Here is a 72,089-nt window from a genome sequence, read left to right as displayed (position 1 = left end):
CACACGGTGGAACTCTACGCTCCACATGTTGGCCAGGCTCTATGAGCAGCGTAGAGCTATAGTGGAATACCAACTCCAACATGGGTGGCACAGTGGGAGTCAGCCTCCTCAATTCTTTTCAGAAGAGTGGGCCTGGTTGGCAGACATCTGCCAGGTCCTTCGAAAGTTTGAGGAGTCTACCCAGGTGGTGAGCGGCGATGCTGCAATCATTAGCGTCAGCATTCCTCTGCTATGCCTCTTGAGAGGTTCCCTGCAAAGCATAAAGGCAGACGCTTTGCACTCGGAAAAAGAGCCGGGGGAAAACAGTATGTGGCTGGATAGTCAGAGCACCCTCCTGTCTATATCTCAGCGTGGTGAGGAGGAGGAGGAGGAGGAGGAGGAGGAGGGGGAAGAGACAGCTTGGCCCACTGCTGAGGGTACACATGCTGCTTGCCTGTCATCCTTTCAGCGTGTATGGCCTGAGGAGGAGGAGGAGGAGGATCCTGAAAGTGATCTTCCTAGTGAGGACAGCCATGTGTTGCGTACAGGTACCCTGGCACACATGGCTGACTTCATGTTAGGATGCCTTTCTCGTGACCCTCACGTTACATGCATTCTGGCCACTACGGATTACTGGGTGTACACACTGCTTGACCCACGGTATAAGGAGAACCTTTCCACTCTCATACCCGAAGAGGAAAGGGGTTCGAGAGTGATGCTATACCACAGGACCCTGGCGGACAAACTGATGGTAAAATTCCCATCCGACAGCGCTAGTGGCCGAAGGCGCAGTTCTGAGGGCCAAGTAGCAGGGGAGGCGCGGAGATCAGGCAGCATGTACAGCACAGGCAGGGGAACACTCTCTAAGGCCCTTGACAGCTTTCTGGCTCCCCAGCAAGACTGTGTCACCGCTCCCCAGTCAAGGCTGAGTCGGCGGGAGCACTGTTAAAGGATGGTGAGGGAGTACGTAGCCGATCGCACGACCGTCCTCCGTGACGCCTCTGCCCCCTACAACTTCTGGGTGTCGAAGCTGGACACGTGGCCTGAACTCGGGCTGTATGCCCTGGAGGTGCTTGCTTGTCCTGCGGCTAGCGTCTTGTCAGAGAGGGTGTTTAGTGCGGCTGGGGGCATCATCACAGATAAGCGTACCCGCCTGTCAACCGACAGTGCCGACAGGCTTACACTCATCAAGATGAACAAAGCCTGGATTTCCCCAGACTTCTCTTCTCCACCAGCGGACAGCAGCGATACCTAAACAATACGTAGGCTGCACCCGCGGATGGAAGCATCGTTCTCTATCCCCATCAAAAACGGGGACCTTTTTGCTTCATCAATCTGTGTATAATATTCCTCCTCCTCCTCCTGCTCCTCCTCCTGAAACCTCACATAATCACGCCGAACGGGCAATTTTTCTTAGGCCCACAAGGCTCAGTCATATAATTTTTGTAAACAATGTTTATACGTTTCAATGCTCATTAAAGCGTTGAAACTTTCACCTCAACCAATTTTTATTTTAACTGGGCTGCCTCCAGGCCTAGTTACCAATTAAGCCACATTAACCAAAGCGATTAATGGGTTTCACCTGCCCTCTTGGTTGGGCATGGGCAATTTTTCTGACGTACATTAGTACTGTTGGTACACCAATTTTTGGGGGCCCTCGCCTATAGTGTAATCCAATTAATTTTTAGCCCACCTGCATTACAGCTGACGTTACATCAGCTGTGTTGGGCACTGCAATGGGATATATTTATGTACCGCCGGTGGGTTCCAGGGAGCCACCCATGCTGTGGGTCCACAGGGAGTTGTAACTGCATGTGTCCACTTCTAAAGAACCCCAGTCTGAGTGGGGCATGCAGTGTGGGCCGAAGCCCACCTGCATTAAACATGACATTACCTCAGCTGTGATGGGCAATGCAATGGGATATATTTATGTACCGCCGGTGGCTTACTGGCACCCACCCATGCTGTGGGTCCACAGGGAGTTGTAACTGATTGTGTCCACTTCTAAAGAACCCCAGTCTGACTGGGGCATGCAGTGTGGGCCGAAGCCCACCTGCATTAAACATGACATTACCTCAGCTGTGATGGGCAATACAATGGGATATATTTATGTACCGCCGGTGGCTTCCTGGCACCCACCCATGCTGTCGGTCCACAGGGACTTCACAATAGGGAGTTGTACCTGCCTGTGTCTATGAATTAAAAAGCCCGGTCAGGTTGGGGCATGCAGTGTGGGCCGAAGCCCACCTGCATTTAATCTGACGTTAGCTCTGCTGTCCAGGGCACTGCAATGGGATACATTTATGTACAGCCGGTGGGTTCCAGGGAGCCACCCATGCTGTGGGTGCACACGGCATTCCCATTGCGGAGTTGTACCTGCCTGTGTCTATTTATAAAAAAACGCGGTCTGACTGGGGCATGCAGACACCTTGACAGAATGAATAGTGTGTGGCACATAGGTTCCCCATTGCTATGCTCACGTGTGCAGCTCCAGATGGAGGTGGCACAGCATTGGATTTCTCATTGCTTCTGTACAGCATTGTGGACTATCGCCCAGCCCCTTTTAAAGAGGGTCGCTGCCTAGCCGTGCCAACCCTCTGCAGTGTGTGCCTGCTTTTCCTCTGGCAGACGCACTTATAAATAGACATGAGGGTGGCGTGGCATGAGGACAGCTGAAGGCTGGGCAGGGACAGTTTGGTGTGCGCTGTGAACACTGGGTCGTGGGGGGGGGGGGGGTTGGGCAGCATGTAACCCAGGAGAAGTGGCAGCGGAGTGTCATTCAGGCAGTGATTGTGCTTTGTTGGAGGTAGTGTGGTGCTTAGCTAAGGTATGCATTGCTAATGAGGGCTTTTCAGAAGTAAAAGTTGTTGGGAGGGGGGGGGGCACTCTTGCCGCTATTGTGGCTTAATAGTGGGACCTGGGAACTTGAGATGCAGCCCAACATGTAGCCCCTCGCCTGCCCTATCTGTTGCTGTGTCGTTCCCATCACTTTCTTGAATTGCCCAGATTTTCACAAACGAAAACCTTAGCGAGCATCGGCGATATACAAAAATGCTCGGGTCGCCCATTGACTTCAATGGGGTTCGTTACTCGAAACGAACCCTCGAGCATCGCGAAAAGTTCGTCTCGAGTAACGAGCACCCGAGCATTTTGGTGCTCGCTCATCTCTAATTAATAGCTTCTAGAAAGAGGTGTTTGACCTTATCCCAAAGATAACGGGCGTCAGAGTGAGAAGTAGCTCACACCTTGCGTTATTATTTTTAGAATGTGACCACATTCCTAGTCCCCATCGGAAATGGATATGCCACTACCTACTTACTGCTAAGCTTATGATTACCAGAAAGTGGAGATTGGAGAGCTCCCCAAATATTAAGGATTTGTTGGATACCTTGGAGGACCACTACGACTATGAAAAAATACATGCCAAAGCCAACAACAATTTGAAAAGTTTTAATAATATGTGGAAATCCTGGCGACAGTTCACGTTACTAGTTTGATTAATGTTACTAGTTTTGGTATTTCTCATAAAAATTCACAAAACAATTATTTGATTAGATGAATTTTGGAATTTTCTCATATAAATGTAAACCCAAATATTTGATGAGAGTCAAACACAATCCAGAAAAAGAACAAATGATATCCTTTTGCAAATCCCCTGGAATACCTACTCTCATTGTTGTAATATCACTTGCTGTTTGAATTAACTTACATTGTACTTTCTTTCTCCTTCTGTAACCAATCTTATAAAATGTGAGATTTTCCATTTTGTATGCATTACAAAACTCAAATAAAAACTATTTGTTAAAAAAAAAAGTTTAAAACTCAACAACCCCATAAATATGTAATCACTTGCTTCTCCTATCCATTGCATATAACAAAAGCTGGTGGCTTTCAGAACAAAAACTTTGCTTTGTTTTAGGCCCCATTGGACAATTATAGAGCCTTTGAGCAGCCAAAACGATGGAGATCCCCCCCCCCCCCCAAATGACCCCATTTTGAATTAATCTAACCAAAGCAGAAGGAAAAAATAAGAGTTTCATTTTTTTTGTCAATTGCATCATTTTAAAAACTGTTTTTTGTTTTTTTTTGTACAGCACACATTCCCCTCTCCCTTCCTTTTTGGCATTCCCTAAATATTAGATAAAAGTAATAATGTAAACTGTGTGTTTTACTACGGAGTCCTGGTTGGCATTGGCACATGGGGCAATAAAACCGGGTATCCCTCCTCCTCCCATGCTTGTTGCAAGCCTGACACTTTTTTGGGGGGATATATTTCTTGACCTCAGTAGCAAAGATTGGGTGTAAAAAGTGGCGCTCTGTGAGATTTTGTAAGCTTGCTGATGTGCTGCGGTCTCAAACCGAAGGCGCTCAACAAGCTGCTCCTGGAACAGTAGCAAGGCAATTGCTTCCTTTGATTTCCTGTAAATTACATATTAAAGGTAGCGATCTGAATAATGCTGGGCTCCCACAGCCGTATATGGGGATTCCGCTTGCAGAGGTTTGCAGCGGATCCGAGCTGTGAGCCTGGCCGTGGCCTTGCGTATGGCTGCATAATGTAGTGCGCATATCTACGTACTCACAAAATGTGATTTTTCCCAGCAAGAGAAACCAAGTAATCTTGTAGATATGATACCTTTTTATGGCTAACAAAAATACATGATGTAATAGTGAGCTTGCAAGCCTCTCGGGGCTCTTCATCAGGCTAAAAATGGAATAGATCTGAAGAGGCATGAATATTTATACACACTTATATTACTGTTGATGGGGGTCTTATCTGTGCAATAAATGTCTCACACCTCCCATTCACGCATAAATCCTGGAGAATAATTTAACCCACTATTCAGCGTGTCAAAAGTTGTTATCAATTTATATCTGTATCATCTTAAAAGGACATTTAAAAATCAGGGCTACCATCCCATCTTAATTGATAACCAAATCACCTGAGCCACCAGGATTCCCAGGAATCAACTACTCCAATACAAGGAGAAGGAAAGAAACAATCATGTGCTTCTAGTAGTGATCTACAATCCGGAACTAGAGGTACTAAGGAAAACCGCAAAGATACTCCATCATACCCATACACAAGGATGACCGTCTGAACACCATATTCCCAGACCTTCCCCTTCTGTGTTACAGGCAACCTCTTAACTTGAGGAACTTTATACTCAGGAGTGCATTACCCTCTGACACACAAAAAGGAATTTATCCCTGCAATGTAAGGAGCTGTAAGACCTGCTCACATATACTGACTGCGGACAGGAAACGGATCCCCAGAAAGAAATGGGTAGGAGAAGCAGCACTTCCAGTTATTTAGATCCAGGCATTTAACAGCCTATGGTGCATGATCCTGATTAATGATCCAGACCCTAGGATCAGAGAAGTAGTAATCCGTATAGATGTAGCCAGGCCAGCACTCAAGAGTTGTTTCTTTTTTTAAATAAAAGTCATCTTTATTCCTCAATACAAAAAGATAGCGACGTTTCGATCCTCAGATCTTTGTTAAGCATTTAATGGACACAGACAGAGACAAGTTATATACATACAAGTACTAAGATCCTAACCAATCGTCTACAGGGTCAAACATTAGGTCCAACCCACAGGCAGTAACAGCAAAGCCAGAGCAGGGCAATACAGCTGATCTCTATTCCATATAAATTATATGTGCATAGAAAAAAATACTACACCTGTCAGAGATCCTCAGGTTCCCTGTCATGCGCTAATGGAACTGTTACCTGGCGTCTCTTTATCATCAGGGCGCAGGCGCAGCCTCTATCCCAGTCACAGGAGCTCCCTTACCCTTACTAGACTGGGAGAAACAACCGCGCATGCGCCGTGATGTCATCAAGTTACGTCAGCTGCAGGGCGGTGTCATATCTCTCCCGGTTGCCAGGCAATGCCCTAACAAGCCGATCAATGCTAGCAACGCTCTCACAGAGCGAGGAGTCCCCATTATGCAGACCTTAGTAGGAGCCAGCAACGGAGCGATGTACTGTCGCTTCCCCAGGGTATCAAGTGCTGATGTGCCTGGATGTGGATGTAATTGTGGATGTAATATGGCAGCAAACTAAAAAGTATGCTGTACATAGAAAACCAGGCAGTATCTAGTAGCACAAATAAAATGATATATAGCATGCGATACCATATCCCATATGAGGAAAATTCACACTTTGTGATGATATTTAGGGAAAACTCAAATACATGGTGATATCATCACTAGAGATGAGCGAACGTACTCGTCCGAGCTTGATGCTCGGGCGAATATTAGGGTGTTCGGGATGTTCGTTATTCGTAACGAACACCACACGATGTTCGGATGTTCGGGTTACTTTAACTTTCTTCCCTGAGAAATCTTTTCTATATGCGCTCAATGGGGCCGGCGGCAGCAGCGCCAACCCCATTGAGAACATATAGAAGACAAATCCTGTAACAGCTGTGACAGAGAAGAACGATGTTTGCCCATTGAATTCAATGGAACCGTCAATACAGCCGACTCCACTGAATGCAATGGGCTGCCGGCGATCGCGGGATGAATTGTCGGAAAGGGGTTAAATATATAAGCCCTTCCCTGCAATTCATCCAGAAATGTGTAAAAATAAAAAATATATATATACTCACCTGGTGCCGGCAGACGGAGATCAGCGCGGCAGGCTGCAGTTCTCCTGAACTGCGCTGAACAGCTGTGAGTAGTATTCAGCAGCCGGGGATTTAAAATCCCCGCCTGCTGAATAAGATGCCTCTGAATGGTCACAGCCTGACCAATCAGAGGCCAGCCCTCACTCACACCCATTCATGAATTCATGAATGGGTGAGTGAGGGCTGCCTCTGATTGGCTCAGGGGCAGGAGAGCTGTTCAACAAAGTTCAACAAAATAAGGTCAAGGCATATTTGTTAGTGATGCTGATTAAGCGTGCAGAGCATTCTGTGTCATGTGCCATGAGAGTAGGTTGAATGTGAGGTCTGAGACCCCTAGGGATCCGTTTTGCAGTGTAATATTCACGTAGCATGATTGCATGAAGTTTTAGAGAAATACGTTTTCTATTTGTTGACTCACAGTTACGTTGCATAGTCCTAATGTTCGGGTTGTTAAGGAACGAAGAATCCGATTCAGTCCCTGATAATATTCGATCCGCATCCTGTGTGGAATACGCAAACGGTATTGAGGTGTCCGGAGCCTCTCCCTCCAGATGAACATATAAATCAATTGACATTGTGGGTGCACGCTTCCCTGGGTCCTTGTGCAACAGAAAGAAATGGGTAGGAGAAGCAGCACTTCCAGTTATTTAGATCCAGGCATTTAACAGCCTATGGTGCACGATCCTGATTAATGATCCAGACCCTAGGATCAGAGAAATAGTAATCCGTATTGATGTAGCCAGGCCAGCACTCAAGAGTTGTTTCTTTTTTAAATAAAAGTCATCTTTATTCCTCAATACAAAAAGATAGCGGTGTTTCGATCCTCAGATCTGTGACTGGGAGAAACAAACGCGCATGCGCCGTGACATCTTCCAATTACGTCAACTGCAGGGTGGTGTCATATCTTTCCCAGTTGCCAGGCAATGCCCTAACAAGCGGCCGATCAATGCTAGCAACGCTCTCACAGAGCGAGGAGTCCCCACTATGCAGACCTCAGTAGGAGCCAACAACGGAGCGATGTTCTGTCGCTTCCCCAGGGTATCAAGTGCCGATGTGCCTGGATGTGGATGTAATTGTGGATGTAATATGGCAGCAAACTAAAAAGTATGCTGTACATAGAAAACCAGGCAGTATCTAGTAGCACAAATAAAATGATATATAGCATGCGAGGTATCATATCTACAAGATTACTTGGTTTCTCTTGCTGGGAACAATTGCATTTTGCTTTACTGGCTAACACGGTACCAAACCTTTGTTTTCATTATGTGTACTCACACAGGCGGTCATGTGTAGTACACAATTTTTTTTTCTTTATATTTCCCACGCAGTGGTTTAGCAATGACGCAGCCCCTACACAATGTAGTTACGTGTGGGCTACGGGTATATCCACAACCATAGAGCACTATGGGCTCTATTTTGCAGATATCCGCAGTAAAATAGAACATGCTGCATTCCATTTTGCTTTATTTAATAACTACTTCACCCACAATAAAGAATTTTTTCTACAAACACATAGGACAGCTATGGGGGCAAAGTTTGCTCCCTCATATGCGAAACTCTACATGGGGGCCTTTGAGGCAGATATCCCGACCCACACATGGTACTATATCCGCGTTTTATAGACGATGTTCTCATTAGATGGGATTGTGCGGAAACTGATTTAATCAGGCTCACAGAGAATCTGAATAAAAACAACTGGAGATTGCATTTTACCACAAATTTCAGTAAAGAAAAAATTGTTTTCCTAGATCCGGAACTGTTTTTTTTTTTTTTTTTTTTTTAAATATTGGGTCTTTATTTGGGATTTCAAACAAAGTACAATCATTTTGTATAGTATACAGTGTGAGCAGTGAATTAACAATTCTATAGTGTCTTTTCAGTATACATATCTCAATATAGTTTGTACAGATCCCATTTTCCAATAGACGTAAAACATTTACAGCTGTATGAACTGTATTCTTGAATTATGACAACCTATATTTATTGAAATAAACTTTTGGCATTGAAATTGTTTCTTGTGGAGTCTATCCTAGGTTACCTCCAAAGTCCCCACACCTCCCTATGTTTTCTCATAGAGTTGTCTCTCAGCGCCAACCATTTCTCAAATACGCACTGTTCGGCCCTGAACTCTTCAAATGTGGGGGGTGCAGGCTCCCTCCAATGTTTAGCAATAAGGGACTTGGCTGTCATCAGAGCATAGCCCAGCAGATATCTGACATTTGGGGGGAAGATGTTCAAGTCGACCAGCAGTAGTATTAATTTTGCTTCCTTTTTTATGCGGTTCTTTAAAATGACTTCCAGTAGGTTGAGAATTGAACTCCAGTAGTTATTTAGGTTAGGGCATGTCCAGAATATATGGGTGAGTGTACCTCTTTGTCCACATTTCTCCAGCAAATATTGTTGGCACTCTGAAATCTAGTGGCTAATAGACAAGGCGTATAATACCATCTCAAATTTATTTTCAATTGTGTTTCCGGAGCACCCAGTCCCTTGGTGGAGCCACATGCCATTTTATATGCTTTTTCCCAGGATTCAATGGGTATTTTTTCTCCCAATTCTTTTTCCCAACTGAGCATATCTGTTCTTTTGGATAAATAAGTGTTGGCTGACAGAATATCGTAAAAATATCTGGTGTCAGACTTTTCTATCAGGTATTTTGTTGTGATCTTTTCCAAAACCATAGTTGGGATTTTTATTTTATGCATAAGTGATTTTTTTTTAGAAAGGTCTTTATTCTAGTGTATTTGAAAAAGTCTTTTGGGGGGATATTACATTTTGAACATATGTCCTGAAAGGTATTAGTTTGTTCCCTTTTGTTAAATCATCTAGTTCTTTTATCCCTTTCTCCTTCCACGTCTCACATTTTAAGTCGACAATAAATAGACTCAGTATCTCGAGTGGTAGGTTGGGTTTTTTGTGTGTGTCGTGTGCTGCCACTTTTTCAGTGAATTCTTTCCAAGTATCCAAGGAGGCTATCACAGTGGGGGATGGGTTTTTTTAGGGTGATTTTTACCTCTGAGCATCTCGACATAGCTTAGAGTGATGCGGCAAGTAATAGTGCGTTCGCTCTATAGGAGTTAGTAAAGCATGTTTCCATGCCCATCCAGGCCATTGCATTCTCTTTTTTTAACCCAATTTCTAGTTTGGTTTAAAATAGTTGCTTTATGATATTTTTCTAGGTTGGGCATATCCACCCCGTCCTTTTCTCCGGTGTAGAGCTAAGATCGGTAGGGCCAATCGCGGTTTATTTCCCCTCCAAAATAATGTAGATAGTTGTTTTTGTAATTTTTTGAATGTATTTTTGGATAGAGGGATTGGTAGTACTCTGAAGAGATATAGGATCTTCGGTAGTATTTTCATTTTGTATGTCATGATTAGAGATGAGCGAGCATACTCGTCCGAGCTTGATACTCGTTCAAGTATTAGGGTGCTCGAGATGCTCGTTACTCGTAACGAGCACCACGCGGTGTTCGGGTTACTTTCATTTTCTTCCCTGAGAAATTTGCGTGCTTTTCTGGCCATAGAAAGACAGGGAAGGCATTGCAACTTCCCCCTGCAACGTTCAAGCCCTATACCACCCCCCTGCAGTGAGCGGCTGGCGAGATTAGGTGTCACCCGAGTATTAAAATCTGCCCCTCCCGCGGCTTGCCCCAGATGCATTCTGACATTAGTTCAGGGAAAGTGGTATCTTGGTGGAGCTGCTATAGGGAGACCGTTAGGAGTATTTTAGGTTTCAAGAACCCCAACGGTCCTTCGTAAGGCCATAGAAATCGCAGATCGCACCTATGTGCGATCTGCGATTTCTGTTCTCTTCTCTATATGCGCTCAATGGGGCCGGCGGCAGCAGCGCCGACCCCATTGAGAACATATAGAAGACAAATCATTGTTCTCTGCCACAGCTGTAACAGCTGTGGCAGAGAAGAACGATGTTTGCCCATTGAATTCAATGGAGCCAGCAATACAGCAGGTTCCACTGAAAGCAATGGGCTGCCGGCGTGCGCGGGGATGAATTGTCGGGAAGGGCTTAAATATATAAGCCCTTCCCTGCAATTCATCCAGAAATGTGTTACAATAAAAATATATACCGGCGTATAAGGCGACGGGGCATATAAGACGACCCCCCAACTGTCACCTTATACGCCGGCAATACAGTGGAGCAAAGAATAAAAATCATTACTCACTTCTTCTGACGTTCTGCAGTGCTGCTGCAGGCTGTCTCTCCCTCCTGGTTCCCGGCAGACCATTGCTTTCTCTACGAAGGGCTTTAAATCCCCGCCTCCAGAAACACACGTGCCTTCAGCCAATCACAGCCAATGACAATGATGTCATTGAATGGCTGTGATTGGCTGTGTTTCTGGAGGCGGGGATTTCAAGCCTTGCGTCCAGAAAGCAATGCTCTGCCGTGGACCAGGAGGGAGCGACAGCCTGCAGGAGCGGCGCAGAACGTCAGACAAAATAGCTTAATCGACACTGCAAGGGGAAAGCCATCTGCACTCTGCCCCCTACCCAAGTCAGTCAGTGTCTTTGTGCCAGACAGGTCAAACACTGCGATGGGAACTAAGTGTGCACCAACAGCATAGGTGGGTCCTAGGCAACCCAAGACATGAATAATAAATAAATTAGAGCAGCCAAACATGGCAGACTTGCTCCGTGCCGATGACATAGGCCTTGGCCCACAGCCTCAGCAATCTTAGGCAGGAAGTGGACTTTCACTGCACCCAGGACATAGGCCTCTGCACAAACCCTCAGCAATCGCGGGCCTACTGCGGACTCCAATGCTAGCGTAGCTGTGAATGTCTCATTAGCGCTGTATTGCTCCTCTAGTTTGTCCCAATGCAGTGCCCCGGATAGCTGAGCTAACGTGAGATAAAGTACAGGTTGGCTTCGGCCCACACTCCATGTCCTAGTTAGTCTGGCCTTTTTTCATAGTCACAGGCAGGTACAACTCGGCTCTGAGAAGTCTGTGTGGACCCACAGCATGGGTGGGTCCCAGGAAGCCACCAACGGAACATAAATAAATCCCATTGCAGTGCCCCGGATAGCTGAGCTAACGTGACATAAAGTACTGGTGGGCTTCGGCCCACACTGCATGCCCGAGTCAGACTGGGTTTTTTTAATTAATAGTCACAGGCAGGTACAACTCCCCTATGGGAAGTCTGTGTGGAGTGGACCCACAGCATGGGTGGCTTCCTGGAACCCACCGATGGTACATAAATAAATCCCATTGCAGTGCCCTGCACAGCTGAGCTAACGTCAGATTAAATACAGGTGGGCTTTGGCCCACACTGCATGCCCCAGCAATAAATAAAGGAATGGATCTGCAGCATAAAAAACCAGCAAATGCTGTGGGAGTGAAAAAAACAGTCCTGTGCATGCCAAACTGGGTGTCGGACTCCAGGCACCCATAGAAGTCGTCAGTATTAACAAGATGAGAGGCAGCACATAGGAATGAATCTCCTTACCAGTCGTTAAATACCAGAATACATTCTTTAATCGTAGTCCACAGAACAAGCGACCTTTCGACCAAAGTTTCTATGGTCTTTCCCAGGCATATACCACAGGCAACAATAGTCACATTAAATAGTAACATCAACCAATCACCACAAAAGTGCACATAAATAAGTGCATGATAAATCACATTCAGAGGAGCTCAGCTCCGATTCATCTCGAGACCGAGCCTCATAAGCCTTGTTATCTGTAAAGTCCTTTAGGTCCCTGGTGAGCTGGAAGTGTTTCCTCGCTTTTAAATAACCAGTATATTTTTCTATGGTTAGTTGCAAATTTTTCTCCTTTTTCTCAAACTCCAGTTCACCAGAGAACCTTTTGGCACTTTCGATCGCCTCATTCAATTTGGTGGTATTTTTTTCCAATAGGACTTTCTCATCCTCCTTGTTACTTCTTTTTCCTATTTTTTCATAAAAGCCTCTGTGCGCAATTTGGGCGGTGGGATGGTATGGATCCGAAGACCCCTTGGGACTATTCTGTTCTCCAAATAATTATCAAGACCCCGGACCTCCCACCATGACCTAATAAATTCCTTATACACCACTGTCAAGTTCTTAAATGTAGAGTTAATGGAAGTAAATTGAGCCCCTGGTTCTAAATCCTGATTTGAGAACACATTTTTCGCTTCTGCTATCCATGTGGTCGTATTCACCCCACCGGATAGGAAACCTGCCATTATAAATCAAAGTAGTCACCGGGGCAGTAATTCTTCAAATGTTTTTCAAAGATAGTCACCGACGAAGAACCTGTTAAAATTTACTAACTTTATTAATGAAATCTAAAATTTGGACAGAACAAAACATATATAATAAACCGTGAGGGCCCTCGGGAATGTATCTTTTTTGATGAGAAAAAGACAAATTATTCCTTGGCTCCTCAGTCAGGTGAACCATCTTTTTTGTGACCCTGCTATTAAATGGATACTGGGCATCTAAACCACTTATTGAGTGTTTGTAGCATATGTGGGATGATAGCCTACAGCCATTAATTCAGCAGGGTCATAGAGACGGGTAAGTTAATCCTCCTAGCTTTGTGTCATCAGCAAATTTGATCAGTTTCCCATCAATTCCCTTCTCCAGATCATTTATAAAAATGTGGAATAACACTGCAGCCATTTATGACCACTCTTTGAGTACGATCCCTCAGCCAGTTCTGAATCCACCTAACAGTTGCCTTGTCAATCCCATATTTGGTCATTTTTTTCAATAAGTATAGTATGAGATACTTTGTCTAATGCTTATTAAGGTCAAGAAATACTATACCTACCGCATTTCCCTGATCTACCCAGTGGGTGTTACTATCATAGTAGGAAATTAGATTAGTCTGGCATGACTTGTTTATTACAAACCCATGCTGGCTCTGGTTAATTACCCATTTTCATTCAAGAACTTGCATACATGCTGTTTAATAATTTGTTCAAAGATCTTTCCTGGTATAGAAATCAGGCTCACAGGCCTGCAGTTTCCTGTATTCACCTTCTTCCCTTTTTTGAAGATAGGGACATTTGCCCTTTTCCAATCATCTGGGACTTCTCCTGTTCTCCGGGAATTTTCAAAGATTATAACGAGTGGTTCAGCAATTACCTCCGCTGCTTCCTTTAGTATCCTAGGATGTAATTCATCTGGACCTTCAGACTTAAATTCATTTAAGTTAGCTAAGTGTTCCCTCACCATCTCTCTGCTTAAAAACAAAGAAAAAAAATCTCAGCGCTCAGGCAGTATCTTTGATCAAGAGAAGAAGTAGCAAAGTACGTCACTTACTTCACGCTGGTGCCTATGCTCAAGCACCCCCAATCCCAGCAGGCATATAGATAATTCAAGCGAATTAGGTGGAATTGCTCAACTATTGAGAACTTTGAATCTCAATCTGGAATTTTACACCAAAGGTTTAAGGATAAAAAATATCCTGAGGCCTTGCTGTACACCTCCTATGAAAAGGCAAAACAAGAGAAAAGATCTTTTAAATCTCGCAGTCCTAAAAAATCTAAAATTAATGACAAGAGATATGACTGTAGTTTTATTCCCCGCTATAATTCCAAACAGAAGGAACTAAAAGATATAATAAAACATCATTGGCATATTTTGAAGGCCGATCCATGTTTGGCACAAAAACTTCCTCCTAATCCAAGCATGATCTTTAGGAAGAGCAAAACGTTGGGTAACATTCTGGCACCTTCCCGCCCCCACCAATTAAAATCTCAATTTAAAATAATAACGCCTCCCTTCCATTGACATCAGGAGCTTATAAATGCGGTAAAGCAAGCTGTAAGTGCTGCCTCAACATCTGCCATAAAAGGAAATTTATAAAGACCAGACAAGATGTCCCACCATTCCAGATCAAGCAATATCTCAACTGTGAATCCGAAAATGTGATCTATCTACTTGAATGTCCATGTAACATACGTTACATTGGACGTACCACTAATTCATTACGCAATTGCGTAAACCAACATAGATTTAATATCAAGAACCACTTTTTAAAACAGTGTCTCAAAATACTTTTAAACCCATCACGATTCAGATTTTTCACTTCTTAAAATTACCCCAGTAAAACAGATTCCCAGCGGCAAGTTTTCTAAATTAAAGGCCAAAGAAATTTTTACATTTTCCACTTTAATACATTAAATCCACACGGTCTCAATAAGACCCTTGAGAAAATTTAAATAAATTAGTCTTACGACATATTTAATTTATACATAAAAAATTGTATTTAATCATTTTTTTGCCTAAAACATGTAGGACTTAGGTCTATCTGACTAATAGGCCTTTTAGCCATTTTCCTGAATAATAACCTTTATTTAAACGCGTGTGTTATTTATCTAAACATGCAGCCAATTACTAAGTTTTAAGTTTTATTTATTCGGTGTACTGTACCCATTTTAGGATATGATAGTTTAATTTGTGTAATAAGGTTTACTCTCAGTTACTGTGACTACCTCGTGGTAATATTTGTAACATACCTGCTGAGTGATGTGACTAGAAGCCCTTCTATTATAGACCATGTGACAGTCACGTTACCATACCTATGTCATGTGCTACTATGGCACAATCACAGGACCTAAAAATGCTCCATGAGGCAATGCGTCTCGAGTAACTCACTGTGACGTGGGGCACAGATCACATGATCGCTGCGTCATTACGCAACGTAGCCATGTGACCACGTAACCCGTGGATCCAGCTCCGTAGGGTCACGTAATCACGTTACTAAACACGTGATCTGACGTGTTATACCTAACCCGGAAGAACCTCACGGCGTGGAGTGCAACTCCACAGAGCCGTATGGATCTAATTAGGTCACCATTATACGCCAGAAATTCGCCTGGCGGATAGCGATTAGGACAGAGGTAATTAGTTTTTAGTATATATATATATATATATATATATATATATATATATATATATATATATGCACTGGCTTGTTTTATTGTACTTGAAAAAGGCCTACTTTTGTAAAGGCTGAAACGCGTTGTACTGAATAAAATTGTGGAACCCTTTCTGCTGAAACTATTATCTATACACCTGAGCATAGGCACCCCCGTGAAGTAAGTGACGTACTTTTTCTCTTGATCAAAGATGTAGCCTGAGCGCTGAGATTTCTTTCTCTTTGTTTTTATTCTTCCCTCTGTAATACCTTATAATTGGAGCATACTCAGGTCACTCTCCCGCAATATATGGGATTTCCATTTGATTGCTGGATCCTCTTCTCTCTATAATCTAAGAAGACTTAGAACACTTCAAGGATATACTTTGAAGCAATCAAATACCTTATTTGAACATTGCATTAGTTGATCTATATTCTATTCCCCTCAGAGCGCCACCTGAAATAACTCTTTCCATCTCTCTGCTTACAGATAGCCTGCATTCTTTTATTTCCCCAATAGCACCAGGAAGATCAGTTGATGTTCCATCTACTTTCTGAGAGAAAACAGATACAAAATAGGAATTTAAAAGTTCAGCCTTCTCAACACCATTCTTAACCAATTGACCATTTTCATCTTGTAAGCATCCAATAGCATCTTTGACTTTTCTTTTGACATACCCCCAAAATCCTTTTTTTTATTGATTTTGGTCTCGGTTGCAAGCCTCAAATCATTATTAGCTTTAGCTTTTCTGACACTTGCCCTACAGTTTCTGCAGACCCCATTATATTCTTCTTTAGATATTTCCCTCTCTTTCCATTTAATAAACATATTTTTCTTTGTTTTTAACATGTGTGCAAGTTCTGCGTTCATTCATCCTGGTTTCTTTAAATGCTTCCCATTCTTCCTTCTTTTAGGGATAGTTACCGATTGTGCTTTGAGAATCTCATTTCGCAATATTTTCCAACCTTCTTGGGCATTTCTATCCTTAAGAACATCTAGCCATTGGATTTTTCCTACCCTCTGTCTGAGTTCATTGAAATCTGCCTTTTTGAAATCCAATCTTGAGGTCTAAGTCTTCTCTGATTTTATGTTTGGGGAATGATTTTATGATTTTTAGGTCTGATTTTACGTTTGGAATTCCTTCATGTAGCAACTTTTCAAATAAAGTAGTTGGTCTGGTAGACCTATGAGATCTTAAAAAGCCCTCTAATACCTTAGTGACATGAGCCTTCTGCAAAAAGGAGAAGGACAGTCGAGGTTGTAAAGCCTGTAAAATGCTGGCAGCCTTCTTATGAGCTAGTGCCTGAATATCCCCTAATTTTATTCCAGAGAATCTTCCCTAAATGCTTCTAACCAAGGGATCCGTGGGGATGCCTAATAGTTTACATAAGGTGCTCATTGGAGCTATCAGGGATGGTTCTCGGGCCAAGGAGCTCCTCAACTTGTCCCAGGTCTTACGGCTGCCCCTCACCAAGGGGCTAAATTTACTAAAACTGTATGAACTCCTGAAAGGACACAACAGATCCTCCGATAAAGTATCACCATACGGGTTCACAGCTAGATGTTGTAGAAGTGGGTATCTTGTTGGGTGTACCAGCTCTAGCCAATAACTGAGTTGAACTGCTTGGTAGATGTCGTGAACACATGGCATGTCTATCCCACCCTCCCATCTCCTCTTTATCAAAAGACTATGAGCTAAGCGAGGTCACATGACTGCTTTATTACTGAGTTTTCTACTTATCTGAAAACCACTTCTATAATGACCATGATTGAAATGAATGCTTAAATAATACATATTACAATGAGGATTAGACATGGTGTACTGGGCATAAAAAGACAGACCAGCATTTCAGTTAAGCATTCTTTAATATATTTTGGCATAACTAATAATAATTATGCTCTTTAGAGTTAGAAAGCATTGTATTATATTAAAGATTTTATACTTTATAAAAACAACCTTTTCTAGGCTGCCATAAATGTCTATCAGGCCCCCCAAACACAGATCTCTTTTCTTCATCTACTTCCCTTTCTTGAACATTTTCTTCCTCGTTCTCTTCTTCTTCTCTTGTCCTGTTAGGAGACAGTATACAATAAATAAAACATTATGCTAATTGTTCCTACATTATCAATCTATATCTATCTATCTATCTATCTGTGAAAGCCTCACTGACTGACTGGCCACCAAGTCTCTAACTTTCCGATGTCGCACGAACATGAAATTTGGCAGAAGCATTCTTTAGGTCCTAAATAGGAAAGGTAAAGGGGTCACAACTTGATTATTCAATGCTAAGGGCAAAAGTATTGGCACCCCTGTGTAATGTACCAAATCTAATTCTCTAGCTTTCCAGTGTTGTACAAACATGAAATTTGGCATGACTATTCTTTAGGTCTTAAATAGGAAATGTAAAGGGGGTCACAACTCGATTATTCAATGCTAATTGCAAAAGTAAGTGCACCCCTATGTAATGTAACTTCCTGTTGTCGAACAAGCGTAAAATTTGGCGCAAGCATTCTTTAGATCCTAAATGAGGAGAGTGGGAGGGATGGCACATTCTGCAGAGGGACATCGGTACATGCAGCCTGAGAAGAATCTAACGCTCCTCTATGTGTACACATATTTTATTCTTTGGTTACTCTAAAGTGGTCTTGACTTCATAAAATTTTCTGTGCAAACAACATGTAAACACCTGTATCAAATTAACTCGGGCGAGGCTGGGTATATCAGCTAGTCAATAATGTATTGGCATTTATTTGATTTCTATTTCCCTGGTGCTGCTGTGAAGTGTAGCGATCTCTGTAGGCCCTGTTCTGGTGACAATAGAAGTATGTAGCAAGTGACAGTCATAGGAGATTTAGTAAACTCCTGCAAAGGAGACAATAGATTGTTTAGGATTACAAAGAAAGGGTCTTATTTTGTAGAGAGAAGCAGGCTGGAAAAAAAGCATATTGAAGACTGAAAAATCCTTTTGGTTCAAGAACTAATTTTAACATGCTTTGACCAACTTTTCCATTTTCCTCTGCCAGAAGTGTATCTTGTCTTTTCTGAACCTGGAGGACAGAATTAGTTCAGTGCCTCCCCAATACCATTTTTGCTAAACAAAAATTGACTTAGAGGAACTAACTAAACTCAGGAACTGTATGTAGTGTACAGTTAAAACAGGAAGATACAGTAACTTAAGTATATAGAATATGTTGAAATGCTGTGAAAACCTTGACTGCATCGGTTTCCTTTTCTCAACCTGTCAACCACACAAGTCTTACGAATGTTAATACTTTTATCAGCAGACAGAAATATATGATGGTCAATAGTTCTGCAATAATGAACTTTACATGACAACACCTTCTTTCCTGTATAAAAGCTTGTAATATCTTTCAATATACAGAGTCCTCTTGAATACTCATGAGTTCTGTTGCAGCAGTGCTGGGATCGCTGCCGGGTTGATGGAGCCTGCTGCAGGTTTTAGACATGGTTCTGCATCTTCTAGCTAAGTAGGTGTGATGCAATGTGCTCACATCTGTGGATGATTAGATGGCCATTTAAATGGGATGGATAGGAAGCTAAGGTTCTATAAATTGGCATTTGCTCGCTGTTCAAGCTGGCAGTTATGGCTCCTGTGGACAGCGTGGTGTCCACTGTTCCTTACTCTGGACTGCACTAGGTGCTGCTGCTTATTCTACTGAAGTTAAGTGCTGTATTTAACTTTGTTTTGTCCTTTATCAGTTTGGCCAAGTAGGGTTACTTAGGTCCCAGGAATGAGTGCAGGCCCACATCTATCGACGCGATCAGTTTGCCATGTTAGGCAGGGCCCTCTCCCTCGTTTGTTACGTATTTAGGGAAAGACTTCCCATTTAATATTTGTTGGTTTCGGCCGCCACACTGTGAGCGATTATTGTGTGCGTCTGCAGGTGCTGGTCCAGCACGTCCTTTTCAGACGTAACAAGTTCTCTCACATGAGGATCATTCTGCTATAACATGAAGTCCTTTCGCGTTATTTCCATAAACTTGCTAGCAAATCCTCATCACAGGTATTCCTCTATTAAAATTTGGCACCTAACAATGAGGTCAAAGATTATTACCGGTGTGGTTTCGATAACAGACCCAAGAGTGAGTTATGGATCCCTGGAGAAAAGCAGGAGAACCAAGGAGGGGGTAAGTATAGAAATTCCCCTTTCTCATTAGTCACGGTCCCCAAAGAGAGGTTACAATGCTCCAGGATCAACTGTTGTAGTGCTCACCCCATCATGTGGAGAAGGCTCCTAGATGTGTCTAAGACCTCCATACAGGTATCCAAGTGACTGAGCCTTATGTCCATCAGTGCCCCAAGTCATTACAAATAGCAAGCCTCCAAGACAAAGTGGAATCACCTTGTCTTAGTAAGCAGAGCTTTACTTTTCTTCCAGTGTGAGATCCAATGCACATTTGTCTTCTATGATCCTATTCAGAGAGATGTAAAGTGGTGGATACTGCGTGTTGTCAGGATTGTACATTGATGTAGCTTGTGCTGCCATACATACTCAGAGAAAAAGAAAATGACTACAATTTTTTTCCTAAACCTTGGCTTGGTGTGATTTTTTGGTATCACGAATCGTTAAGACATTTAATATATTCAACCAGTTACCGCCACGTGGAGGCAGTTGAGTGGGATCTGTGGTGAACGCCAGGGAGTCGCCATAGAGCAGCAGACCCATGACAACTGCCTGTCACATGTCACGAGACATTTTGAAAACAGTTTTCAGAATGCCAATTCATAGAAAGGAACTGTATCAACAAAATGTTTAACAAACGTGTGAACACACTTTCTAGGTGTACATTACATATTCTTCCACACCTAGTAAGCACTTTGTAGCCATTTTGTATAGATGACTAGGTATGTACAATCTTAAATCTGAAACACTGGTGACATCTACTGGATATTGTTGCCATGTGGCGGTTGCTGGTCCTCCTGTGGTCGGGGGCGTGTCCCCTTGGCTTGTTGTCTGGCTGCCGGTGGCGCGGGTGCCTGGTCGGCGTGGTGCTAGTGAGTGAATGCAGCTGCCGTGCACGAGCTCCCTTTAATTATGTTCTGTCAGGAGTTGGCTGTCTCCCCCTCTCCGCCCCTGGGCGGAGGCTTTTGTTTAAAGGTCATGCAGAGACTTGCAATCATTGCCAGTTATTGGTTTTCCTCAGTATACTAGCTAGTCTGCCTCTGTTGGTCTCCTGCTTCTACCATCTTGTCTGCTATACTTTGCTATTATCTCAGTTCTGCTTAGTATTGTTCGTGTTAGTTGTTTACATCTGTCTTTTCTGTCGGCATTCTAACCTTTCCATGCAGGTACGCCAGCGTCCCTTTTTCGGTCCCTAGTGAGAGTAGGGACCGATGCCCAGTTGCCCGGCTGGGTTTAGCCAGGAGTGGAGGCAAGCAGGCAGGGACAGGGGTTGCGGGTGAGATCTAGGGCACCGGGGCTGGCGTATCAAGCATAGTATACCGTAACAGATATTTTCTTTGATACATCTGAAGAAATACAGCTCTAACTGATTGCATCATTTAAGTTTTATTACCAGAATGAGATTAGACTGTTGGATCTACTTCCTTGCCAATATTGCATCGTAAAACTTTCCAGTTACTTTGACTTCAATGGTACTGAAGCCAGCGTCCGTAAGGAGCTTGGTATATTCAGATGGCGTCCGTTCTTTTCCTTCTGTCTGGATCAACATGCACAGTGAATACACAAGCGAGTCTATTGGACCACTTTTGTCCTCATTTAGAAGGGATGCAACTAGCAGCACTGCACCTCCTTAATATGACAAAGAGGGAAAAAAAGTATCAGTTATTTATCACAATAAGCCAATTTTATAGTTAACAATCTGTTGAGGTGAGACAGACACAAACAGCCCCAGACACACAGAGAGAGACAAAGTTGCCAGGAAACTGGTCACATAGATAACTCTACTGCGGATTGCTGCAGCAATCCCAGGAAACCTCCATGACACACCACCAATTTGCCTGCACTAGTGTCTTGATGGTGGATATAGTTTGCTTGGACTGTAACTTAGGGCTCAGTCATACGGGCGCATCTGCGCCCGTGTAACTGCAGGAAGGAGATGTCCGCACTTCAGGACGGACGTCTCTCTTCAGCGCCGGAGGAAAGAACATGTGACCGGCTTCATTGCCGGTCATGTGTTCTTTCTTCTGCACTGCGGGGAGTCGTCCGTCCTGAAGTACGGCCGTCTTCTTCCTGCGGTAAGAGCACAGTCACATGAGCGCATCGGCGCCCGTGTGACTAAGCCCTTAAAGTTCAAATAAATTAGCTTTATCAACCATTCTCAGTTTAGTTCAGAAATGTTAACCCTGTGTGTGGACTCTTTGTCACCTTATGGATTCACCCCAGAGGATGGAACCATGGCGTCATGAATGACAAGAACTTAGGGTTAACCACAAATTGGGTTACCCATTGAAAGTTTCCCCAGCGGTAAGTTGGATGGGTCCCATGCTACCCCCAGACAAGGAGATGGTAGAGCCCCGTAACAAAGCCGAAATGTACCCCATTCCTCGGACGCTTCACAAGCATAGTGATGAAGTAATAGATCTATATACAAAAGGCTAAAGATTACAAGTTACATATTACCCGACACATCATTGGCAAGTGGACTCATCTGAGCTAGCAGACTGTTGGTCTCTACTGAAGATACTTCTGTCATCCTGTCTCTAAAGCTTCCATGCTAGTAGAGCTTCCAATGCTTTTGACTGCATTCTAAAGTCTTCCATATATAAAGGTGTCAGCACATTTCTGTTTGAAGTCAACATCGTAAACGCACTTAACATAGCAGCACATGTAAGTCATAAATATTAACTCCTGTCTGTATACAAACTTAATTACACCACTTCCTAGATCAAGATCTAATCATGTTGACTTCACCCTTGTGTCCAAGTTTATTGAATCTGCGCATCAGAAAGGGGACATTTTTTGATATGCACATGTGACCGATTCAGTCCAGAGCTCAAAAGTAGTGTCTAACAATCACATATTCCAAAGACTAGTACTCCTACTTGAGAACCAGTAGCTTGTGCGAGTACTAGTGTATTATGTCGCCACTATAAGTTAGGGGTGGCAACATAATACAGCAGTATAGACAATTGATAACGCCCCCAGCTTCTGATTGGCTGGGGACGTGTTGAATCCTCAAACTGCAGTCCTGCTCGGGGAGGACAGTGGCAAGATCAGGACCGGCGGCAAGTGCTGTCTTGGTTGCGGAGGAGTTTGCCTAAAGCAGAAGAGGGTGCTGTCCTGGTCACAGAGGAGTTTGCTTAAAGCAGGGGCAGCGCGCCGACAGCGTCCGGACGCTGCTGCATACACAGTCAGCGGGGCGATCGGCAGTGGCAGCAGAGAGCCAAAGACACTGAACTGGGCACTCATGTGTCACTGACACACACCGGCCAGCCGGGACGGAGCAGTGAGCCGACACAGCAGATAAAAAGAATGGGGGGTGGGCTAGGGGTAGGGGAAGCGGTTGCCCAGCGGAGATGGAAGGGGAGTGCCTGCTGCAGGGATTGTGATAGCAGCAGCACCTGTATGACCGGGAGGGTTACGCTTAGCTCTCCTGTTACGCTTACATTATTACCTGTACATGCTTTCATGTTATAGCCATACCATGGAAGCATTTACAGGTAATAATGTAAGCCTAAAAGCAAAACTAACCGTAATCCTCCTGGTCATACAGACGTTGCTGCTGCTATCACTCTCCCTGCAGCAGGCGTCCCTCCCCACCCCGCAGCAGGTGTCCTCCATCCATCTGGCTGCTAGGACCTTTAACAGTTATTCCAATCGAGAGCTAGGGGCATGCCTCCATACAACCCCTGCTAAACCCCTTGCTTCCGGTGGAGTCAAGATACACCAGTACCGCTTGTCTGGAAGCAGACATCTGTTCCCACTGCAGCGGCCTGGCTTGTTATTGCAGTCAAAGCTCCTATGCATTTTGATAGGCCAAGTGGACACCCCTTTAAGTCCTGTAACAAAGTGATCATCTCAGCATAGAAATATACTGAAAAAAAACCCATGGCATTTCACATGTCATATATAGTACATGTCCAATAGCCTTTTTTGTAGCTTTTCATTAATAAATACATTTTTAGCCCATTTCAGACATTTATAATGTGATTGTTCACAGCATGAGAAACCACGTTATCTTGTAGATATGATACATTTTAATGGATAACAAAAATAAATGATGTTATAGCGAGCTTGCAAACCTCTCAGGTTCTTAGTCGGGCTAAATTGGAATAGATCCGAAGAGGCATGCATATTTATACACACTTATGATACACATACTTATGACAAGGCACAGACATGGATGTGATTGGTTTGCACTTAAAATGAATACTGCAACAGAGACAAACGTTTTTGACTAGACACTGATAAGGGAGTGAAAGTTTATGGTCCCTGAATTACTGTTGAGGAGGTCGTCAGGCCAGGAATGCTGCAACAGGTACACAAACATTTTTAACTAGACACTGATAAGGGAGTGAAAGTTTATGGTCCCTGAATTACTGTTGGTGGAGGTTTTCACCAAGCCAGCAGTCTTATCTATAGATGTCTCATACCTCCCATTCTCCCATAAATCCTGGTGAATAATTTAACCCACTATTCAGCACGTCAAAAGTGGTTATAAATTTATATTCCCAAATTCTTCTGTGGTTTTGTGACTTGAAACCACCCTTCAATATCAAAACTCTCATATCTCCTAGGTCATGTCCACGGTTAGAAAAGTGCTCGGCCACATGTAATTCTGTCTTTCTCTGATTAATTGTATGGTGATGAGATCTCATCCTCACTTTTTGTTAACCATTATAAAGGTATCATATCTACAAGATTACCCAGTTTCTCTTGCTGGGAACAATCACATTTTACTCTACTGGCTAACACAGTACCAAACCTTTGTAAGATTTATAAGGACAAGACAATAATACTATGTTAAAGGTTATGTAGTTTAAAAAACAAAGCACTTGTTTGGGTATGTGGCTTTTTTGCAGGGTTTGTTACATTTTTGTTTTATAGTGACTGGTAAATCTTTTTCTGTTATTTGTGCGAAAAATACTGGGGAAAAAAAATACAATCTACAGTGGACATTTTGAACCCTTGTAGTTCCACATTATGAGCTCACCAGGTTTACACGGCTGGTAAATCTTCCTCAGAAGTTCCAGGCATTTGTCTTCTGTCCAGCAATGAATAATCCTGGCCATAATAAATAGGTCTGCCTCAGGAATAGGATCATTAAAAAAGTCTCCTATGATAAAGAAGAAGAAGACAACATTATCAATTTAATATATGCAGACGAGACAACATTTACAATAAATTCCAGAAGAATATAAGGACATCATTTTTCTATTGTCAAAGGTTTTGATACATTTGAGAATTTATTGTTCCCTCAATGATCCCAAGATGCTCAGACCCCGAGGCAGGACCAAACCATGATGCTCCCTCCACCATCCCAACAGAAGCACAAGGTGTGCAGTCCTTTTTCCTCTGAATATAGCATTGTGTATTTGTGCTAAAAAGTTCTACAATGGTCCTGGTGAATGTTTTATGGACAAATATGGAACATCCAGGAGGTCTCTGACAAGTTTAAAACAAGCTGCGGTTTGTTTCTCATAGCAGTGGCTTCCTATGTGGTGTCCTGCCATGAACACCATTCTTATTCACAGTTTCTAATAGTAAACATATAAAGAATTTTACCATTTGGAGAGTCTTCTATAGGTCTTTGCTGTTACTCTTGGGTTCTTTCGCACCTCTTTCGGGACTGCTCGCTGTGCTCTTGGAGTGACCTTAAGGCCTCCAGCACACTACTGTATTCAGGGCTGTGTGCTGTTAGTGTTAATTCACGGACATCACACAGACCCATTAAAGCCTATGGGGCTGTGTGCACTGCAGTTTTTAATGTGGAACAATGTCCGCGTAGCAAAAAAAAAAAGTCATTGAATGTCCTATTTTGTCTGCATCATGGACGCCAATAAGGATTTGAAAATGCATGTTAAACATGTGAACCATCCATGCATCAGCTAGCACATGGATAACTGTCGAACATAAGCTGCAAGTGTGCTCCTTGCTTAACAGAACAAGCATCCCAGGGAGAGTAGCAACATCTTGTAGTTTATTTGCAAATTTGTCCAACTATGGACTGGACTGATTTACACCCAGGTCTTTGGCATAGTATTTCTTAACTAGATATACATCTGCATTTTTTTTTAATGTACATCAGATTCGTAGGGTTTGTATGGCACAGTCTCAGGAGCCCAGTCTGCTCTACACAGGCAGGTAGGACAGCTGACCTTCAGCTGCGATCAGAGATAAGTCCGATTATTAATCTTAACCATTTAAATGCCACTCAATTCTGATGGCACGATCAGTGTTCTGAAGTTTCAAAAGGCACCCACAGATTGCAGAGTGCTGTTTGAGTGTCATGGCATCCCGAGCCTTGTGAAGGCCCCCATGGTGGCAATGTACATCTGCCTATTGAAAAAGCTTTATAGAATGCCAGTAGAAATATAATATTCTGCAATACCAAAAATACTGCGGTATATTGTATAAGCAATCTTAAGTTAAATTCACCTTAGAATACTAACATACAAAACTAAAACACACATTTTTTTGGTATCGCTATGCCCGTTACAGTCTGATCCATTAATATAGCACACCATTCATCCTGCACAAAGGGGAAAAAAAGCTAAAATTATACTTTTGGGCCACCTTGTTACCAAGAAAGAAAACTGGAATATTAAGCAATCAAAGCTGTATGTACCGCAAAATGGTATCAAGAGAAAGCACAGGTCCATCCTGAAGAAACTCTCACACAGCATAGATCGCAAATTTAAGAAGAGATATATTTTTTTAAACAAACTACTAGAACTACCATTCTACACTGCAACACTATTTAGCATCATTATAATCATAATGACCTACAGAATACAAAGTAATGTCATATTTGCCACAAAGTGTATGTTGTATAAACATGGCCCTCCCCAAAAAGAAAAGTGCAATTCGCTTTCCATTTCCCTATATTTTTTTTAAAAGCTTCTTTGTTTATCATGCAGTACAATAAAAATGGTATCCCCCCATAGATCCATTAACATTTAGGCATCAAAAGGTCCGCAATTTTTTAGACTTGGTTAACCTCCCTAGCGTACCCACAAGCCAACCACAATCTCTCCTCAAACCGATCTTCCCTCGGGAGTATTCAGTTGGCCCCAAATGGGAAAAGGCCTGGCCTCGCTGGCTTTGGCTCCCTATACTTTAAAACTTTCAAAAAAACTCTCTCCACATCTAGTTCACTATTTCAACTCAATTAATGCTGGTAATTATTTCTAAAAAGCAGCATTGACAGCACATATTACCCTAATCCCTAAAGAGGGAAAGGATGCTACCTTATTCAATAGTTACAGACCCATATCTTTAATTAATAACTATGTTAAATTATATGCTAAGATCTTAGCCAACAAAATAAAATTAATCTTGCCTGACCTAATCAACCCTGAAGTGGGCTTTATATGAAATACAGAGGCAAAGGACAACACTTCAAAACTTCTTAACCTAATTCACCTAGCCCTTCTTAATAAATCTCCATTAGCCCTCCTCACCAAGGATGCTAAATAGGCCTTTGACACAGTTGATTGGTTATTTCTCAGAATCTCTCTCCAGAAATTTGGTTTCCCAAAAATATTCATAGACGAGATTATGGCGCTGCATTCCCTCCCCTCAGCTAGATTCAAAATTAACAGTCCAGATTAACAATGGAACCAGACAGGAATGCCCCCTATCCTTTTTATTATTTGTGTTAACTGTGGAGACTTATTTTGAAAAAAAAAAATAAAAATGACAAAATAACAAAATCACAGGTGGCTTCAGAGAACACAAATCAGCCTCCTATGCAGACGACATGCTGTTCTTCCTCTTGGATCCCAAAACCTCAATTCCGTACATTTTACAAAATTTTGAGAACTTTGGCCAGATATTTAAATTTTCAATTAACTCTCTCGAAATCAGAATTATTAAATATTAATATAGTCTGACCTCTGGACAGAAATCTTAAAAATCTGACCATTTAAAACACAAGTAAACAAATTACATACCTAGGAATAAAGAAATCCCAAAGTCTCGTGGATCTTTACAATTTGAATTTGGTGCCTCTACTCTGGAAAATTGAACAGGAACTCACTTCCTGGAGCTTTCTGCCAATCTCCTGGTTTGGCAGGAAAAACCTAATTGCTGCTGCCAAGAATACTATATGTATTCCAAACTTTACCAATAGAAGCCCCCCAGACTTTTTTTGCTAAACTGAAACATCTTGTAGCAAAATTTGTCTGGCAGGGGAAAGGACATTAGAATTAAACATGCAACCTAAACAAAACAAAAAGACGTGGTGGCATAGGACTCCTAGATTTTGAAGTGTGTTGGATTGCGTGGTGGACCTCACACTCAACTGCATGGTGGACCTCACCCACCAAGCAAGTTCTAAACTGTGGGTGGAGTTGGAACTTCTCTCCCTAAATGATGACCTGAAGCCCTCATCTTGGTTCCATACAACAAAATTAAACTAAAAGAGATTCAAAACCCTTTCACTCAGCTAACCTTGAAATTGTGGCAAAAATCCAATAAAAAACATAAACTAGTATCCCAGATTAGCGGCTTCACCCTACTGCTCTCATTGATTCCTAACAAATTTAGAACACTCAAGCAAAAAAATTATGAGAGACACCTGCTTATCCCCATTACTATCCTGTAGCCTTATAACGAATAATGCTGTACCTCAGGATTTTCAGTTCCTGAATCATCTGGAAGGCACTAGATTCAAAGACAAAGAGTTGCACATTATCAGGGATATAATTATGATTCACTTCCCAGATATCACTGATACAGATAAAAAACGGCTATTTCACAAACTACTCTGGTATCCCCAACCTGTTAAAAAAAACAAATCTCAAAAATGTATAAAGCTCTGACACAGAATGAGCAACAACCTTTCTTTATTCCCCGGTGGGAGACTGAATAAATACCACTTTTAGGCCTTAGTCAGACGGGCGTTTTTTCGCGCGATTTGCGGATCGCATGACGGATGCGCATCCACAAATTGCGTGACCGGTGCGCGCAAGTCGCCCGCAAATCGCCCGAAAATCTGCTCCTAGCCGCGTTTCATTAGAAACGGGCCGGAGCTGTCCAGCGCATTGCATTCAATGGAGACGGCAATACAGCCGTCTCCATTGAAAGCAATGCGCTGCGGGCGAGCCCGGAATGAATTGTCGGTAAGGGCTTAAATATATAAGCCCTTACCTGCAATGCATCCTAAAATGTGTAAAAATAAAAAATATATATGTACTTACCTTCTCCCGGCAGCTGGAGCTCCGAGCGGCCGTCCTGCAGTGGGTGTGAAGGGGGTGTGAGTCAGACCTGCCCCTGATTGGTTCAGCGCTGAGAGGCAGCAGTCACTCACCCATTCATGAATTCATGAATGGGTGTGTGAGTGAAACTGGCCTCTGATTGGTCAGGCTGTGATCAATCAGAGGCAGATCATTCAGCAGGCGGGGATTTTAAAGCCCCGCCGGCTGAATAGTGCCGAGAAGCAGTTCAGGAGAACTGACAGCGGCCGCGGCTGGACTCTGGCTGCAGCGGAAAGGTGAGTATACAATTTTTTTTTTATTTTAACACATTTTAGGATGAATTGCAGGGAAGGGTTTATATATTTAACCCCTTCCCGACAATTCAGCCCGCGCACGCCGGCAGCCCATTGCTTTCAATGGAGCGGCTGTATTGCCGCTCCATTGAATTCAATGGGCAAACATCGTTCTTCTCTGCCACAGCTGTTACAGCTGTGGCAGAGAAGAATGATTTGTCTTCTATATGTTCTCAATGGGGTCGGCGCTGCTGCCGCCGGCCCCATTGAGCGCATATACAGAAGAGAACAGGAATCGCAGATCGCAGATAGGTGCGATCTGCGATTTTTTGTTCTATAATTTATCGGACGAGCGCATAAAAAGCGCTCATGTGTCCGATACCATTGCAAAGCAATGGTTTTAAAAAAATCGCCGGACGCATGCGCAAATCGCGCGAAAAAACGCCCGTCTGACTGAGCCCTTACTGCGAATGAGGTAAAGGAAATTTTGCGCAACTCGCACTCATCTTCCTTTTCCACTAGGTTCCAATAATTAAATTACAAAATCGTTTCCAGGTGGCATAAAACCCCAGCTCTACTCAATATAATAGATCCAGATTGTTCCCCCCTATTCTGGAAATGCTCAGATCGTATTGGCACGTACACCCATATTTAGTTCTCCTGTTCACTCCTACAACCTTTTTGGGAGGTGATTCAAAGGAAACTGGGGCTTACCTTCAAATAAATATTACCCTCACACCTAAGATTATCCTCCTAAACGCGGACGTTCCAGGCCTTTTAATTGAGCATAAGTCTATCTTCCTGTTTCTCATAAGCGCAGCTAAAATCTTAATCCCCAGATACTGGAGGGACAGCACAGTGCCCTCCATTTCAGAATGGTACAGCAAGGTGAATTCTACCTATTCCTTTGAGAGGGTCAAGGCCAGATGAGAAGGGGACCTAGAGAAGTTCACAAACTTGTGAAATGCCTGGATCTCTTTTTCACATGGAGTCGCCGATCTACCATTACAAATTGTGAATGCCCCCTAAACCACTGCTTTTCTTTTACCTCACTATTGGATCACACTGCAGGAATGTCTTATCATTTGTATTTTTTTAAATGTTTTTATTAAACAATCGAGATACATTCTCCACATTACAACAGGTACTCAATCATTTTTTAACACATTGTGGCTGTCTCCCGGCAGATTATAGCATGGATAACTTCTCAATATAAATTTTATATATATTTTTTGAAACTAATAATCAAAATAACAAACTAAAAAAAAAAAAAAAAACTGAAAAAAAGACATAGAAACAAACTTAGACCTGTTATGACCTCAAAATTGTGCACCATCTCCCTCTTTTTTGCTTATTATTTTTTAACCCCTTAGTGATGAAGCCTGTTTGCGCCTTAGTGACGGAGCCAAATTTTGGAAATCTGACGTGTGTCACTTAACATATTATAACTCCGTGAAGGTTTTGCATATCAAAGTGATTCTGACATTTTTTTTTGCCACATGTTGTACTTCATTTAGGTTGTAAAAATAGACTGATATAATTTGTGTATATTTATTAAAAGTACCAATATTGGAAAAAGTTTGAAAAAATTGTCATTTTTTCACATTTTCAACTGTAATATCTCAAATATGTGCAAACATACTGTACAAATTTTTGCTCAGATATACATTTCCATCTGTTCACTTTATTCTGGACGCATGTTTGAAAAACTTTAGTTTTTTTTAACCATTTAGGAGACATACACATTTAACATTAATTATCAACATTTTGAGGAACACTTTATTTTCCGGCACCAAGCCAAGATTGCAAAGGCTCATGGGTGTCAGAATTATAGATAACCCCACAAATGACCCCATTTTAAAAACTGCACCCCTTAGTGTATTCACTGAGGGGGGTCAGGAGTATTTTGACCCCTCAGTTTCTTTTCGGGAATTAATGCAATTTAGAGTAGAAAAAATAGAATTTCATATTTTTGCAAATACGGAATTTTAAACACAGGATTTTTTTCTATAGTGCACATAAAAATGAGAATTTACACCTCAAAATGCATACCCCCGTTTGTCCTGTGTTCAGAAACATACCCATTGTGGCCCTAATCTTCTGTCCGTATGTACAACGGGGCCAAAACTGAAAGGAGCAGCCGGTGGCTTTCTGATCAGACATTTTGCTTGAAGGCGTTTTAGGCCCCATTGCTCACTTGTAGACCCCTTGAGCGGCCAAAACGCGGAGGACCCCAACAAATGACCTCATTTTGGAAACTAGACCTCTTAGCGCATTAATCTAGGGATGTACTGCGCATTTTGACTCCACCGTTTTTAAATGAAGCAAAGCAGAAGAAAAAAATTACGATTTTTGTTTTTTTGGCAATTATGTCATTTTAAAAATAGTTTTTTTTGTACAGCACACATAGGAATAAAAACTTTCACCCCAAAATATATACCCCCATTTGTCCCGTGTTCAGAAACATACCCATTATGGCCTTGTCTGGATGCACAACGGGGCCAAAACTGAACGGAGCGTCAAACTTTAACTGTTTTTCAACTTTTACGTGATCGCCATTATCCATTGGATAATGGCGATCATGTGACCGAAGACACTCACCGCCCTCCCCCCCCCTTCCCCCCGTGACCTTTCCAAGCTCTTGGCTACCTTTAGTAGCCAGGAGCAAGGAGATTTTAAATTTCCTCTTGCCCTCCCCAGCTTCTGCGCTTGCGTCCGCCATTTTGGCGAAGGGCGCATGTGCCAAAACTGGGGAAGGGTCAGCGGATAAGGATCCCATCAGAAGACCTCGCCGGTGGCCTTATTTAAGTAATTTCACCTCCCCTCACAGATCCGATCCATGACGGGAGGTGAATATTGAGCTTTTTTTTACTTTTACGTGATCGCCGTTATCCATTGGATAACAGCGATCACGTGATTGGGAAAAGTGTACCATGGCACCCCATGAAATCTCCAGGCTCTTGGCTACATTTAGCAGCCAGGTGCCGGGAGATTTTAAATTACCCCGCCAATCTGTGGCTTTTGCGCTTGCGTACGCCATTTTGGCAGCGGACATGTGCGCAGAAGCCAGGCAAGGTCCGCGAATAAATATGGGGGCTTTAGGTACCTAATTTCATCTCCACTCATGGATATGATCCATGAGGGGAGATGAAACAAACTTTTTTTCTTTCACTTTTTAAACTTTTTTTTTACTTTTACATGATGGCTGCTATCCATTGGATAGCAGCGATCATGTGACCGGGAACCGCATACAGCAGCTCCCGGTAACAGCTCCCTGCTTTCGGCTACTCATACTAGCCGGGAGCAGGGAGTTTTTGAATTTCCCGGGTCTCCCGGCTCTCTGCGCATGCGCGTGGAGTAATGCGTCTGGCGCGCATGCGCAGACACCGGCGTCAGGGCCGGGGAGAAGCCAGAAATCGCCGGACGGCGCGGAGGATGGGGGGCGAGTACTCTCAGCTCCCCTTACGGATCTGATCCATAAGGAGAGCTGAAACTTTAATTGTTTTAAACTTTCTACTGACTTTATCACGATTGCCGGTATCCGGTGGATACCGGCGATCGCGTCACCGGGGGTGGGGTCCCGCGGACTGGAATGACAGCTCCATGCTGTCGGCTACCTCAGGTAACCGACGGCATGGAGCTATCACGTCCTGAGCCTGCAGGGCTTACATTTCTGGAGGATGCATATTTCTACGTCCTTTAGGAATTAAGCCCAGCAGGCCAGGACGTAGAATTCCGATGGGGCCATCACTAAGGGGTTAAACAGTAAATAACTATTTTCAGGGTCTGTTTCCGGCGTGACCATGCACCCGAGACAAATCCCCAATTGGTGAAATGGCCTAGAGTCCTAGAGTCCCCTCCACAGCACCAGCACAATAATTATGACACCCTAAAGTGGAGGATCCCCCAATACCATCTGTTCTTGATACCAACATGTATGGTAAAAACAATCTCTCAATTTCTCCCTTATTCTCTGTGGAAGCATTCTGACAAAGCTCTCCCAAGTTTCAAAGAACGACTGCGCCATCTTCTCTTTAAATAGCAATGTTTCAGCCCAGTCCATCTGGAACAGAAATGCCAGTTTATCTAGGAACATTCTAAATGGAGGGGCAGTCGTTTTATCCACATCTGTAGGATAGCTTTTAGTCCCGCAGCTGCCACAAAGTGCAAGAGTTTGCACACCCCTTTTGAGCAGTGATATACATTCGGTTCTAAGTACCCAAAAATCGCCCATGCTGGCTCCTGTGGACAAAAATTTGTTAAATACGTGATGGTATATTCATGAATTCGTGACCAGAAAGCTTGTATCACAGGGCACTTCCATAGGCTGTGGTATTGATTGGCACACAGAGCTTTACATTTAAAACAATTTGACGTGGAGTATATTCCCATTTGATATCCCTTTACCAGGGTTAAATACGATCTGTGGACGATCTGGAGTCACATCTCTAGAAACCTAGCTGAGGGCACGTATTTATGGGCTGAAGACACTGACTTCATACTTAACCCTGGTGTAAGGCGTGGGTCATCCAGAGACCACTTATTGACCCCCGCATCCACATGATCTTGCTCCCGCATAGTCCGTACTGCTCTATATATTTTGGAGATCATACCTCTCATGCCTCCCGATCTAGAGATCCATGCACCGCCTGTCTATATCCAGTCAAATTCCCTGAAATGTGGCAGGAGTTGTTGGATATAGTGTCTTGCTTGCATGTAAGAGAATAATGGAATTGTGAAGGAAGCCAATACTTCACAATATTTGTACAAAAAACAAAAAAAAATGTCAGGACTACCCAATGGAAATATATCCCAATAGAAATGTATAGGTGCATGTTAAACCATGGCTGCGACATACAGTAGAAGCAGAAACCAAAAATAGCAACAGCACGCAGAAATACAGGTATTCTAAAAGGGGCACTTACTATCTCCTGCAACTATTTCAGTGCAGATTCAGTACCAATTGTTAGCAACAAGTTATAGTGCCATTCATGTAAGTGTTGTTTTAAATCCTTTCAACCACTTTACTAATGTATGTAATAAAAATATTAATCTGCATTGGAGTGGTTGACCCATTTCTAGTCATTTTGTTGCAGGAAGCAGACAGTTCTGTACATTGTGCAGTGGCTGGGGTTGGTACTGCAGGCCAAGCTCCATTAATTTGAGTAGAACTCAGCCTGCAGTACCAAACCAGGTCACTGCGCAGTGCATGGACTCATCTGCTTCTTGCAGCAAAACAGCTAGATGTGGGACAACCCTTTAACAGTAATTTTATATTGTATATCTATGCATTTTGATTACAATATAAAAAAACAAACCTAAAATCAATAAAGTTTTATGTGCCGCACCTTCAAGGAAATGTATCCGTTCATCTGTTTCAAGATCTTTCTTAGTTGCTTGAACAACTTTTGGTAGGTCCATAACAGTGACTGTTGATTCATTATATGTGGAGAGAAATAGCTTTGCAAGAGCTCCTGTGCATCCTAGAACAGAAACACAGTTTCTCCATGTAAACTGCTGGCAAAATATATGCATTAAAAAAAATGCAAACCATATCACTACTATACAAGTTATAGATAATCTGTGCATTTCTTTTCATGCGATAATGGGTTTTGTGCTGTGTGATATAAAATGCAATGCTATAGTGCAGAAGTGCACAGCTTTTTGTTGACTGAAGGCCACATTGCCATACTGAAATCACTCCCAAGGGCCACAAGTATATTCCCATCTGAGACATTTATGGCATATCCTAAGTATAAATCACCTTCCTCTACAATCAATACTCCAGAGAGGAGGAGTCAATTCATGTGGTTCTCCATTGTAGATGGTGGATGTCAAGGTAATGTCTTGCCTGTATGAAGCCACTAACTCATACTTTTTTTTGCGTGTGAAACAGGTCAAGAGATTTTCTCCTCCCAATATATAGGGGACCTAGACATGACTACACAGTGCACCCTCATTAGGGCAACAGGAAGGGACAACCATGGGAAGTTACGTAACATAGGGGGTCATTTACTTTTGCACTTAGAATTGAATAATCAAGTTGTGACCCCTTTACTTTTACCAAATTCAAAAATAAGTGTTCCCCTATGGTCTGTACCTAATCTAATTCTCTAACTTCCCGATGTTGTACAAACGTGAAATTTGGCACAAACATTCTTTTGGTCGTAAGTAGGAAAAGTAAATGGGGTCACAAATTCATTGTTTAATTCTAAGTGCAAAAGTAAAAGACCCCCTATGTAGTGTAACTAATAATACATTTGAACTGCTTAAACATGAAATTTCCCACGACTATTCTTTATGTACTAATAGTAGAGTGGTTGCACCTTCAATATTAAATTCTAAGCGTGAAAAACTGAAAATCTGCAATACATGACAGTGCTTTTCTCAGAAACCATAAAGCCTAGGGAAATGATTTGTACACTGAGGAGAATCTACCTCACCTCTTTGTTTATATACTAAGGAGAATATAAGTGACCTCTATGTGCATATAATGAAAGGCTGTAAAGTACATAAGGAGGTGGCCATGGACTGCAGGGATGGAGGCTAAGAAGGGCTGCAACCTCCAGTCTGGGGGTATATTTAAATAAAATGGGGCATTACCTTTAAGAGTAAAAAGTGAGAAGAGTTTGAGGAACAATGGTACATGCAGTCTGAGGAGGATCTAATGCTCCTTTATGTGTATACATATTTTATTCCTAGGTTCCTCTGAAGTAATCAATACTTCATAAACGTTTCTGCGTGAACACATAAGCACCTGTACCAAGTTAACCCTGGTAAAGTCAGGTAAATCAACTAGTCTTGAATCTGGGATAATAAACCCCTACTGAAAAACCTACGGTAAAATCTCCCATTAGTATTTGCAAAGGAGCTCCAGGATGGTGTACAGGCACAAAGTTGTAAGCCATCAATATAAGCCATGTTCATAATACTGTGTTGAACACCTTTTTTTGTAAGGGAGGGGGGGGGGGGGGAGTTCTATCCAGTATTGATTAATATGGTCTGCAGCAGCTGGGGTGTTTTACGAGGTGTTGTATCAGCAGCAACACAGAACTGCATGCTACACACTGCAGCTGCTGAAGAACTCTGAATGAGGGATCCCCAACATGTTTGTCAATGGTTGATACAGTGGAAAGAAATTCCAGCAAATGTAATCAGTGACATATTGTACCTGCTGGGAGATATAAGTAGTGTCTGTTTGTCTATAGTTATGAGGTTCTGAGAATGGGATACAGTATTTATAGAAAAATAACTTAAAGGAGTTGTCCCGCGGCAGCAAGTGGGGTTATACACTTCTGTATGGCCATATTAATGCACTTTGTAATATACATTGTGCATTAATTATGAGCCATACAGAAGTTATTCACTTACCTGTTCCGTTGCTAGCGTCCTCGTCTCCATGGTGCCGTCTAATTTCAGCGTCTAATCGCCCGATTAGACGCGCTTGCGCAGTCCGGTCTTCTCCCTGGTGAATGGGGCTGCTCGTGCCGGAGCTGGTCCTCGTAGCTCCGCCCCGTCACGTGTGCCGATTCCAGCCAATCAGGAGGCTGGAATCGGCAATGGACCGCACAGAGCCCACGGTGCACCATTGGAGAAGACCCGCGGTGCATCGTGGCTGAAGATCCCGGCGGCCATCTTGGTAAGGTAAGGAAGAAGTCGCCGCAGCACGGGGATTCGGGTAAGTACTAAACGTTTTTTTTTTTTTAACACATACATTGGGTTTGTCTCGCGCCGAACGGGGGGCCTATTGAATGAAAAAAAACCGTTTCGGCGCGGGACAACCCCTTTAAAGACCCGTCAATGACAAAACTCCACTGATGTAATGTTTATATTTCAGTATAACACAGAATAAGCTTTATTACCTCCAATATCACAGACGGTGCGGAAGGCAGAGAGGTCAAAAGCTTGTATAACATCTCTTCCACAAATCTTCCATATCGAGTCCATATAATGCATAAAAGTCACGGTGTCCTCTTCTGATCTATCATACAATCACAAGTTGATTAGGTAATCAGAAAAAGACAGGAATTAGGTCCTACCTGTTAATTCCTTTTCTTGAAGTCATCCTGACAGCATACACCTGGAGGTTGTCCGCTGGACACCTGTTGGGACAGGAAGCAGAAAAACACAAAAGGTAACTCCCACCACCGGCTCACCAGTTTGTACCAAATGACTACAGTGACCCGGCTTTGTTTAACCAATCATTTTTTATACAGAAATCATAGTACAATACGTTACTTCACGTAAAAATAAAAATAACTCAAGGGGAGGGAAAGCCCCTATGCTGTCAGGATGACTTCAAGAAAAGGAATTAACAGGTAGGACCTAATTCCTGTCTTCCCCTCGTCATTCTGACAGCATACACCTGGAGAAGTGCCAACAACCAAGGGCTTTAGGGAGGGACCACTGCCTGTAGCACCTTCCGCCCAAAGGCCATATCACGGCTGGCCCCCAGGTCCAGGCGATAGTGTTTAGTGAAGGTATGAGTGCTCGACCATGTGGCGGCCCTGCAGATCTGGTCGGTTTTCGCCTGAGCTCTCTCCGCCCAGGAACAGGCGACCGCCCTAGTGGAATGGGCTCTAACGTTACCCGGGAGTGGAATCCCCTGGGATCTGTACGCCTCTTCTATGGCCCTCCTGACCCAACGCGCTAAGGAGTCCTTATTAGCGGCCCCTCTGCGTGGACCCTGAAATTGAATAAAAAGGTTGTTAGACTTCCTGAAGGAATGTGTGACCTCCAAATACTTCAGGACTGCTCGTCTAACATCTAGATTATGAAACCTCTGTTCCGTGGTGTTATGGGGTTCCTGGCAGAAGGAGGGAAGTACTATTCGCTGTTCTCTGTGAAAGTCTGTGAGAACTTTCGGTTGGAAAAAGGGGTCATGCCTGAACTCTATTTTATCCGGGAAGATGGTCATATACGGAGTCCTAATAGAGAGGGATTGGATCTCCCCAATCCGTCTAGTGGATGTGATAGCAACTAGAAAAGCTACCTTATAGGAGAGGATCTTAACTGATAGATCTTCCAGGGGTTCAAAGGGGTGTGCGCAGAGGGCCTGTAAAACTAGGTTCAGGTCCCATGGGGGCATGGTTTCCCTTACAAAGGGGTGGAGTCTGACTGCCCCTTTAAAATATCCTAATTAGCTTATGGTCGCCTAAGGGGGAGTCAAAGAAGGCTCCAAGGGTGGCCACCTGGACCTTAAGGGTACTAGGTCTTAGCCCCATATCTAATCCATCCTGTAGGAACTCCAATATCTTGTTAATGTCAGGCTGTTGGAGGTCATGAATACTATGCCCTAACCACCTAGAGAAGGTATCCCACACCCTAGTGTATATATCTCTGGTGGATTTTTTTGAGGCTCTCACATAAAGTAGTAGTCACCCTCTCTGATATGCCCTGGCTCACGTATTTTACCCGCTCAGCTTCCAGGCCGCCAGTCTGAACTGTCGGACCTTTGGGCATATCAGAGGACCCTGCTGAAGGAGGTCGTCTCTCTGCGGCAGATGTAGAGGATCCTGTGTCGAGAGAGCGGCCAGGAGCGGGAACCAGGGTCTCTGGGCCAGAATGGGGCCACCAGGAAAACGGAGCCTGGGGACCCCTGAATTTTCCTTAGGACCAGAGGGACCAGAGGGATCAGGGGGATAGGTGGGAAGGCATATGCAAGGTCCCAATCCCAAGCCTGGGAAAGTGCGTCTATTCCCAGGGAGCCCCCGTCTGCTCCCCTGGAGAAAAACCGGGGACACTTGGTGTTCTCCCGAGAGGCGAACAAGTCCACCTTTGGTGTCCCCCATCTTTCTATAATTAGCTGGAATGCGTGTGGATGTAGAGTCCACTGCCCCGGATCTATCTTCCTGCGGCTGAGATGGTCTGCCATGGAGTTCTTTGGGCCCCTTACATGGAACGCTGTGACGGAAGGTGTCTGCTGCTCTATCTACCCGAGAACTTTCGCCGCCAGGTCTTGGAGTTGGGGGTTCCGCGTGGATCCCTGGTGGCGAATGAGGGACACAGTTGTTATATTATCCGAAAAGATCTTAATGTGTCTACCCCTGATCTCTGTCTCAAGGCCCCGAATGGCCTTCCAGACAGCGCAAAGTTCTTTGTAGTTGGAGGACTGAGTAGCTTCCTCCTGGTTCCAGCCCCCTTGGACGAAATGACGGCCTAAGTGGGCCCCCCAGCCAGTTGCACTCGCGTCAGTAAAGATGGATACTGGGGATGTGGGGTACCAAACCGTGGCTCTGGCAAGGTTGGTAATAGGCATCCACCACTCCAAGGAGGACTTTATCTTGTGGGTACGGATGACTATCTGATCCAGGGAAGCGGGTGATTTATCCCAGTTGCTCAGGATAAAGTCTTGGAGGGTTCTACAATGTAATTGGGCCCAAGGGACTACCCCGATGCAAGATGTCATGAGGCCGAGGACCCTCATGCCTCTCCTAAGGGAGACTTTGGCGGCTAGAGAAAGTGCCCGACACTCGTCCAGGATTGCTTTTTGCCTTTCTAGGGGAAGGGATGAACACTGGCGGTGTGAGTCCAAAATAACTCCCAGGAATTTTTTCTTTTGTTCGGGCAGAAGACTAGATTTAACGGTGTTGATGATCCAGCCTAGTGATTCGAACAGACGGAGTGTGAGGTTGACCTGGAACCGGAGTTCTGAAGCTGATCCTGCTATGATCAGGAAATCGTCGAGGTGTGGGACAATCAACACCTTGTTAGTCCTTAGTGCCGCCACCATCTCTAACACCAGTTTGGAGAACACCCGGGGTGCGGAGGAAATCCCGAATGGCAGGCACGTAAACTGGAAGTGAGAGACTGACCCATCAATCACCAGGGCAAATCGCAGAAGCTGCTGGAAATCTGCGTGTATAGGGACATGGTAGTAGGCGTCCTTTAAGTCCACGGTGGCCATGACGCTATCTGGTGCGATTAAGGGGATTGCTGACCGCACCGATTCAATTTTAAATCTTTGATATGAAATAGATTTATTCAGGAATTTCAAATTAATTATGGTTCTATAGGACCCGTTAGGTTTTGTAACGAGAAACAAGGGGGAGTAGCACCCCTTGAACCGTTCTCCTGTGGGAACCCGAGTGATGGCCCCTAGGGACAACAGCTCCTGCACCCCCAACTGGAGGGCCTGAGCAGACGAGGGTGACTGGCAGTGGGTGACCACGAACCTCCGGTAAGGAGGGGAGGAAAATTTAATTTTATAGCCTTCCGAGACTAGGTGTAAGGCCCAGGGATTGGAGGTCACCTCATTCCATTTAAGGGGGAACCCCCTCAGCCTACCCCCTACTTGTAGGGTCCTGGAGGGCAGATTCTCACCCTTTCCACCTTTGGGATAGAACCAGCGTCCAGTTTTCCCTTTCCCCTTGTATGTTCTAGAGGGAATAAAGGGAGGAGGGTAGGAGGAGGAAGGCCGCTTGAAGGACTTCTCCGTTGGTAGTCCCTGACTCTTATCCGATGCCTTCTCTAGGAGTGTATCCAAGGAAGGCCCAAAGATTCTGTGTCCTTGGAAGGGCAGGGAACAGAGCCTGTTCTTCGATGCGTTATCCCCTGTCCAGGCCTTAACCCAGACGGCCCTCCTGGCTGTGTTAGAGAGGGCTGCTGAACGGGCCCCGAACCTCACCGACTCCATAGAGGCGTCTGCCAGAAAGCCAGTTGCCTGTTGGAGGAGGGGAAGGCAGTTGGAGATGTTTTCCCTAGAGCCCCTCTGAGAAATCAGCGTCTGAAGTTGGTCCAACCAGACCGTCATAGATCTTGCCACAGATGTGGCCGTGATGTTAGCTTTAACGATCAGGGCAGCAATCTCCCAGGCCTTTTTCATTGCAGAATCCACTTTGGTATCTAGTGGATCCCGCAGTTGGGAAATGTCCTCAAAGGGGATTGCTGCTTTCTCTGAGACCCTGGCAACCGCCAGGTCCACCTTAGGGACGGTTTCCAGAAACTCGATATCTTCTGGTGTGAAGACCATCCGATCCTTAAATTCTTTGGACAGGAAGAATTTTTGTTCTGCCTGCTTCCATTCTGTCAGGATCAGCTGTTTTAAAATGTCATTAACCGGGAATGACGGTTTTTGCTGCGGTAGGAGCCCCCGGAACAGTCTATGTTGAAAAGATGGCTGCTGTGGCACCTCTTCCTCTACCTGCATGGTGCGTCGGACCGCGGTTAACAGCTGATCCAGGTCTGTCGATGAAAAGAAGTATTTCCTTACATCCTCCATAGGCGGCATGGATTCTGAGGGAGAATCTTCCAGGAGTCCTTCCTCAGAGTCAGACTCTTCTATTCGTGTCCGCCTCACCCTTTTCATGGGGGGGGCGGAAGAGAAAGAGATGAGAGATAGGCTTCAATCTCCTCGCGAATCATGAATCGGATGTCCGACATGCCAGAGGAGCCCTCTTCACGGACCACTTTCTCCGTACAGTCCGCACATAGTGGCTTGGTGTGGCCCTCTTCTAGCCGCCGCAAGCAGACCGGACATTTGCGCACTCGCTTTTTGGCCTTTCTAACCTTTTGCGCATCTCTGTCCTAAAGAGACGGAGACAGCAAAAGGAACTTCCAGCACTTTGATACTTGTTTCTCCTTCCTCACCCCGGTACAAGACCCAAAAGAGGTCTACTCACCAGCAGGCTGCTCTCAGCGTCCTCTCTGGCTCACATTTTCAGTAAAGGTGCAGACAGGAGAAATGCAGGGGAATCCAGCCTTTTAAATTTCAAAATTTGGCGCCGACACGCCCCCTTTACGTGAGACCACGCTCTCTTTACGCGAGGTCACGCCCCCACGTGACGCGGCCGCGCTGACGTTACGCCACATACAGAGGGATGCCGACCAGGAGGAACGCATGGAGCTGCTGCCGCGCGCACGCCGTCCAGACCGGCCCCGAGCCCCTGCTATTCCCCGCATACCTCTGCCTGCTGGTGCTGCTGGATCCCCGCTGGAGACGCCGGGCTTCTATTCCAGGCCCTCCAGGTACCGGGGCTCCTTCTACCAGTACGAATACCCTCTGGGCAGCGTACTGGGGGAGGATTTTCCACAGGGGAAACAGTGCTGGTGGATCCTGCGGATGAGGGTCCCCTCGTAGGGTCTCACCCGCGCAAGCTCTGTCAGCCCAACCAGACAGTCGTCCCCCCAGGGGCAGACAGGCTGCATGGGAGTCTTCTTTTTTCCTTGTTCACCTCCAGCATATACCTGGAGGCTCCGCTTGGACTGTCCTGTAGGGACAGGAAGACACTGGTGAGCCGGTGGTGGGAGTTACCTTTTGTGTTTTTCCGCTTCCTGTCCCAACAGGTGTCCAGCGGACAACCTCCAGGTGTATGCTGTCAGGATGACGAGGGGAAATAATCCTAAGAACAGTTTTTTACATCCAGTTAAACAATTCTTTGCTCACCTACCGAAACACCCTTGTGATGTCACAGTACTTTTTCTGACAAGTACCAACTTGTAAAGTTCCAGCAGCTCACAACATCTGACACCACATATCTGACTGATAACATCTGATTGCAAGACCCACATCCACGTGTTCAAAAAGAGGCATTACAACTAGTTCAGATCTCTTGGGGTGCGTTCACACGAGCGCATAAACGGCGCGTTTTTGCGCCCAATCGTATATACGTAACCATCTGAGGTGTTGGTTTCGAATGTATTCGTTCGCACGGGCAATTTTACGGCGCGTAAAAACGGCAACCCCAAAAAAACCGGAACATACGCGACCGAAATACGCGCCAACGCATATTCGATGGCCGAAAAGATAGTTTGCAAAGTAGGAACAAACGATAATACGCTTTCTAGCTCTGGTCATGATCGCCGAAAAACGTTCTTTCCGGCGATTATACGCTGCGCACGTGCGAACGTAAATACGCCTACGCTCGTGTGAATGCACCCTCAGTTTGGTGGCTTCACCATTAGTTTCTCTTTATAATATGGAAGCTTACAGTTTGTCATGGTGACAACCCCTTTGGCTTCTTCCAATACTTTTATTCTATATACTTTCAGAGCTTCCCATACATGTATAGCCCCATTTAATCAGCATTCTAATATACCGGTATTGATCACTACTCCAAAATGAAACCATATTCATTTAGCACTTATGCACCAGGGAATACTTCAGGTATATAAAATGGGATTGGAAGTACAATTCATTCACAAAACCTTATTGTGAACAGTGGTTATTACAAAGCTATGTCTGCAAATTACCTGTAAACTGATTCAAATATTTCTTGTGAAGATATCCCAAAAGCTCGTTCAGGCTGACATTTCCCTTCTCTGAAACATAAGGAACATTATTTGGTTAAGTATAAAGTTGACAAAACATTTCATGACTTACATTTTATGTCCAACTAGAAGATATACCTACAAGTTGCACAGTGATTTTATGACTAGCAGTCCTGGAATATACAAGGTGAGCTACAGCAATGATCCCAGCACCGCACTGTTATGGAAGCTGTCCAATAGAAAAAGCTATTGGCCATAGCAACCAATCACAGTGCAGCTTTTATTTTACCTCAGAAGTACAAGAAACAAAAGCTGAACTCTGATTAGTTGCTGTTTGCAATAAAAATTACAGGGGAAGTCGTTGGGTTTTCGATTTGTAATTCCGCCAGTATTCGTTGCCTGGTGCTGAAGAACACTCATGCAAAATTTCACTCAAATCAGACCAGAACTGTGGATTTGTATACGATGCAAACAAACAAACAGATTCTGCATTTTGTATATATTTATATATATAGCCTGGGAACACGCTACAGAACGCGTGAAATACAAAAAGTGACAATTTAAGTAAGTAAAGATGATATTAGAATGTACACTTAAATATGTGGAAGCACACCTATGCTGATTAATGCTATGTGAATGTATTAGCCATATATTATACTGCAGAGGTAAAATGAAAGCTGTGCTGTGATTGGTTGCTATTTATTATACGGCTGAGGTAAAATAAAAGTTGTGCTGTGATTAGTTGCCGTAGGCAACAGCTTTTAATCCTCATTGCTGAGATAAAATGAAAGCTACTTATATCTAGAACACAAAATCTGTTTGTTTGTGTTGTATACAAATCCCCAGTTCTGTCTGCATTTGACAAAGTATCTCATACCATAATTATTGAAAAAATGACCAAATATGGATTGACAAGGCAACTGTTAGGTGGATTCGCAAATGGCTGAGTGATCGTACTCAAAGAGTGGTCATAAATGGCTGCACATCCAAGTGGAAAAATGTATTAAGTGAGGTACCACAAGACTTTGTCCTAGGCCCAGTGTTGTTCAACCTTTTTATAAATGACTTGGAGGAGGGAATTAATAGGAAACTGATCAAATTTGCCGACCACACAAAGCTAGGAGGGATAGCTAACACTAGGGAAGAGAGGGAGAGTATTCAAAAAGATCTAGAAAAGCTTGAACAGTGAGCGGTGACTAACAGAATAGTATTTAACAAGGAGAAATGCAAAGTCCTACATCTGGGCAAGAAAAATAAAGAAAGCACCTACAGAATGGCAGGGATTGGGCTAAGCAGCAGCACATGTGAAAAAGACTTGGGTATACTAATAGATTATAGACTGAACATGAGTCAACAATGCGATGCAGCCAAAAAGGCAAACACAATTCTGGGATGTATTAAAGGGGTTGTCCCGCGGCAGCAAGTGGGTCTATACACTTCTGTATGGCCATAATAATGCACTTTGTAATGTACATTGTGCATTAATTATGAGCCATACAGAAGTTATAAAAAGTTTTTCACTTACCTGCTCCGCTGCTGGCGTCCTCGTCTCCATGGTTGCCGTCTAATTTTCGCCGTCTAAAATGGTCGAATGGCCAAATTAGACGCGCTTGCGCAGTCCGGGTCTTCTTATCTTCTCAATGGGGCTCCGTGTAGCTCCGTGTAGCTCCGCCCCGTCACGTGCCGATTCCAGCCAATCAGGAGGCTGGAATCGGCAATGGACCGCACAGAAGAGCTGCGGTCCACGGAGGGAGAGGATACCAGTGGCCATCTTCAACCGGTAAGTATAGAAGTCACCGGAGTGCGGGGATTCAGGTAAGCGCTGTGCTGTTCTTTTTTTCAGTCCCTGCATCGGGGTTGTCTCGCGCCGAACGGGGGGGGGGGGTTTGAAAAAAAAAAAACCTGTTTCGGCGTGGGACAACCCCTTTAAGAGTAGCATAGAGTAGAGATCACATAAGGTAATTATTCCCCTCTACTCTTTATTAATCAAACCTCACCTGGAATACTGTGTCCAGTTCTGGGCACCCCACTTTAAGTGTGAACACCTACTGGTGATACAATATCCTTGCGATGTGAGCATGAGTGAAAATGCATGATAATGAAACCAATGATTTTCAATGCTTTCATTCTCATTAGCAATGTTTTCACTGTAAACTCGCATTGCAAAGAAGAATCTGTGATATTGCTCATTGTTTTCAATGGGGCCAGTGGCAGCAGTGCTAGCTCGATTGAAAACATAGGGAGTACATTGCGCTCCCTTGACACAGCTGTGACAGCTATGGCAGGGGATTCCAATCATAGCCAGCACTCATCTGTCATTCAATGACATCTGGGCGCTGCCTCTGCCAGTGGGGGGTGGGGAAAAAAATGAGACTGAAACTATTGAAAATCATTGGTTTCATTATCCTGCATTTTCACTCACTCTCGTATCACAAGGATATCGTATTGCCAGTGAGTGTTCGCCCTAAAAAGGACATAGACAAACTGGAGCAAGTTCAGAGAATGGCTACCAAGATGGTGAGCGGTCTACAAATCATGTCCTGTGAGGAACAGTTGCAAAAAGAAGACTTAATAGCTCCCTACAAATATCTGAAGGGCTGTCACAGTGCAGAGGGATCAGCCCTATTCTCATTAGCACAAGGAAAGACTAGAAGCAATAGGATGAAACTGACAGGGAAGAGACAAATTAGATATTATAAAAAAAACTTTCTGGCAGTGAGGGTGATCAATGAGTGGAACAGGTTACCACAGGAAGTGGTGAGTTCTCCCTAAATAGACGTGTTCAAACAAATTCTGGACAAATATCTGTCTGGGATAATTTAATAAATCCTGCACTGAGCAGGGGGTTGGACCAGATGACTCCGGAGGTCCCTTCCAACTCTACCATTCTATGCTTCTATGATATAAATCTCAGAGAGGATTCTTCAGCTTGGGACTCATCTCTACGACCTGGCACTAAGCACAAGGTCCTGTTCTGGCAACCTTGTGCCGTTCTTGTATTAAAGGATAAGTCTTCATGTGAATGGCCATCCCATAATGTTACGTTTCTGTTGCTGCGAGGGACAGGGATGGAGGTGGGGGGTACATGGTGGGCCACAGTATTTTCGATCAAAATCAGCTGCTTGTCTAGACTCCGAGTTCTGAAAGGGGTTATGTATGTGGACACAGCTCTTTTAGCCAATGTTCAAATTCCATCTTCAATTGCAGCCATATCACAATGTTCAGTTGCAGGTCACGTTTTTGTCAACCATTTCTGAGAAATCTGCAGTAGGTCTACAAAATGACTATAGAATAATGTTCTATATGAGGGACCACAAAAAGGAAGCACAAGGAATTTAACCTGTGCTAGTATTATTTATACACCACTACATCCAAATCTTTCCTATTCTCAGGCTTCTCATATCCCAAGTATGGATACAGCAATTTGCATTGTACTAGTATTATGGCCACTCTTTCAGTAAATATAGTTTTGGAAGTACAAACATTTGCAATAAGAACAATGCAAATGCCAATAAATACCTGAAAAGACTTTATGCCATTTGAATTCATAACTGGTCACATTAAAAACCCTCCAATAAAATCTTATTATCAGACATTACTATTTACCTACACACTGTGGTCTGCTTACTGTAGATTCTTAAAAGGGTTGTCCCACATAAAGAACCCATCCTCAACTGGCTGGAACACCCAATCACATGACCCGGGTATAACGGAGTCATCTCCACTGTAGCCTTCTCCCCTTCAAAACCTTCCTCACCCCACTTACCTAAAGCAACCACTGACACCATTTTATTTTTGGATAATTTTGGCCACAGCAGCCATATTTATTAACAAACAACATTAACATAAAACAAAATTTTATAAAGCTCTGGAAAAACTGGGGAGAGATCCTTGGAGTCCTGTACCACTCTGTCGCCTCACCACCCGAGTTGTAACTGCCGCCCGCCGCATAATAATAACCAACTCAGGCAACCCTATTTCCCAACACACATCACCCATCGGAAACCAACTGACTCGAAAGGCTTACCAACTCGCCTTTAGTCGCCAGCCTCCCGACACCGAGGCCGACTAGCCATATCCTGGCTAGCCACACCCACCAACTTTGCAGGGCACCGACCTGGCAAAGCAAAGAGGCAACAGACCCACCAATTAAACAATCAAATGGGAAGGTAGTTATCCAGCCCCTGCCTTCCCCCCACCATACTTTTCTGCTGACTTCAAGGACCCCTCCCCTCACCACCACAGCCAACATAGCTTGACCCCCTCACTGCACCGCCTTCCACAACACTAGAGCTCGTTCAAGGCCCTCTTGAATTTCTTTTGACTACAAATCTATCCCTATGACGTTTCCGTGATCCTCGTCTGATCTCCAGTAATTTCCTGTGCCTGCCTCCAAATCTACATGCCTAACCGCCACGTCATCCTTGCAACCTATAAATCATGAAACCCCCCTGATTAGCTTTATCTTGGCTTTATTCACACCCTTCACCGACCTCACTCCCCTCTAACTACTCCTAGGGACTCTCTACGACCATATAATTACCAGGCCCTGCATTACCACGTCCCCCTCAAGCCTATCCACCTAATGACCGCCTTGCTCCTTCCAAACCTTAACTGCCTCCCTTCCAGTCTAACTGCTGCTCTTACTGCCCCCTACAAAATGTAGGAGTGCCCCCAAATTCCACACTAACACCGGCCGATGACCTTTAACAAAAGCAGAACCACAGAATAATTTATTACCTCGTGAACACCACCTGTCCTCACTACACCTGTAATCTTCCCACGGCCGTACCAGGCACATCCGAGTCCCCTTTAACCCCTCCAAAGCACACCCTCTGTCTACGACCCCCTTGATCTATCTAGCCTCCCGTCCACCAGTCTAATATCCTCTGCCTGTAAACCGCCCCCACCTTTTTCTAGGCAAAATTAACCCCCCTATCCTTAGTGTCCCGAAAACCGCGACTGAGAACACTCCTTGAAATAACGTTCTCTCAAAAGGATCTATGCATATGGTATCTAACGCCGACCCCATCCTTTCCAGCAGGATAAAAGATACCGCGCTCCTTGAATCACGCCGCACCTTTCCCCTCCTCAATACTCCCGCTGCCTGCTTAACTAAAAAATTATTTTTAACATTTCTCAAGAGTCTCAACTTACCCCCCAAAATGCCACCCAAGCCATAAACAGATACTACTGACCACTCCTTCAAAATCATACCAAGCCAACTCAACAAGGACCCCCCCCCCCAAACCCTGTCACCCTTAGAGTCTGCAGCACAACAATGTAATATCCAGGCCTCCCACTCATGCCAGGCCACATCATATGCCACCCTCATACCCCGAGCCAGTAACGCCCATCAGGTGTCCAACTGCTCGCTTACAATGTTCCAGAGCCGAACCATGCAGGTCTTCCCCTCCATATCTGCTTCTGGAGCAGGCATCCAGAACTGCTCCCACTGGAAACTAGAGAGAGCATTCGCAAGTGAGTTCTCCACCCCCAAAACGTGCACTGCCACTATTCGCACGTTCGATGATAATGCTTCTAGCACCATATGGTGCAGCAAATTAACCACTGGGGAGGATGAGGCCGTAGCATGTTAACTACCTGAACCACTACCAGTTTATCACCATGAAACCTCACCTTCCTGCCCCGGAAGTGAGCACCCCAAAACGCCATGGCCCCCATTATTAAAAAAAAGATCCAATAACACCAGCTTCCGTACCAAGTCAGCGTGTTCCCAAGCCTTGGGCCACTACCCCACACACTATTGTCCTTGGAAGTATGCACCAAAACCACCACTGCCTGCTATGTACGTATATAACTCCAAATCTGAATTCTCACTTCTTATTCCCTCCATTCTTACCAATCTGCCATTATACCTTTCCAGGAAGGAGGCCCACACAGCCAAGCCACCTTTGTGACCTTTTCCCAATCTAATAAAATGATTCGGGTCCTTCACACCAGCGGTGGCTCCTACAGAAGACACGGCCCATAGGCAATATCATGCACGCAAAGTTAAAGGGGTGGTCTCGCGAAACCAAGTGGGGTTATACACTTCCGTATGGCCATATTAATGCACTTTGTAATGTACATTGTGCATTAAATATGAGCCATACAGAAGTTATTCCACTTACCTGCTCCGTTGCTAGCGTCCTCGTCTCCATGGTTCCGTCTAAATTCGCTGGCAGCTTGCTTTTTTAGACGCGCTTGCGCAGTCCGGTCTTCTCCATTCAGCACGAGCCGCTTCAGTGTGCTCCCCGCTACAGCTCTTCTGCGCATGCGCAGACGAGCTGTCACTGCTCGGGAGCGCGCTGAAGCGGCCATTCTGTACCTTCCTCTGTTAGAGGAAGGTGCAGAAACTGGAGCTGCCCAGCGGAGAAGCCCAGCCCAGCCCAGCAGCCCCGAGAAGCCTCCCAGGTAAGTGATGGGTCGGGGGGGGGGGGCTGTCGCTGCGCCGGGCTGCGCCAGGGGGGCTGTCGCTGCGCCGGGGGGGCTGTCGCTAGGCCGGGGGGGGCTGCCGCTGCGATGGGGGGGCTGTCGCTAGGCCGGGGGGGGCTGCCGCTAGGCCGGGGGAACTAGCGCTGGGCTCCGGAACCTAGCGCTGGGCTCCAGGGCCTTCACCTGGGCTGAGGGTCTAGCGCTGGGGAGCCGGGGGCTAGCGCCGGTTACCTGCTGCCTGGCGGTGGGCGTCTGGTCGGCGGCTGCGGGGCGTCTGGTCGGCGGCTGCGGGGCGTCTGGTCGGCGGCTGCGGGGCGTCCGGTTGCCATGGAGACACAGCTGGCGGCGTCTCGGGAGCGCGCACGTCGGGCTGCAGCGAGCGACTGGGAAAGAGCCGGCGGCCATCTTGAGGAAACTTTTATAAGTTAATGAAACGCTGGAACGGTAAGTACGAACCAGCTAGGAATGTCATTTACAGGGGGGCTTAGTAATGTATGTTTAATGGGGGGGACTGGGCAAAAAAAAAAATTAACTGCTTCCTCGAGACATCTCCTTTAAGTTTTTCCAGCAGCGACTGCTGGAAAAAACTTAAACACGTAGTGGGCCCCTCCATCTTATCCGGGGCCAAAGGCACCCAAAAACATTGAGCAGTCCGTTAAAATGTAGCCACTAATGTTGTGTCCTGTTCGCCCCAAGCACAAAATCACCCAGGTAATGGATATCCGACTGGGTCTCACACCCCCACTCTAAGAATGAGCTAAATACTTCAAAAAATACACGCATGAGATGAAACATCCCATGGGCAAACAATCAGCCATATAATTTCCTTCCCAAAATACTCCAATAACCTCGTGCTTGCCAGCAGCACTGGTAGCAAGCAAAAGGCAGATTTGTTATCTACCTTTTCCAGTAAAGCTCTGTGTCCATATGTCCGCACCCAACGCAATGCAGCGTCAAATGACGTGTAAACCACAGAACAAATATCAGGGTCTCTTCCGTCATGTACAGATGCCCCTTTTGGGTAGGAGTAGTGATGAATTAACCAAAGCTTGTTTGGTTTCTTCCTTTATGACTACACCCAGCGGGCACACCGCCAAATCCTGTAAGGAGGGGGCGTCGGGGGTGTTCTAAATGGACCGGACATACAGCCTAAGCTAACCTCCTTACCCAGTTTCTCTAACATCACACTCGGGTACTCAAGGGCCGAGTGCAGATTTTCCATGGAAAACAAGACTTTATGTGCAAGGAGCAGAAATAACTAACCTTTCGCTAAAACGCTTAAAAAATAACTCCTTTCTCCCTGTCTGGATATTTATTTAGAAATGGCACCATCTCTGCCAATTCTACTGGAGTCCTCCCTTTTCTCAAAAACGGTGCCCCCCCTTTTTTTTAGATGCTTGGTGCGACCCTGCGCTACAATGGAAGCAGGCATGCTTAAACTTGCATCCTGCACCAAACTTACACTGGCCTTCGTTGATCTGCCAACAAAAGTCAAATTTGTTTCCCCCCAGCCTGTCTCCCTTGACGCAGATGCGGATGCCGAGATTGAAGACTCGGCTCCCCCCTGAAATGGTAGCCCAAAACGCACTAGGGCCATTACCCTCAGCAACAACCCAATATCCTTTTGATCCCATCGAATCGATGGACGGATCGCTTTTCTCTGCCTGAACTGCTCATTATAGCGCAGCCAGGTCTGCCCCTCATAAACCCTATAAATTTCCCTGAATGACTACAAGTAGCAGAAAAAGACCGGAACAACATTCCGGCGCCATTTTCTGTATGACACTAGCCAAAATGGCAAAAGCCTGTAACCAGTTTGTGATTGTCTGCGGGATGAGACGTCACCTGCCTTTTTCCTCTTCCTCCTTTTTGTACTCTGTCTGTTTTCTCTTGTCCAACTGAATTTTTTTTTAAGGGCAAGAGGGAGAATATCTCAATGTATTCATCCTTCCAAATTTTCTTCGTACCTCCTTTTACAAATGAGCCACCAAGGGCCCCTCGAAGCAAACATATACCTTGCCCTTTGCCCTATCATCCGGGTGGATCGCATCCCCGCCCTTCTCCATCTGGACCGCTATTGCGACTCCCTCCTCTCATGTGCCTCCCACCCTACCGGTGGAGCTTCCACCCGAGATGCTCTCCCCGCTAGGTGAACCGCTATCTCGCACGTTCAATGCCGTAACCAGCCCTGGGGTGGGCCGAACGTCCATCGCGCCCAACGCCTGCTCTACCCCAGTCCCTCCAGCCTAACTTCTTACAGAAAACCTCTCCCTGCTGGATGACTTGCTTCCTGGCGTGCCTCATGGCGCCATGGGCAATGATGTTCACCCTAACTCCTGCTGCCGTAAGAACTCCCACATACACCCCACTAAGGCACTCATCTTCTCACCAATGCCTGGCACACCCGCAAGCACCTCCCCTCCCCTGCAAATGCCCCCCAAACTACCTCCCACGGGCGCTAACTGACTAAGCACATTATGTTACCATGCAGCGATGTGCAGGTCCCACGCCCGGGACGCGGGTGCCTGGCTCGCGTGGTGCTGGTGGCGCGCGGCGTGGTGCGCATGCGCACCCGTGAGTGCAGCGGTCATGCATGAGCTCCCTTTTATTATGTTCTGTTGGGAGTTGGCTGTCTCCCTCTCTCCGCCCCTGGGCGGAGGCTTTTGTTTAAAGGTCCGGCAGAGACTTGCAAACACTGCTATGGTAGTTATTGGTTTCCCTAAGTGTGCTAGCTAGTCTGCCTTTGTTGGTCTCCTGCTTCTGTCATCTTGTCTGCTATTCTTTGCTATTATTCGTCTGCCTCAGGTCTGCTTAGTATCGTTCGTGTTGGTTATTTACAATCTGCCTTTTCTGTCGGCATTCTACCCTTTCGGTCCCTAGTGAGACTAGGGACCACCGCCCAGTTGCCCTCCTGGGGTTAGCCAGGAGTGGAGGCAAGAAGGCAGTGACAGGGGTTGCGGGTGAGATCTAGGGCACCCGGGCTGGCATATCAAGGGTAGTATAGCGTAACACATTAGACATACCAAACATAGATGGTATCTCACCTGGCCACCCACCAGCTGTCGATTCGTCTTCCAGCCGATCCATCTGGTCCTCATCGCCGCTGTCCCACTGCGCTGACCTGCTTCTCCCTGGCTGTGACTACTCTGCTGTATTCGCAGCCACCGTGAACCTTCTGGGTGTCAAACTGCACCGGGCCACTGCTGTCTGCCGCCCGTCGACCTCTTCTCCAAGCCTGCCTCCACTGCTGTCTCCCTCTGTGCAGTGGTTGCTACCTACTGCATGATCAGCCATGTGGCGAGGGGGCCTCTCGACTCTTGGAACTCCCAAGAGGCCGCCCCCTACGCCATCTCTTCTGACAACTGTCCGGCACTAGGCCCTGCCCCCCCTCGCAGCACGGGGCCCAGTACGGGACGCAGCGCTGTTGCGCATGGAATTTCTTCCAGGCCTGCCCCACTACTCAGTGGACTTGCGAGAGGGGGGCTAACTGGAGGGCTCTGGGATGGACTCCTGATGAGGTGCCAGCAGGAAGGTGTGTGCCCGGGGCTCAGCCGCGCCATCGCATGCACCCTCCACAGCCTCCTCTCCCACCACTCCTGTAGCTGGCTCATTCTCCAGCGCTTCGCCGGTCAGCCGCTGCAGCCACTCTTGGCCATGTTCCTCCACCACCTCCTGGATCCTCACCAGCACAGCCTCCATCGTGGGTAAGAAGCAGTCGACCTCTTCTGGTTCTTCCTTCTTTCTACCCCCATCTTCCACTGGACCTCGAGAACTTCTTGGGACTTCTCCTGCTGCCACATCCACTGACTTCAACCTTCTCTCTTCACTCTTTTTCTCTGGCTCTGGCCTATGTTCTCCTGGCCATTTCAGCTCCTGGTCTGGCTCCTCCTCTCTTCCTCTCACACTTTCCGGCAAACCACCGCCCATCCCCCTTTACTCCCCCTCAGCTCCCAGCATTCCTCTGGATTAGCTAACCCCTTCACTCCCTTTTAACCCTGTCATGCCGCCTATGCTTATTGCCCTCTGTACTCAGCTCCGGCATTTTTAGAAAAGGGATTCCTGAGCATGACTGAATGGAGCAGTGGTCACATGTGTGCACACCATCGGTCCATTCATTTCAGTGGTACTGCCAGTACAAGTACTCTGCAATCTCACTGTGGCAGGCCCACAGAAGTAAATGGAGTGGTATTGTGCATGCTTGACCACTACTCCATTCATCTGGAGACACTCAGGACCCCTGTTCTCTTGATCAGTGCAGATCGAGTAGCACCTGTAGTAATCAGATCCCCACAGATCAGATAGTTATCCCCAGTGAATAGTGAATGGGTTATTTTGGTGGGACTACCCTTTTAATACGGCACCCACAGACTCCTATAGCTGCATACTGTACCTCTGTGTGCCTTTAAGTTTATTCTAGATACATTCATTAGAAAAATATTCTCTTCAACAAGGTAGACTGAATAAAACCAAGATAACAGCATACAGGGAAGGAAGAAGTAGGCAGTACACTAGGCTAATTTTTTTCCGAAAGGTCCAAGTACAACTGTTTATTTGATTTACATACACCAGCATTGAAGGAGCATTATGATCTGATGTACTATGTTATCGCTAACAATTATGACAGTACCTTACAGCTTCTATCAAGTATTTCCAACACGAATATAGGGTTTGATTGGAGTACATCATCAGGTGATATAGACTCCTTGGGCTGGACTTCACCAAGTATACAGCGGAAAGATCAGTATTGGAATAACAACCTTAAAGGAAAAAAAAATACAATTATTCCTTTCACCCAACTACATCTAAATATTGTATGTACCGTGTATATTAAATTTGTCAGTTAATACTGCAGCCATGATCATATTTGAAAGCTTCTACAGTGGTCACATGTCATTTATCCTTCACATGACCAACGTAGCCAATCATTAGCCTCAACATTTCAATGTGTATGAATGGAAGGGGACTGCTGAGGCCACTGAATGTGTCTTGTGGTCATATGAGTGATGAGCGTCACGTGAACACTGCAGGAGCCTCTGGGACCAGACCGGCAGCACTGGAGTAATGGGCTCCTTTTCTATGGCTTCCTTCACACATCTGATGTTTTGAAGCATGCAACAACCCGACACAAAGACCTCGCAGGTCCGGCGACATGCCCACGACACGCTAGGTTTTGTAGCCCCATGTTTCCCTATGGAGCCTTCCTCCCTGTTGCATTGCATTGCACGAAAAGGCGATTTTTGTGCGGTGCAACTTTCAGAGTAGGAAATCCTGCTGTCAAAGCTTAATCTAAGCCCCGGCTGCAGAAATTTTTTTTAAAAAGACATACATCACCTTAGAAGCACTCTCCAACGCCCCCACAGCTTCTCCCTGGTCCCGGCACTGCTTCTCTTCTTCATCTTCTGGCCGGGGATTGAAAAATCCCTGTCTCCTGGAAGCGCTGGCTGTGATTGGCTGACGCTTAGCCAATCACAGCAAGTGCTCATGAATGGCAGTGAATGAACCAATCACAGCCATTCATCGAGCACTGGATGTGATTGGCTGAAGTCCAGCCAGAAGATGAAGAAGATGATCAGTGTCAGGACCCGGGAAAAAGATGTGGCGGTGCTCCGGACAGTGCAGGAGAGGTACCTTTTTTTTTCTTCACTTATAGCTTATTTTCAGGGTACGGCTTATAATTTAAGCCTTTTCCATGAAAATCGTGCGACATTGGCGCGCTACAAAATTGCGTCATTTGCAATATAACACACCCCACAAACTACACTCCCTGCCCAAACCAAAATGACCAAACTCACACCACTTATGTATGGTTTCGGCCACTGGATTTCCTGTAAATTTCCTGTGGAAAGCCCACAGTAGATCTGCTATGTGACACTGCTTTTAGAGTGCCTACAAACTAGTGTTTTTTTTCTTGCACTGAGAGAGCAAGTAAAAACACACACCTCACAGCACAAAGAAGACGCTCCACTATTGCTAAATGCCTTCAATGGGGCCGGCAGCATCAGCGCCAGCCCCATTGAAAACATAGGACGTATATTGCTGACTTGTGCCACAGCTGTGGCAGAAGTCCAGGATGCTATCCCATGAGGTCGGCGCTGCTGCGGCCCCATTGAAAGCAGTCAGTTGAAGGCAACCCTTGCAGTGATGATTTTCGGGCTTGAAATATAAGCTCTTCCCTGAAAATTATCCCTAGCTGGTGAAAAAAATTTAAAAATATATACTTACCTCTCTGCCGCTCAGGCACGTCCTCCGGCTGGCACTGCAGTGAAGCTCTTTCAGCAGGCGGGGATTTAAAAATGAATCAATGAATGGCTTATTGCTGCCTGTGATTGGCTTAGCACTCAGCCAAACAGCACAGCCCTTTCAGGAGGCGGGGATTTTTAAATCCCGCCTGCTGAAAGAGCTTCATAGCAGTGTCGGAGAGCCAGCCAGAGGATGTGCCTGAGCGGCGGACAGGTGATTATATAATTTTTTTTACCAGCTAGGGATGATTTTCAGTGAATGGCTTATATTTTAAGCCCTTCCCCAAATATCACTGCTGCGAGGGTTGCCTGCAACCCACTGCTTTCAATGGGCCCGCAGCAGCACCGACCCCATTGAAAGCAATGGGATATCATTCTAGACTTCTGCCACAGCTGTGACAGTTGTCACAGTTGTGGAAGAAATCTGTGATGTCCCTATGTCTTCAATGGGGCTAGTGCTGCTGCCACTGGCCCCATTGAAAACACTGAGCGATATTGCAGATTTTTTCTCTGCGCGACGAGGTTGCAGTAAAAGAACGCAAATGAGTATGAAACCATTGTAAAAATCATTGGTTTCATAATCATCGCTCTCGTATCATAGGAAAAAATATCGCTAGTGGGTAGGCACCCTTATGGTGCCTGTTAAACATTGCCATCGAGCCGTGGTATACATAGGTGTTTACTGCTAATTGCTGCAGGGTGCTGCACCTTTCCTTGTAATGTGAAGCAATGGCAAGGACAGCAGCACAGCAATGAAATGTAATCTGCCTGCTGTCATGCTACGACTAACATCACACAAGAGAGTGTGATATTGGGACATGAATCAGGTGCCTTTTTTTTCCATTGAAATGAGGTGTTTTTATGTAAAAACTGCAACACTTCTGGGAAGTAGCGATCCTACTTTGTGGCAGAGTATCACAGAGTTTCTCCCATTGTTTTCAATTGAGAAACCTTGCATTGCACCATGTGCACCTAGCTTGTGGTGCATTGCCGCCGTGGGCCCCCGTTGAAAACAATGGGAGATGCAATGTGAGAGCACGCCCAAAGATAGGACCGCGATTTGTTTCCCGCTCATGTGTATGACCCCATTCAAAAGAATAAAGCATGTTGGTGAGTGTAATAACAGGCTGCGATTCACGGCTCGATATCGCACGCTCGTGTCTTAGCACTAGTTGCTGGGCTGCATCTTCGCTTGCAGGTATAGTCTGACAGTTTTTGGAAAAACACTAGCAGCAGCAAAGTAAGTGACCCCCTATGTTATGTAACTCCCCGATGTCATACAAGCGTGAAATTTGATACAAGCATTCTTTAGGTCCTCCATAGGAAAAGTAAATGGGTCGCTACTAGAGATGAGCGAGCATACTCGTCCGAGCTTGATGCTCGTTCGAGTATTAGGGTGCTTGAGATGCTCGGTACTCGAGACGAGCACCACGCGGTACTCGTCTCGCTGCATTGCCGGCTCCATTGAATTCAATGGGCTAACATCGTTCTTCTCTGCCACAGCTGTTACAGCTGTGGCAGAGGAGAACGATCTTAATGCTGACAGTGCGGGGGGGGGGGTCTCACTCTTGCCACTATTGTGGCTTAATAGTGAGACCTCGGAGCCCGAAATGCAGCCCTGCATGTTGCTCCTCGCCTGCCCTATCCATTTCTGTGTTTTTTACATGACTTTGGTGATTTGCTAAGATTTTCACAAATGAAAACCTTAGCGGAGCACCAGTCATATACAAAAATGCTCGAGTCGCCCATTGACTTCAATGGGGTTCGTTACTCGAAACGAACTCTCGAGCATCACTGAAAGTTCGACTCGAGTAACGAGCACTCGAGCATTTTGGTGCTCGCTCATCTCTAGTCGCTACTTGATTATACAATGCTAAATTCAAAAGTAAGTTACCCTCTTTTTTTATGTATTTTCTGGGTGTCGTACAAGCGTGCAATTTGACACAAGCATTCTATATAGGGAATCCCCACCCTGCAACAGGTGAGTGTCCAACATCTATATCTTCTTTCAGCACCCCAAATAATAAAGTCTATGGCACTGCTCTGAATATTTTACTGCAATTGGCTCTGTGTCCCCAGCTAAAATACTGAGGAAGGGTGCAACGACCCCAAAATGCGTCTATTTAATAATGCTGGATTAATTCTTAATAAAAACAGAGGAGTCAAGTGCCTACAACCACCTTTTTTCCTAAATTTATCTCATGCACTTGCACGTTTTACTTGGAAGATGTGACGTTTCGTGGACTGGCTGCACCCTCTCTGACTCGTCAAGAATCAATCAATCTCACTCCCATATATAGAATAGGTGAGGAGAAAATAAAACTAAATTCCCAGACTAAAACATTGATTTATAGAGATGATCAGCTTCCTCTTTTTTTCCTCCCATCTTTAATTAACACTAGAGATGAGCGAACGTACTCGTCCGAGCTTGATATTCGTGCGAATATTAGGGTGTTCGGGATGCTCGTTACTCGTAACGAGTACCATGCGGTGTTCCGGTTACTTTCAGTTTCCTCTCTGAGACGTTAGCGCGCTTTTCTGGCCAATTGAAAGACAGGGAAGGCATTACAACTTCCCCCTGTGACGTTCAAGCCCTATACCACCCCCCTGCTGTGAGTGGCTGGAAAGATCAGATGTCACCCGAGTATAAAAATCGGCCCCTCCCGCGGCTCGCCACACATGCCTTGTGACTTAGCTGAGGGAAAGTACTATCGTGCTGGAGCTGCTGTAGGGAGAGCGTTAGGAGTTAGTGTAGGCTTCAAGAACCCCAACGGCCCTTCTTAGGGCCACATCTACTAGTGTGCAGTACTGTGTTAGCACAGTATTTTTTTTTTTTTTTTTTCCAAAATTGGATCTGCAGAGCATTGCGCCCTGCAATAGGGACAGAAGTGGGGGTTAGGCAGGGAGAGTGTTAGGAGTTAGTGTAGGCTTCAAGAACCCCAACGGTCCTTTCTAGGGCCACATCTATCCGTGTGCAGTACTGTCCAGGCTGCTGTTAGCAGTGTTGCATTTTTTTTTTTCTCAAAACCGGCTGTGCAGACCATTGCACCCGGCATTAATACTACAGGGATAGAATTGTGTAGGCAGGGCCAGAAGACATACATTATTCATTGAATAGACGCAGTGTGGGTGTTCCTTGTAAAAAGCAGGGAAAAAATTCTATTTGGCCTGCATGTGTCAGTCCTAAGGGCTCTGGGTACGTGTGTGCTGCGTGGAGAACGTAAAAAAATCAGACGCAACCAGCTACGGTTGAGTGCAGCCTTGCGCCAATTTCTTTCCTGCCTGGGAAATACCTGCTCTGCCACAGTTAGTAACTCTGCAACAGTAAAGTTCTGTGACAGTTTTGCAGGGCCGCAACACAGTTATTAAAATTATTATTCAGTGAATAGACGCAGTGGGCCTATCCTTTTAAACAAAAGGGAAGAAAGTATATTTGCCCTGCCTGTGTCAGTCCTAAGGGCTCTGGGTACGTGTGTGCTGCGTGGAGAACGTAAAAAAATCAGACGCAACCAGCTACGTTTGAGTGCAGCCTTGCGCCAATTTCTTTCCTGCCTGGGAAATCAAATCACTGGTAATACAGCATGCTGAGGGGTAGGGGTAGGCCTAGAGGACGTGGACGCGGCCGAGGACGCGGAGGGCCAAGTGAGGGTGTGGGCACAGGCCGAGCTCCTGATCCAGGTGTGTCGCAGCCGACTGCTGCGCGATTAGGAGAGAGGCACGTTTCTGGCGTCCCCACATTCATCGCCCAATTAATGGGTCCACGCGGGAGACCTTTATTAGAAAATGAGCAGTGTGAGCAGGTCCTGTCCTGGATGGCAGAAAGTGCTTCGAGCAACCTATCGTCCAGCCACAGTTCTGCGCCGTCCAGTGCTGCAAATCCGAATCCTCTGTCTGCTGCTCCTCCTTCCTCCCAGCCTCCTCACTCCACTACAATGACACATGCTCAGGAGCGGGAACACTCCCAGGAACTTTTCTCGGGCCCCTGCTCAGATTGGGCAGCAGTGGTTCCTCTACCACCAGAGGAGTTTATCGTCACTGATGCCCAACCATTGGAAAGTTCCCGGGGTCCGGGGGGATGAGGCTGGGGACTTCCGGCAACTGTCTCAAGACCTTTCAGTGGGTGAGGAGGACGATGACGATGAGACACAGTTCTCTTGCAGTGAGGTTGTAGTAAGGGCAGTAAGTCCGAGGGAGCAGCGCACAGAGGATTCGGAGGAAGAGCAGCAGGACGATGAGGTGACTGACCCCACCTGGTGTGTAACGCCTACACAGGACGGGTCTTCAGAGGGGGAGGCAAGGGCAGCAGCAGGGCAGGTTGCAAGAGGCAGTGCAGTGGCCAGGGGTAGAGGCAGGGCCAGACCGAATAATCCACCAAGTGTTTCCCAAAGGGCCCCGTCGCGCCATGCCACCCTGCAGAGGCTAAGGTGCTCTAAGGTCTGGCAGTTTTTCATCGAGACGCCTGACGACCGACGAACAGTGGTGTGCAACCTTTGTCGCGCCAAGATCAGCCAGGGAGCCACCACCAACAGCCTGACCACCACCAGCATGCGCAGACATATGATGGCCAAGCACCCCACAAGGTGGGACGAAGGCCGTTCACCGCCTCCGGTTTGCACTGCTGCCTCTCCCCCTGTGCCCCAACCTGCCACTGAGATCCAACCCCCCTCTCAGGACACAGGCACTACCGTCTCATGGCCTGCACCCACACCCTCACCACGGCCCCATCCAGCAATGTCTCGCACCGCACAGTCCAGCCGTCGCTAGCGCAAGTGTTGGAGCGCAAGCGCAAGTACGCCGCCACGCACCCGCACGCTCAATCGTTAACCGTCCACATAGCCAAATTTATCAGCCTTGAGATGCTGCCGTATAGGGTTGTGGAAACGGAGGCTTTCAAAGCTATGATGGCGGCGGCGGCCCCGCGCTACTCAGTTCCCAGTCGCCACTACTTTTCCCGATGTGCCGTCCCAGCCCTGCACGACCACGTCTCCCGCAACATTGTACGCGCCCTCACCAATGCGGTTAGTGGCAAGGTCCACTTAACTACGGACACGTGGACAAGCACAGGCGGGCAGGGCCACTACATCTCCCTGACGGCACATTGGGTGAATTTAGTGGAGGCTGGGACAGAGTCAGAGCCTGGGACCGCTCACGTCCTACCCACCCCCAGAATTGCGGGCCCCAGCTCGGTGGTGGTATGTTCGGCGGTGTATGCTTCTTCCACTAAAGCACCCTCCTCCTCCTCCTCCTCCAAAACCTCTGTCTCGCAATCTAGATGTGTCAGCAGCAGCAGGACGTCGTCAGCAGTCGGTGTCGCGCGGCGTGGCAGCACAGCGGTGGGCAAGCGTCAGCAGGCCGTGCTGAAACTACTCAGCTTAGGAGATAGGAGGCACACGGCCCACGAACTGCTGCAGGGTCTGACAGAGCAGACTGACCGTTGGCTTGCGCCGCTGAGCCTCCAACCGGGCATGGTCGTGTGTGACAACGGCTGTAACCTGGTGGCGGCTCTGCAGCTCGGCAGCCTCACGCACATGCCATGCCTGGCCCACGTCTTTAATTTGGTGGTTCAGCGCTTTCTGAAAAGCTACCCACGCTTGTCAGACCTGCTCGTAAAGGTGCGCCGGCTCTGCGCACATTTCCGCAAGTCCCACACATTCCTCTGCTATGCATCTTGAGAAGTTCCCTGCAAACCATAAAGGCAGCCGCTTTGCGCTCGGAAACAGAGGCGGGGGAAGACAGTATGTCGCTGGATAGTCAGAGCACCCTCCTGTCTATATCTCAGCGCGTTCAGGAGGAGGAGGAGGAGCATGAGGAGGATGAGGAGGAGGGGGAAGAGACAGCTTGGCCCACTGCTGACGGTACCCATGCTGCTTGCCTGTCATCATTTCAGCGTGTATGGCCTGAGGAGGAGGAGGAGGATCCTGAAAGTGATCTTCCTAGTGCAGACAGCCATGTGTTGCGTACAGGTACCCTGGCACACATGGCTGACTTCATGTTAGGATGCCTTTCTCGTGACCCTCGCATTCAACGCATTCTGGCCACTACAGATTACTGGGTGTACACACTGCTCAACCCACGCTATTAGGAGAACCTTCCCACTCTCATTCCCGAAGAGGAAAGGGGTTCGAGAGTGTTGCTATACCACAGGACCCTGGCGGACAAGCTGATGGTAAAATTCCCATCCGACAGCGGTAGTGGCCGAAGGCGCAGTTCCGAGGGCCAGGTAGCAGGGGAGGTGCGTAGATCGAGCAGCATGTACAGCCCAGGCAGTGCAACAGTCTTTAAGGGCCTGGCCAGCTTTATGGCTCCCCAGCAAGACTGTGTCACCGCTCCCCAGTCAAGGCTTCATGAATTCATGAATGGGTGTGAGTGAGGGCTGGCCTCTGATTGGTCAGGCTGTGACCATTCAGAGGCATCTTATTCAGCAGGCGGGGATTTTAAATCCCCGGCTGCTGAATACTACTCACAGCTGTTCAGAGCAGTTCAGGAGAACTGCAGCCTGCCGCGCTGAACTCCGTCTGCGGGCACCAGGTGAGTATATATATATTTTTTATTTTTACACATTTCTGGATGAATTGCAGGGAAGGGCTTATATATTTAACCCCTTTCCGACAATTCATCCCGCGATCGCCGGCAGCCCATTGCATTCAGTGGAGTCGGCTGTATTGCCGGTTCCATTGAATTCAATGGGCAAACATCGTTCTTCTCTGTCACAGCTGTTACAGCTGTGGCAGAGAAGAAGGATTTGTCTTCTATATGTTCTCAATGGGGTTGGCGCTGCTGCCGCCGGCCCCATTGAGCGCATATAGAAAAGATTTCTTAGTAACCCGAATATCCGAACATCGTGTGGTGTTCGTTACGAATAACGAACATCCCGAACACCCTAATATTCGCCCGAGCATCAAGCTCGGACGAGTACGTTCGCTCATCTCTACTGCACACCAAGAATCCCCCAGATGAATGGAGTAGTGCTGCACATGAATGGCAACAGCTCTATTTACAAAGTGACCTACTGAGGGAGATACTGTAGGTTACTTTACCATCTGTGTAAAAAAAAAAATTCGCACCTATTTGGTATGTTCATATCCACAACAACCTGTACAATACATTGAACACATTATTTATCCTAAAAGCAAAAACGTAATAAAAACCCTAAAAATTGAAAAATTGGAGGCAAAATGCTTATTATTTTCATTTTGCCTCCCCTCAAAAATAATAAAAGTGATCAAAAAGCTGTATGTATCCTAAAAATGGTAGCAATAAAAGCTTCAACTCGTCACACAAAAAATCAAGCTCTCACAAAAAAAAGGTATGGGACTCTGAATGCAGCGATGTAAAAAATATAACATTTTCAAAAAAGAGGGTTTCATTATGGAAAAGTGAAAAAAAAATAAAGTTCTTGGTATTGTGGTAATTATAGCAGCCCACAGAAAAAAAATCTATCATGTATTTTATGTTGTATGGGGGGGAGTGACTACTATTCCTTTGCCACTTGTGCTTATGATCTCTTCTCCTCATCACCAAAGCATTGCATTTTGTTGTTGAGCATAATATAAAAAATTAGTTATTTAGATATATAAACAAATTATTGTAATGATAGATCTGACCTGGAATTTTATAACCCTTTAATGGCTGGTAAGCTGGACTTTACTATTACATTATGTCATACATACTGTACAATTCTGCACTTAGCATACTTCATATAACTCATCCAGACATGCATTCAGTATTTTCAGTGATGTAAACTGGACTCTCCCTTAAGTCAAGACTGAGTGTGAAAAGACTTCCATGGGTTAAAGGGATATTCCTATTCTGGCTTTTCATGGCCAAAATTGTAAAACCCAGAAGCTCTGTTCTGACTACTTGTCAGAAAGAGCCGAGGTACACTGTTTTTGTAGCCCCAATCACTTCATTGAGAGCTGCACTAAGCACTCGGCTCTTTCCGTAGGCTCTTGCCAGGTGGCTGGTAGATATGGTAGCAGTCCCCATCATTGCTATCAAAAGCAGAGATGGAAATACCCCTTTAACGTTTCAATTCACAAATCTTTAACACTATTAATGTTCCATGAAATTGAAAAATTTGCATTTGCAACAATGGAATTCAATTCTTACCTTTGAGACAAAAAACCCATGTTGATAGTCAAGAAGTATCTGCGGATATTCAAGTTCTTCTGAGGAGATCATGTTGGTGTGATCTGCAGCAGCTCAGTCAGCCCTTTCCAACTTGAGATGTGTTACTGAAGAGAACCTAGGACAGATAAGAAACCAGTTTTCTGGGCTCTACTTATGAGACACTCAAAGCTGTAAGAACCTTTAGCAAATGGGATATTCAAGTTACTTCATTACTTTTAAATTAAGGAAATTTGCTATAAACTTATAGTCTAAATGTAATAAACTAATAGCTTTTTTAAAGTTTAGTAAAAAACATATTCAATTCCTAAGGAAAGTGACAAAAACACTGCAATTCTACAGTGAAACAAAATGCAGAGCCTCATTATTCTAAACTGTGTACATAGATAAGATAAAACAAACTTATTGGATGCAACAACCTATGTGACCACAGTCCCTCAAGTAAACAGAAAACTGGAGCAGCGGCAAATGTCTACGAGAGGTGAGTATGGCCCCTTATCGAATGGGCATGTCAGAATTGTTGTATAAATGTTGCAAACTATTTTAATGTAAAAAACACAACCAATAGTGGTTAGTTTGTTATTGTCTTATGCCACATGCACACAGCAGAGTGGAGAGGCTCCCTAGTATGCTGTCCATGTATCATACAGCAGATACTAGAGAGAATAGCTCTGTACATATTAGATTGGTGGGACATGTGATGAGTTTCTCCCTTGTATGATATCTGAAGTATACAGAGGTACAACAGAGGACTTGTACTTGAATGGGAGCCACATTACCTTTCCATACAGAATGGTATTGTAAGTGGATGCTTGTTGCTATAGGCAGCAAGGTCACTTTTTACCTTGAGCGATTCTGATAAGCAAGGTCCAATGTGATTCAGAACGCAATAGATTTACCCTCATATGTAAAAACTGTTCCCATGTCCATCATCATCCTCTCTGTGGGGTTACTGCTACCCCCGCGGTGAGGAGGAGACTGAATGGAGCACTGCTCGAGCAACCACACAAGGACTCCATTCACTGTCAATGAGACTGCAGAGATACCTGAATTGCACCCATCAGGGGCATAGCTGGGGGGGCTGTCAAGGCTTATGTCCCTGGCACTTGAATGGCTGACATAATGTAGGGGTGCAGGATGCAGCCCTCACTCCCTTTTCCTGCACTTGTCCTCCTTTCTCCCCTGCATTACTCCCTCGTTACCCTCAGATGCTTATAATATGATACAAGTGTAGTGTGCAGGAGGAATAGCGATCAGCTTGCATTCACAATGTCTATGTACTCTGACTCCCATCCGGTATGCTACTAATAAAGGTATAATAGTGGCTACAGTTTGTGACGCCAGTTTGTAGTAGACCAGAGTGAGGGGCAGCTTGCTGGTTGCATTCCCACCTATTCATGCTACAAGAGTATGGTGATAGTGGTCCCTGCTCCTGGAGGGTAGTGTAGTATGCTATGTAGTACAGATGTTTCCTAGTGGGAAGGAGCTCCAGGAGTTGGAGTAAGGATGAATTAGTAAAACTCACTTTTATTGAAGTTCCAGGCTAACAAGATAACGTCCAAGACAGTCAATCTTCTGCACATCAGAATCCAGAGTTTGGGAACTGGAGCTTCTTCCCTCAGTATAATGTGTTGTATCTGGAAGCTTTCCTCCTCTTTCCTCAGACTAAGGGATAGAACTGTCTCTGGTTGGACTTCATCCAGATTTCTTCTTCCTTTAGCTTTCTTACCCTTCTATCCACATATCTCACTTACCACTTACTATAAATGTTTACATTTTTCCAGAAATGGGTGAGGCTATATATGTACTCTGGGTCCTCCCTTAAACATATGGCTCAGGAGCTACACAAAGGTTTAGCCTACCCACTGGTTGAGACTTGTTGTCCTCCAATCACTAACTGCATTCTAGAACGTTTTATTAACCCTTTTCAATCCAGTGTCGGGTCTTGCATGACATAACGATTTCCCTGCATAGCTCTGATATCGGACAAGGTCTGACACATGTTGCTAACAGTATATAGAACAGCTCTCTATAGTCGGAAGCTGTTCTGCATATGTATGTCAAAGAGCTGTCCTGCATACTGTAACATAGATATGCAGAAAAGCCCCCCAACATCAGAGTACTATCTTGTATACTGTAAGATACATATGCAGAACAGCATCTAGAATTGGAACACCATTTTGCATATTGTAACATACATAAGCAGAGCAGTCTTTCACATTAGAGAGCTGTCCTGTATACAGGGTGGCCACCCGGCAGGTAATTCACTGGCCTGAACGGTATTTTTCCAGTCAGGCCGGTGTCAGTATCTTTTTTTTACCCGCCCTATTACAAGCCGGTATTTTTGTCTGGCTGACGTGTGCCCCGCGGGGATGAAGAACATATCTGCCACATGCGGCAGATGTTTTCTTCATCCCCACGGGGAATAAAGAATTCACTACCGCAGCTGTCACAGATGACAGCTGCGGTAGAGGATCCAGCTGCCGGCACCTCTTCATTGTTTTTCAGGGAAGGGCTTTAAATATAAACCCTTATCTGAAAAACAATCTTAACTGGTGTAAAAAAAAAATGATACTCACCTTTCTTCAGCTGCCGGGGCTCAGCCATGTCCTGTCTCCGCTGTCCCCGTCTCTGCATTGAAGTTCTTTCAGCAAACGGGGAATTGAAATCCCCATCTGCTGAAAGAGCTGCCTCTGATTGACTGAGGTGCTCAGTCAATCAAAGGCAGCTCTCGGCCATTCAATGAATGACAGCAGAGACAGGGATGACCTGGATGTCACCATTACTACAGGCGTCACTGTAGGATGTCACCATTACTACAGGGGGCCACTGTGGGATGTTATCATTACTACAGGGGTGCCGCTGTGGGATGCCACCATTACTACAAGGGTTAACTATGTGATGTCACCATTACTACAGAGGACCGCTGTGGGATGTCCCCGTTACCACAGAGGACCGCTGTGGAATGTCACCATTACTACAGGGGGTAGCTGTGGGATGTCACCATTACTACAGGGGGCTGCTGTCGGGTGTCACTATTACCACTGGGGTCGCTCTGGGGGATGTAACTATTACCACTGGGGTCGCTCTGGGGATGCCACTATTACCACTGGGGCTGCTCTGGGGGATGTTACATGCGCCTGCGAGTAGATTGTATGCGATGCGAGCGTCTGCAGACTGCAGCAGTTTCTCGCGAGTAGATGACATTTGGTGTGAATCACACTGAACGTCAACTATTCACGAGAAAACGCTGGCCTGGATCCCGCACTTGGGCACAGCCGCTGGACAGGATCCAAGAGATAAAGGAGACAAAAATACTGTGATAAGCCACTCCCCAAGCCACACCCCTTTTAATATGGCCGGTATTTTTTTCGTGACAAAGGTGGCAACCCTACATGTATATGGTAAAATATATATGCAGAGCCTCCGATGTCAGAGTGCAATCCTGCATTCTGTAACAAACATATGCAGAACAGCCTACGACATTTGAACACTGTCCTGCATTCTGTAAAATACATATGCAGAAAAGCCTCTGACATCTGACAGCTGTCCTGCATAGTGTATCTTGCGTGGTGTGCACCATGGTGCCCGTGACATCGCAGTGCTATCTATAGTCCCGTGCAGGTGCACTGAATGCACTGGGACGCTGGGACATCACACAGAGGATGGCACATGTGGGAGGGAGCAATCTATGCCGGAGGAGGAGTAAAGTATACTTACAGGCAGAGGCGTAACTTGAAGCTCCTGGGCCCCAATGCAAAACCTGGAACGGGGCCCCCAACTATAATGCTTTATTCATAGTACTGGGTTTCCTATATGGAGAAGAGAGGCCTTATGGGCCCCCCAAGGCTCCTGGGCCCGGGTGCAACCGCATCCCCTGCATCCTCTATAATTACGCCCCTGCTTACAGGTGTTTTTATGTTGCTTTTAAATGTTTGTGGATTTGTGATTGGTGTATTTGTGTTATATAATCTTGGTGTCTAAGTTATACTCTGAGCTTGACAAGGAGTACAGGTGTTAGTCGAAACGTCGCTATTCCTGCACGATAGTGAGTTAATAAAGATATATCCTCTGGATGTTTTTGTATTTTTGGCACCAATAACCTGCTGTCCTGCGTATCTACCGTACCTTTCTCTGGACTCATGTGGACTTGAATCCTGTCCAAGCGAGGCGAGCATTATTTTGCACCACTGTGTGACCTAAGAGGAGTGCTGCTGATACTGTGTTACTTTTGGACTAAACAAGTGACAAGTCACTCGCAACGAATAAATGAAATTACAAGCAACATGGTTTTCAAAACTGGGGACACGTGATTTCCTTTTACTCATGGTCTAACTTTGATTTTCCAATACGGACAAATACTTGTACTTTCAACACGGAAATAAATACTTCTGAACAGATTTGAGCTTTATGTTTCCTGACACATTTGAAAAACAGAAAGTTCTTCTCCCCAAGGCACACATATCCTCAGTCATTGTTATCTGATGGACTCTCTCTTGTGGTAGCCACTCTTGTGCTACAGAGCCTTCTGAACACTCTTACATCTCTGATGCTTTCTCTTTATATGCAGTTCAGTGCTTGTTTGTGGCATTTACACTCCTACACCATTTCCTAGGAGGCATCTCTTTCAGGGATGGCTTAATAGGCAGCAATCTGCCAAGACAGCCCTAGGACCTTTCAGAAGGCCCCCGGTTGCCATGCACGTCTCCCTGCGATCGCTGTGATGCTTTAGATATTTATGTGATTACAGCGCAGGTGTCATCCCAATAAGTTGGATGGCAGAAAAAGCCCAGGGCTGAATCAATCGCTCAGGCTTTTTTTGCCATCCAACTTATTGGGATGAAACCTGCGCTGTAATCGCATAAATATCTAAAGCATTTGTCACTTCAGGACTAATAGAACAAATAGGATAAGCTGACCTTCTGTAGCTTAACCTAATTAGTCCCTATCTTTTCGCTAAAGTGGCCTGAATCGGATTACGTTTCATTTTTTCTATTTTCTAAATATATGTACTTGTTTGTCCTTCATTATTTTAACCAATATTAAAGTTAAATTTTAGTATTAATAGTTCTAAGGTCCACTAAGTTAGCTTCCTGAATTAACCCCTTAACGACTGCCCCATCAGGATTCAACGTCCTCAGAAAGTGGGCTTTAATCCTAGAGGACGTAGTTTTATGCGTCCTCTTAGGATTAATGCCCACTTGCCTAAGGACGTGACAGCTCCATGCTGTCGGTGCCCGCAGGTAGCCGACAGCATGGAGCTGTCATCCCAGGATGCGGGCAGTCCCCCCCGGCATTGCGATCGGCACTATCCAATGGATAGCGCCGATCGCAATAAAGTAAATAAAACTGTCACAAAAGGTAGATATTTAGCTGCCCTGATGGATCGGATCCATCAGGGCAGCTGAAAATACTCACCTGGCTTGTCCGCGGTGTCCAACGAAGATCGGGTCCTCCCGGACCCGCCGCCGGCCTTCTGCGCATGTGCTCCATACGATGATGTCACGCGCATGTGCAGAAGCCCGGGAGCCCCCGGCAAATTTGAAATCTCCTGGCTCCCGGCTCCTGAAGGTAGCCGGGAACCAGGAGGTGTTACCGGGGACCTATCCATTGGATAGCGGCGATCGCGAAAAAGTAAAAAAAGTTTTTTAAAAAGTGTCAGTTTCACCTCCCCTCATGGATCGGATCCATGAGGGGAGGTGAAAATACTCACCTAAGTCCTCCCCGATGTCCTGGGACCCGAAGTCCCAGTCTGCGCATGCGCGCCCGATGTCATTCATCGGGCGCGTGCACAGAGCGGCTCGAGCCCCAGTAAATTTAAAATCCCTCTGCTCCTGGCTGAAGGATTACACCGGGAACATGATCACTGTTATCCAATGGATAGCAGTGATCATGTAAAGTAAAAAAAAGTGTAAAAAGGGAAAAAAAAGTGTAAAAAGTAAAAAAAATAAAATGTAAAAGTAAAAAAAAAGTTTAAAAAAAGTTAAAAAAGCTTGTGTTTTATCTCCCCCCCACGGATCATTCTCCCCCCACGGATCATATCCATGAGGGAGGATGAAATGACGTACCTAAGGCCCGCATATTTATCCGCGGACCTTACCCCAGCTTCTGCGCACGCGCCCGTCGCCACAATGGCATGCGCATGCGCAAAAGCCGTGGATTGCCAGGATAATTTAAAATCTCCCTGCTCCTGGCTACAAAACTTAGGCGAGAGCCTGGAGATTTCACGGAGAGCCGCGGTGAGCGGTTCCTGATCACGTGTTCGCCGTTATCCAATGGATAATGGCGATCACGTAAAAGTAAAAAAAAGGTGAACGTTCATCGCCCCTCACCGATGCGATCGGTGAGAGGAGATGAAACTTCTTACCAGAGGCCTCCGTATTTGAACCCTGACGCGATCTTCTTCCGTGAACTTTCCCGGATTCTGCACATGCGACCGCCGGCAAAACACCGGACACATGTGCAGGAGTCGGGGAGCCCAGGAAATTTAAAATCTCCTTGCTCCCAGTGACCAACAGTCGCCGAAAGCCTGGAGCAGTGACGGGTGGCCCCTTTGAGCGGTCCCCGGTCACATGAAAAAAAGGTAGCGATCTACCTTTGGCCAGTCTCACATAACCGGATAGGAATTACGGATTCCGCATGCGTCTGATCCGCAGTAATACGCAGATCAATCGCATTGGATTACATAATTCTGCTCATATTAGTGGGTCGTTATTGCATAAACCACTCGCAGAAAAGAGAACGCAGCAGGTTCTATTTTACTGCGGATATCCGCAACGTAGAGCCCATTGTGCTCCATGGTCGCGGATATACCCGCAGCCCATACGCAACTACCTTGTATACGGGCTGCGGGTACCCGTGTCATCGCTAAGCGACGGTGTGGGAAATGCAAACAAAAAAAAAGTACTGCGCATGACCGCCCATGTGAGTAGGCAGTTATGCACATTACATTACGCGGCCGTATGCAGGGTCACAGCCGGGCTCACAGCTGGGATCCACTGTGGGCCTCCGCAAGCGGATTCCACCTACGGCTGCGTGAGCCCGACGTTATTCAGACCGCTACCTGTAATATGTATTTTACAAGAAGCCCCGGGAACGTTCGCCTTCCTGCAGTTCCAGGAGCACCTTGTTGAGCGTCTTCTGTGCGAGACCGCTGCACCTCATCAAGCTTACGGAGACTCACAGAGCACCACTTTTTACACCCCATACCCGCTACTGAGGTCACGAAATACCCCCAAAAAGCATGAGAGGAGGGGGGATACACGGTTTTATTGCCCCATGTACCCATCCCAACCAGCCTCCGTAATTACCCCTGTCTTCGGAAATACCACACAGTTCACATTATTACTTTTATCTAAGATTTGGGGAACGCCAAAAAGGGCGCGGAGTGAGTGTGTGGGGGGGGGGGGGGGGGGAATTTTTAAGGTGTCAATTTTTATTCCGTATAAATGAACAATGGGGCTTGGGATTTATTCAGTTGTGCCCTGCAATCCAACGGGTGTTCCCTGCATTACAGGCCTTGCCATGTGTCCTTTAAGTAGATTAGGGCCACAAGGGGTATGTTTTTGAACACGGGACAAAAGGGAGTATCCATTTTGGGATGAAGGTCTTCATTCCTATGTACACTGTACAAAAAAAACTGTTTTTAAATTGCCAAAAAAATGAAAATCGTAATTTATTCCTTCTGCTTTGCTTAGATTTATTCAAATACTGTGGGGTCAAAATACGCAATACACCCATAGATGAATTCTAAAAGGGGTCTAGTTTTTAAAATGGGGTCATTTGTGGGAGTTCTTTATCGTTTTGGAAGCTCAATGGCTCTACAAGTGGGCAATGGGACCTGGAATTTATTCCGTTGTACCCTAAAATTCAACGGGTGCTCCTTCCATTATAGGCCTAGCCATGTGTACTGTGAGTAGATTAGGGCCACAAGGGGTATGGTTCTGAACACGGGACAAAC

General features: G+C 45.5%; 1 protein-coding gene across 1 annotated transcript; it reads right to left on the bottom strand.

Moving 5' to 3' along the window:
- Window positions 1–17,382: 17,382 nt before the first annotated feature.
- On the bottom strand, window positions 17,383–54,517 carry LOC136624715 (acetylserotonin O-methyltransferase-like). The gene is made up of 7 exons (XM_066598658.1): window positions 54,391–54,517; window positions 43,308–43,376; window positions 36,980–37,098; window positions 34,466–34,600; window positions 24,618–24,740; window positions 21,018–21,253; window positions 17,383–17,548 (listed from the first exon to the last, which is right to left on the bottom strand). Exons 1-6 carry the CDS (start codon window positions 54,447–54,449, stop codon window positions 21,042–21,044), a joined length of 717 nt encoding a protein of 238 aa, XP_066454755.1. The 5' UTR covers window positions 54,450–54,517; the 3' UTR covers window positions 17,383–17,548; window positions 21,018–21,041.
- Window positions 54,518–72,089: the final 17,572 nt, after the last annotated feature.

Source organism: Eleutherodactylus coqui, chromosome 4 (assembly GCF_035609145.1).
Source record: "Eleutherodactylus coqui strain aEleCoq1 chromosome 4, aEleCoq1.hap1, whole genome shotgun sequence".
Lineage (NCBI taxonomy): Eukaryota > Metazoa > Chordata > Amphibia > Anura > Eleutherodactylidae > Eleutherodactylus > Eleutherodactylus coqui.
This window is presented reverse-complemented; position numbering and strand designations above follow the sequence as displayed.

Excerpts from the sequence above, each read along its gene's own strand:
- LOC136624715 (XM_066598658.1), bottom strand. The coding sequence starts at position 54,449 with ATGATGTACTCCAATCAAACCCTATATTCGTGTTGGAAATACTTGATA. Across the intron at positions 34,601-36,979 it reads CACCGTCTGTGATATTGGAG|GATGCACAGGAGCTCTTGCA; the intron begins GTAATAAAGCTT and ends TTTCTGTTCTAG. Across the intron at positions 21,254-24,617 it reads TTACCAGCCGTGTAAACCTG|GAGGTGCAGTGCTGCTAGTT; the intron begins GTGAGCTCATAA and ends TGTCATATTAAG.